The 68235-nt window shown below is 32.4% G+C and overlaps 13 protein-coding genes across 25 annotated transcripts in view; 4 read left to right on the forward strand and 9 right to left on the reverse strand.

Annotated features, from left to right (window-relative positions):
- The first annotated feature begins 2502 nt into the window (after window positions 1–2502).
- Window positions 2503–4724, forward strand: LOC126656655 (uncharacterized). Its single transcript, XM_050351269.2, has 3 exons — window positions 2503–3117; window positions 3238–3338; window positions 3976–4724. Exons 1-3 carry the CDS (start codon window positions 2612–2614, stop codon window positions 4611–4613), a joined length of 1245 nt encoding a protein of 414 aa, XP_050207226.1. The 5' UTR covers window positions 2503–2611; the 3' UTR covers window positions 4614–4724.
- Window positions 4725–8293: 3569 nt separating this feature from the next.
- Window positions 8294–8910, reverse strand: LOC126656707 (uncharacterized). The gene has a single exon (XM_050351316.2). The coding sequence runs from the start codon at window positions 8879–8881 to the stop codon at window positions 8477–8479; it is 405 nt and encodes a 134-aa protein (XP_050207273.2). The 5' UTR covers window positions 8882–8910; the 3' UTR covers window positions 8294–8476.
- A 1919-nt stretch (window positions 8911–10829) lies between these two features.
- LOC126679634 (WEB family protein At1g75720) lies at window positions 10830–14057 on the reverse strand. The gene is made up of 2 exons (XM_050374681.2): window positions 13713–14057; window positions 10830–11466 (listed from the first exon to the last, which is right to left on the reverse strand). Exons 1-2 carry the CDS (start codon window positions 13854–13856, stop codon window positions 11056–11058), a joined length of 555 nt encoding a protein of 184 aa, XP_050230638.1. The 5' UTR covers window positions 13857–14057; the 3' UTR covers window positions 10830–11055.
- A 1745-nt stretch (window positions 14058–15802) lies between these two features.
- Window positions 15803–19059, forward strand: LOC126665440 (hexokinase-2, chloroplastic). The gene is made up of 9 exons (XM_050358262.2): window positions 15803–16182; window positions 16536–16686; window positions 16766–16948; window positions 17443–17517; window positions 17617–17772; window positions 17855–17950; window positions 18042–18172; window positions 18311–18392; window positions 18488–19059. Exons 1-9 carry the CDS (start codon window positions 15911–15913, stop codon window positions 18824–18826), a joined length of 1485 nt encoding a protein of 494 aa, XP_050214219.1. The 5' UTR covers window positions 15803–15910; the 3' UTR covers window positions 18827–19059.
- Window positions 19060–19340: 281 nt separating this feature from the next.
- On the reverse strand, window positions 19341–20341 carry LOC126681676 (inorganic pyrophosphatase 2-like). Its single transcript, XM_050377231.2, has one exon. It carries the CDS (start codon window positions 20240–20242, stop codon window positions 19439–19441), a length of 804 nt encoding a protein of 267 aa, XP_050233188.1. The 5' UTR covers window positions 20243–20341; the 3' UTR covers window positions 19341–19438.
- A 743-nt stretch (window positions 20342–21084) lies between these two features.
- Window positions 21085–23156, forward strand: LOC126681684 (AP-2 complex subunit sigma). Its single transcript, XM_050377240.2, has 6 exons — window positions 21085–21249; window positions 21329–21427; window positions 21516–21566; window positions 22157–22330; window positions 22571–22630; window positions 22856–23156. The coding sequence occupies exons 1-6, from the start codon at window positions 21247–21249 to the stop codon at window positions 22895–22897; spliced, it is 429 nt and encodes a 142-aa protein (XP_050233197.1). The 5' UTR covers window positions 21085–21246; the 3' UTR covers window positions 22898–23156.
- Window positions 23157–23246: 90 nt separating this feature from the next.
- Window positions 23247–28103, reverse strand: LOC126681652 (uncharacterized). 5 transcript variants are annotated; one of them, XM_050377207.2, is made up of 13 exons: window positions 27860–28088; window positions 27364–27533; window positions 27205–27265; window positions 26496–26620; window positions 26193–26403; window positions 25818–26112; window positions 25632–25701; window positions 25483–25543; window positions 25303–25369; window positions 25135–25216; window positions 24678–25025; window positions 24398–24604; window positions 23247–24062 (listed from the first exon to the last, which is right to left on the reverse strand). In XM_050377207.2, exons 1-13 carry the CDS (start codon window positions 27957–27959, stop codon window positions 23634–23636), a joined length of 2226 nt encoding a protein of 741 aa, XP_050233164.1. In that variant the 5' UTR covers window positions 27960–28088; the 3' UTR covers window positions 23247–23633. The 5 variants fall into 5 exon arrangements, with proteins under 5 accessions (XP_050233164.1, XP_050233178.1, XP_050233169.1 ...); XM_050377221.2 differs by having other exon boundaries at window positions 25818–26103; window positions 27205–27268; XM_050377212.2 differs by having other exon boundaries at window positions 25303–25363; window positions 27205–27268.
- A 2174-nt stretch (window positions 28104–30277) lies between these two features.
- LOC126664812 (gibberellin-regulated protein 11-like) lies at window positions 30278–31016 on the reverse strand. The gene is made up of 3 exons (XM_050357372.2): window positions 30844–31016; window positions 30709–30751; window positions 30278–30622 (listed from the first exon to the last, which is right to left on the reverse strand). Exons 1-3 carry the CDS (start codon window positions 30919–30921, stop codon window positions 30441–30443), a joined length of 303 nt encoding a protein of 100 aa, XP_050213329.1. The 5' UTR covers window positions 30922–31016; the 3' UTR covers window positions 30278–30440.
- Window positions 31017–31743: 727 nt separating this feature from the next.
- On the reverse strand, window positions 31744–33559 carry LOC126664412 (pentatricopeptide repeat-containing protein At5g43790-like). The gene is made up of 2 exons (XM_050356786.1): window positions 32710–33559; window positions 31744–32435 (listed from the first exon to the last, which is right to left on the reverse strand). Exons 1-2 carry the CDS (start codon window positions 33557–33559, stop codon window positions 31873–31875), a joined length of 1413 nt encoding a protein of 470 aa, XP_050212743.1. The 3' UTR covers window positions 31744–31872.
- Window positions 33560–33775: 216 nt separating this feature from the next.
- Window positions 33776–39636, forward strand: LOC126664411 (5'-3' exoribonuclease 3-like). Of its 8 annotated transcripts, none has more exons than XM_050356784.2 (8): window positions 33776–33979; window positions 34105–34207; window positions 34291–34367; window positions 34809–34987; window positions 35128–35247; window positions 35345–35405; window positions 35647–35793; window positions 35898–36108. In XM_050356784.2, exons 1-4 carry the CDS (start codon window positions 33776–33778, stop codon window positions 34974–34976), a joined length of 552 nt encoding a protein of 183 aa, XP_050212741.1. In that variant the 3' UTR covers window positions 34977–34987; window positions 35128–35247; window positions 35345–35405; window positions 35647–35793; window positions 35898–36108. The 8 variants fall into 8 exon arrangements, 1 of the variants encoding a protein (XP_050212741.1); XR_007637412.1 differs by lacking the exons at window positions 33776–33979; window positions 34105–34207; window positions 34291–34367; window positions 34809–34987 and adding exons at window positions 36727–36836; window positions 37341–37669; window positions 38323–39072; window positions 39441–39636 and having other exon boundaries at window positions 35898–36617; XR_007637413.1 differs by lacking the exons at window positions 33776–33979; window positions 34105–34207; window positions 34291–34367; window positions 34809–34987 and adding exons at window positions 36727–36836; window positions 37931–38027; window positions 38323–39072; window positions 39441–39636 and having other exon boundaries at window positions 35898–36617.
- A 3281-nt stretch (window positions 39637–42917) lies between these two features.
- LOC126678396 (snakin-2-like) lies at window positions 42918–43615 on the reverse strand. Of its 2 annotated transcripts, none has more exons than XM_050373296.2 (3): window positions 43459–43615; window positions 43325–43373; window positions 42918–43241 (listed from the first exon to the last, which is right to left on the reverse strand). In XM_050373296.2, exons 1-3 carry the CDS (start codon window positions 43549–43551, stop codon window positions 43060–43062), a joined length of 324 nt encoding a protein of 107 aa, XP_050229253.1. In that variant the 5' UTR covers window positions 43552–43615; the 3' UTR covers window positions 42918–43059. The 2 variants fall into 2 exon arrangements, with proteins under 2 accessions (XP_050229253.1, XP_050229257.1); XM_050373300.2 differs by having other exon boundaries at window positions 43325–43368; window positions 43454–43612.
- A 15594-nt stretch (window positions 43616–59209) lies between these two features.
- On the reverse strand, window positions 59210–60097 carry LOC126679618 (snakin-2-like). The gene is made up of 3 exons (XM_050374680.2): window positions 59894–60097; window positions 59749–59797; window positions 59210–59660 (listed from the first exon to the last, which is right to left on the reverse strand). Exons 1-3 carry the CDS (start codon window positions 60080–60082, stop codon window positions 59479–59481), a joined length of 420 nt encoding a protein of 139 aa, XP_050230637.1. The 5' UTR covers window positions 60083–60097; the 3' UTR covers window positions 59210–59478.
- A 7041-nt stretch (window positions 60098–67138) lies between these two features.
- The window catches only part of LOC126674650 (uncharacterized), a 2996-nt gene continuing 1899 nt past the window's right edge, over window positions 67139–68235 (reverse strand). Inside the window, exons 3-6 of the mRNA XM_050369134.2 lie at window positions 68129–68235; window positions 67886–67966; window positions 67557–67681; window positions 67139–67470 (exon numbers count right to left, since the gene is read on the reverse strand). The exon at window positions 68129–68235 is cut by the window's right edge and continues 34 nt beyond it. Coding sequence (XP_050225091.1) covers window positions 67422–67470; window positions 67557–67681; window positions 67886–67966; window positions 68129–68235 — 362 coding nt within the window. The 3' untranslated portion in view covers window positions 67139–67421. The remainder of the gene's footprint in view (window positions 67471–67556; window positions 67682–67885; window positions 67967–68128) is intronic.

Here is a 68235-nt window from a genome sequence, read left to right on the forward strand (position 1 = left end):
TTAATTATATAAAATAACCATTTTTATACAAAATTATAATTATATTATGATTTCAAAAGTTGTCAATTCATTTTTTTAAGTTTGCTACTGTATTACTGCTAAAAAATATCATCTTTTGTTAGACAAATATAATTTTTTTAGTTATATTAATTACTCGTGGCATCTGAATTGTCGGGTCACAACATTTTCCAATTTTTCGTCAGCTATAAATTGCGAGATTTCGAGCCATGGTACAACTATAAAAATACGCGAATGGAAATAATAATTTTAAAAGTCGTGATAAAATTATAGCTAATATGAATATATGATAATTTTAAATATAATCCAAGAAAAATGCACCAAATGTAAAATTTGATAAATCTTCGTGTAACATAATTGACTGCCATCAGTGGCGGATCCAGAAATTTATTATAAGGTGGACAAGATTATACCAAATATTTATAAGAAGAAAAAATAAAAAAATTTAAGGTGGTCAATGCTATAAATTTTAAGACCGAAAAACTATACTACTAACGTGTACATTTATATTTTTCAAAGATACGAAATAATAAGATGGTCAACTGCCCACCATAAGCTCTTCCTAGTCCGCCCTTGACTACCATAACACGAGGATTTTGTCTAATGGCTAGGTCTTTATAGTGCGTGTGTCGAAGTTTGATCTCAACTCTCTCACATATTGATATTAATTAGTTATTGTTAATTTTTTTTGGTTGTCTATCTAGTTTTTAAATTAATTCGGATCAGACCCGCGTCGTGCATTTGGCATGGTGGGTGAGTCTGTCAGCGGGGATTTTCTGCATTTATAAAAATCAAACTTGAAATTTTATTTAAAGGATATCAAGCCGTTTACCATTTAAACCAACTTTTTGGTTAGTTTTTGTTAACTTTCACTAACAACTAATATAATGATTCTGCTTAAAAAAAATTGACTGCCATAGGTAGAGAGATATTGGAATAGTGTGAAATGGTGGCGCATTGACAAATGGATAGCGGGAGACATAGATAGAGGCAAATTGGGAAATGAGTTTCTATTCTTTCTCCTTGTTTTTATACCAACGCTTTTGGCTCATTCACTTTTTATTTTCCTTCCTTATGGAATCACCACCTCCCACTTACTATGTATCATTACTCCACACACTAACTAACGTAAATTTCCACATCTCTTCCCAATATTTATTCTGATTTTTGTAAGAAAGAAGTGGCTCTCAACAAATTAACATCTTTATCCCATAATCTAATCCATCGTCTTTGTAAAGTTGCGTAAACCCTAGCCTTGACTGCTAAAATTTTCTATAGAGCTATAAATCATATGGCATGTGACATGGTTATAGTACAGCAGTTTTTAAAACTATTTTTCTTACTACTACTTAATTAGTGTAAAGAATATTCTCTTCTCAGTTACAAGTCATTAATTACTGTATCCCCCAAAGTCAGTAATCTTATATATGCTAGTCAGGTGGCATCTTATAAGGGTCAGCTCAAGTTCACCGAGTAAACATTAATGATCATAATTTTAAGTAAGTAATGACTAATGGCCCTAATTTTATAAGATGACATCAAATGAAAATATCTCTACATGTTTGAAAAACCTTTATATCTGCTGACTGGAATTCTTTACTGTATTTTACATAGTCTAATACTGAGAGAAATTAAGGCATTCGCATCTCTTTTCAAGAAAGCCATTATTGCAGTTTCTCTTTGAGGCTTTTATGGTCCCCCAGGCCAACATCTCCATTGTGAGAGATTTTTTTAAATGAACCAAAATCTCTATATAATAGTATGATTATGAAGTATATTTATTTATATAGTGAACTATAAAGGCCACATCTTCAAAATTACTTTAATAATTTTATCTAGTATCAGTGTGGTTTTTGTAGTTATAAATTAACCATACCATAATGCCGCACTGTTAATAAATAATGACTGATAGATAAACTTAATGAACAAGTATATTTGTGCCTAGCATATCAAAAACAATAAAAAAAGGAAAAACAATTGTCTATTATTTGTCCACACATATAATTAGCGGTAGAAGATCATATTTATGTCACAAAAAATACTTATTTGAATTTATCTAAAAAAATTACTGATATTTTAGTTGTAATTAAATATTTTTTAACTAATTGGTTATGGGCCTTATGGCATCCAATATGTCATGTGTCACATAGTTAACCATATGTCTACCATCTTATCCCCAGTTCCTGATCAGCCACACCAGTATGCTACAAAGTACACAAATGGTCGTAATCCTGTACCGCATGGGCGAGCTCTGTTGTTCAATTGACTGTCATAAAAAGAATTAAAACCAAAGGAATTGGTAATCCAGGATTAGTTTAGTTAAATTAATTATTACAATTATGTAAAGTCCCACATTTTTTGGCATTTTGTAGATAAACAAACAGAAGGATTAATCCAAAAGTAGAAAAGAAATAAACAAACCGAATAATTAAATTAACATCAGCAGACCCACCACTACAGTAGAGTCTCTATTTCCTCTCTTATTAGCCTTCTTGGATCCCTCCCCCTTTCCATAAAACTCTCTCTTTTTTTTGTTCATGTAACTCAGAGAAAAACTTCTTGCTAAATTCTTTGTATTTCTTTCTTGGCCTTCATGGCTCTTCTAACCTTCTTACCAGACCATACACACCATGATAAACAACCATCCAAACGCAAGCTAAAACAGACAAATCATCAAAAGCAAAAACAAAAACAAAAACAGCCATCTTCATGGGACCAAATCAAGAACTTACTAACGTGCAAGCAGATGGAAGGTTCAAGAGTACACGACCCATCTTTAAAGAACGCTAATAACATTAATGGATACTCTAAACTAGGCTCTTCTTGTAGTTCTATTTGCAGTTTCAGAGACGTTGTTCATGGCAACACTAGAGTTGTTCACAGAGCTGATAACTCACCTGAAAGTAGCACACTTGGTCAAGAAACTGGACTGCTGACTCGAAAGAATGTTAGCGGGTCAACGTCAACTCGGTCATTGGGTGTTTCAGGGAGATCCAACGGTGGTGCAGCGTACAGCTCATCATCTTCGTCTTCGCGAGGCATGCAATTCAGGAAGCTTTCTGGTTGTTATGAGTGTCACATGATCGTTGATCCTAGCAGGTAATTACTTAATTATCTAGCTATCACTTTCATAGAGATCTCTTTTTCTTAATTCAGCTTACAATTAGTGATAACAAAACAAGAAATATAAACCATAGTAAAAATATATTTAAATTTCAGGTACCCAGTTCCAAGGACCACAATTTGCTCGTGTTCTCAGTGTGGAGAAGTATTCCCTAAGATTGAAAGCTTGGAGCTTCATCAAAAAATTCGACATGCCGGTAATTAATTTTAACTTTCGTCTTCTCGTCAACATTAATTTACTTAATTGATTGTACACAAAAAAAAACTAAATTAATATTTTCCCGCCCAATATCAACAAGGACCTCTAGTAAAATTAAGGTCAGCTGTTCTTTCTTTTCTAAATTACCAAAATAAATCAAAAATTGATTAAGTTGACTTTAGAGTCCGCATACTGCAGTAATTATGTATCTGAATGTTCAACAAAATATGATGATGTTAGATTTGAAATTTAAACGCAAATTCGTGCAATAAATGTTTAGGTAGCTTTATTTCCATTAATTTTCACAGACAAACTTCAATTTTGGTAAACATTTTTTTGCTTTCGAGGGTACAATTGAAAACATCAGCAATCTTTTGCATTATATGGATTGATAAATTAATTAATCTTACAAGAAGACCGCTTTTAACGCCCTATGGACCATCTTGTACGGGATTACAGCTGTCGTTCAATAACCAGTACTCCTTGTAGGCTGTAACTTTAAGATGATGACCTGGCGTTTTACTTGTAGGCTGTAATTTTGAAATTGATACAGTCAGCTGACCCTACCGACAATAACAGGTAAATATTTTACAAAGTATTTATTTATAGATATTCTTTGTTTAAATATGTTGCAGTATCGGAGCTGGGCCCAGAGGATTCGGGCCGAAACATTGTTGAAATCATCTTTAAATCAAGCTGGTTAAAGAAAGATAATCCAATCTGTAAAATCGAGCGGATATTAAAAGTCCACAACACTCAGAGAACCATCCAACGGTTTGAGGACTGCAGAGACGCAGTAAAGACACGTGCACTCAACAGTACTCGAAAGAACCCCAGATGCGCAGCTGACGGTAACGAACTGTTAAGATTTCACTGCACGACCCTTTCTTGCACGCTCGGCGCGAGTGGCTCATCCAGCTTGTGTGGCTCGATACCGGGCTGCGGCGTATGCACCATCATAAGGCACGGCTTTCAAGGCAAAGAGTGCAAAGGTGTACGCACGACGGCGAGCAGTGGTAGGGCCCATGATTCATTACTTGGTTGTACGGAAGGGCGGAGGGCTATGCTGGTGTGTCGTGTGATTGCTGGAAGAGTGAAGCGCGTGGCGGATGATGCGCCGCCATCGGAGGAAGACGCCGTGGCAGCAGTTGGATCGTATGATTCATTAGCTGGAAACTCCGCGATATACTCGAATCTAGAGGAGTTAGTTGTTTTCAATCCAAGGGCTATCCTTCCATGTTTTGTAGTGATCTACGGTGCGCTTGAATCTTGATAACTTATAAATCATCGGTTATGATTGTGTATATAATAATTTTGGATTAACAAACAGCTCAAGTGCATGTGTGTGAGTATTAAATAGTGGAATTATTATTTAATCTGCAAATGTTACTTGAGATAGTTAAGAATAATGTATGGGATTTAATTACACTATACTCTTTTTTTCTTTCTTTTGATTTCATTTGAATGGATTTTTGTAGAGTGGTATAATGACAGTGGACCAAAATTATGAAGGACCACGTGAAATCATCTTGAAAACATAGTAAAGTGAGAAGGAAAAAAAAATAAAGACTGTATGTGGGGAAAAAGAAGTGAAGATTGTTATTTGTTGACTATGACCAATCATTAATATAGACTGAACAATACTTTCTAAAAATGAATAAATCCCCTCCTTTAATAATCGTTAACACTGCTAGAGCTCGCCATGGCCGGATCAGCCTGTGAACCGGCCCGAAACCGGTCCAGTTAAACCCGGCTCAGAACCGGTCAAATCCAGAACCAGATCAAAATCAGCTTGGAGCCGTGGATACACCGGTTTCGAGCCGGTTCTAAATTTATTGAATCGTGTACCGGCGGTTTCGAGTCGGAGCCGGAGGTTCAAGGTCGAACTCGTTGATAAAAAAAATTATTTTAATATATATATATATATAAAAAATATATATTATATTTATTTTATTTAATTTTTTTAGTTGATATAATATTTATAATTTATTTTATTTCATTACTTTCTTATTATATTATTTTCATAAATTATTTTATTTTTAAATTATATTTTTTTTTAAAAATAAATTTTAATTTTACTTTCAAATTTTTTTAACCGCCTACAACCCGAAACCGGAACCGTCCGATTCCGAACCGGCATGTAACCGTCATTTAAACGGTTTCGGACTGATTTCATTTTTTCTTGAACTGTAACCCGGCGGTTCCGAACTAAAACCGCCGGATTGTGAACAGTGGCCACCTCTAAACACTGTATATGCCAGAAAATTTAAAGTTTTGGTAGAATTACAAAAGGTCCAAAAACAAATTATGAATTTCACGCCAATTAAATTTTTTAACATCACAGAGTGCATATATAATTAGACACACGCTATTAAATCGATTAGAGTGAATCGATAAAAAATGCTTGTGGAGCTTTAAATTGGATTAAAACAATAAAATTTCGACGAAGTTGCTAAAGTTGAAATTTTTTTGGTTTTCTGAATTATTAAGCTGCTTGAATAATATAACAGAAATGATGATGGCATCTTGTAATTGATGTTTAATAATTTAGTTTAATAACTAAATAAAATCTGTGTTAAGATATGGTATGCAAGAAAAATGCCAAATAATGAAAGAAAGGGTCCATAATTGTTTGTCATATGAGTAATGACAGACCAACTAAACTTAACTTGTATTGCATCACAAGTGAGATTCACTCGCAATTAATTGGCCATCTATCTTAATCAAGGTGGTTGCTTTCCAACTTAAAGATAGCAAGCAACAAATCTCTAGCCATTGCTCTTGTTTTATTTAATTAATTTCAGATTTTAAATAAACCTGTCTTCTATATAAATATTCTTTATGTTGCTCACAGGGGTGTTCAGTTTGGTTGGGTTATGAGCTTATAACCACCCAAACTGAATTTCTAATATGAGCTCATATCATTTAGCTATTAGAGGCGGCATCATAAGTTGCTGTTTTTGGTTGATCAAAAATGCATAGTGGGTGAATACTAATACCAAAATCCTAAGCTACAAAAGAGAAAGTTCAAAAAAACTTTGAATGAGAAAATTCAAAATGGAGAATAACAATTTTAAGGCGAGAATCACTAATGCGTTCTCATATCTCAAGTGAGATTGCGATTTCAAATCGTATTCATGTATATAGTCGTTTAAAATTTAAGGTAGAGTTATACCTCCCGCAGAAAATCTATCCATCTCGAGAGAAGATTAGATTTACTATAATTAAAAATATCATATAATAATTGAAATCGTTTCAGAACACTTTTTGCACATGTAACAAAAAAAAGTGAAGAAAAATAAAAAACAACAGAAATATCTCAGGGCAATATATGCTTGCCTTGATTTGGTGGTTATGTAGTGAATACCCATAACCATTCTTTTCTATGTACTGATTTTTTCTATCGTATCATTGAAAGTGCAATGGTTAAGAATATTTTTTTCAAAGTTTTTTCATAAAAATAGGCTCTTAACTCAAAAAAATTCAAAATTGTCCAGTTCAGTCTGTTAATGAATCAAACAAAATTTTTTATTTCAGTAATTTTTAAACAATTTCAAAATCTAGTTGTAAGTTTAATTTAGTTACCTTTTAATATGATATATTTTTCTATTATTGTTTTAAAAATATATGTATGTCTTTTTTTTATAATTGACGAGGGGAAAGCGCTTGTGGGAGAAAATAAACCCACGACCTGACAGTTTGATGTCCAATGCTTATACCATTTGAGTTACAGCTCGTTCGTTTATGTATGTACTTTTTTTTTAAATTTACTACTGTTACAATTTTATACGTATACCATCTAAAATTATTTTTTTTAAAAACGCATCATGTCATATATCAATTACATAATTTTTAAAATTATTTACATTAAATTTTATTAAATGTCGGAGAAATATTATTTTTATTCTATTGATTAAGTATAACATGTCATTTATCAATTCTTAAAAAATGGATTTTGGAGGTTCTTATTCAACACCACCTAAGGGAGAATTAGCCCATTATATGTAGTCCAGCACAAGCCCACAATTCTATTGCTTCAGTCTCTTAAAACTACTGATCCATCCAGAAGCCCATAAGCCCATAAAAGTTTTTCAAACTTATATCAATTAATCAATATATTTTCACATAATTTTGGATTTATTGCAGATATAATTTTACTTTCATTTGGTTGGGAGCAGAGGAACCGAATAAAATAAGATTTGAACTTAGTAAGTTGCGTAAACTGGTAGCATGTTATCTGTTTCGTATTTCGGATTTAGTTTTCGCATTTTTCTGAATTTCTTACAAATGTAACTGTTTCATATTCGATTAATAAAGTTTGATGAATTTTCAGAGAAAAAAAAGTTGCGTAAACTTAATTTCTCAAAGTATTGGAAAAACAAGTTCCATAGGGTAATTGATTATTGAGATTACCATACGTACTTTGCTTATTTTTCATTTTATTAATGTAATTTAATTTGTTTTATTTTGGTGACTAAATTATAATTTATCTCAATAAGAAGGATTTTTAGCCAATAAACAAAAAATGTCGAGTTGATTTTTTATTAATATTATGTGCGCACACAAATATAAGATATAATTAAGTATAATTAAATATCAATCAAAAACCAATTGACATTTAACTTTATTTATCTGAAAATCACTTAAAAATCACACGATGAAAGTATAGTTGTAGTTCGTTATGATCACCAATTTGAGATAAATGCAAAGATATAATTAAGTATTGCATGTTAACGTTATCAAATTATCTCTATTATTTCATGTCCTATGTTTTAAATTTATCCTGAAAAAATAGAATAAATTTTATAAGTTAATTAGCAGGTATTAAAACGAACTTGTTGAGATCAACCTGTCATGGACTTGAACAATAAATATACGAACTTCAAAATCAAGAGAAGATTACTGAAAATTTGAGGAACAACATTATCAACCACACACTGGCATATTGTCAATATAAATATACAATGAACAACATGTATATAACAGAAGAGAAGGTGCACGACAAACCAGTTGTACACCAGCATTAAAATATATTCATTTTGAAATCACACCAACTTTGCTTCCTTATTAGATAGATAAATCACGTATACATCTCGTTTATATTTGCTTCAAAAATGAAAATAAAACACAAACAAATCAAACCAAGACATGAGCTTTCGTGCCGTCAAAAACGCCTTCTTGAGAAGACTTATTCAAGAACTCAATGCAGTCAGCAATGGCTTCACTGTAATGTGACTGAGAAGAGTAATAAGAGCTGCATGAAGTCTTCGGAGGATCAAATTTATCGCAGTTTTTTTGCTTCGACGAGTTATTATTAGGAAGAGAAAATAAGAGTCTCATAAGAATTTTGCGAAAGCGATGAAAAAGTTTCATTGCAGACAAGTTTAGCTTTGAAGAAGAAGGTTGATGAAGATTATAAATGGGCTCGCCTTTTATTTGAATAACAAAGCTGTGATCTGTGTGATGGATGTGCATTTTGATTGTTAATTCTATTGGCTTCACAAATAATCCTCTACCGGGAAATGTAATGCTATGATTCATGTATGTCGTCTGGTTTTGAAAGGATTTATAAAATACAAGTTTGGATTTTTATTCTATTTTGGTAGGCACAGAAGGTATAATTTGCATGTGCACAAATCATTTGTATGGGACTTCACTTGTCTTCATAAACCCTAATTCTTTATTAAGGTTAGTTTCTCTCATTCTTGAGGATTAATTTAGTTTTGATTGATGCATAAACTATTATACGGCAAATAAAATGAATGCATGTATTTTTAGTTGATTTTATGCGATAAATAAAATGAATCCATACAATATAATACGATAATTTTTTTCAATAAAATTTTCTACAATAATAAAGTAAATTGAATAGCAACATATAAATTTTCATAAAATTAGATAGATAAAAATTTAATTTTATGATTTTTTATTTATGAATTAATTTATCATAAAAAAATAAGTTAAAAGACTAGCTTATGTTTTATTATCAATTAGATCATTCATGTTAATGACAAAAATGAATTACAATTTTTTAATTATAAATTAAGTAATTTAACTAAAATAAAATTGAATCAGGATTATCTAATTAATTAAGAATGTGCTACTCCAATGAAGACTTGACCAATGCACCCAAAATGTGACCCTTCAGCATAGTAATGGGTGAATTTAATAGCATAAATTTGTTTCATGTTAAACGTTTTTGGACTGAGAAATGCCAAATTTCTTACAGTTGGCGTCATTTTGTTGATTGGATGTAATTTAAAAAAGATGAGCTTGTGATTAACCAAAGCAACTCATTAAAATGAGATTATCCATTGATACATAAGTACTCTCTATGCTTGTTTGTGGTCCTCGCAACATAAAATCTAAATCTTGGCTCGTTTGCTCAGCAATTCATAGGACAGAAGTGGGTAGAAGAGAATAAATTGAAATGAGTGAAAAAATAATTAAAGAAAAGGCATAGAATAGAGCAAAATTGGAAGAAGCAAAGCATTATAATGAAATTGTGAAATGAAATGATGAAGAGTGGAGGGGTTGAGATAATCATTTTGAAAGACATGTATAATTGTGTTTTGTACTTTCTTTTTTAATCTAACACAGTGCAATAATCATGAGGTCTCAATTTAATTTTATCCACCTTGCATTTCAATTTTTTAATCACCTTGTCATCATAGGTTTATCAAGATAATTAGCAAATTGTTCACATTTTGATTCAGCTTAGCCTAATCTAATTGAGTCATGAACTTACAAATCCAGTTACACAGTATCTAAACCGGGCCTTGCCTATATGGGCCATTTGCTTAAATTAGCTAAGTCATTTATGCCAATTTACCCATTTAATTAAAGGCCTAAAGCTTACATCTTTATATGTTTTGGGGATAATTATCAAAAAGAATAATTAGTAAAAAAAACCTTGAAATTAGATCAAACTAATTAGGTTACCCTCATATTTGAAAAATTAAAATATTTTCTCCTAGCTTTTGATTAAATTTGTGGATACCCCCACCGTGCAGTTAACTATGCTCTTTGACTTAATGAAAATATCAAATTGTCAAAAAAAAAATTTACTTTGATTCCCTAAGATTATATTTATTTCAAAAAAATTGTAAAATCATAAAATTTCATATTGTTTTGAAAAATAATTAATATATTTGTTTGAAATTAAATTATATTTAAAAATAATAATAATAAAATTAAATACATATATAATATGTTTATTATAAAATTGAAAGTTAATATTACTAATTTTCTAATACTGATAAATTTTTAAATAATAATAATAGTACATATTAACATTAGTAAAGAATATGGTAATTTAAATTAAAAATTACGATAGTTAAAAATAAATTATAAATAATAATAATAATTTATTTTTAATTTTTTTTCGATTTTTATGATTTATGAAAGAAAAATAAGTTTAGATAAAGATAGTGACATCTATATTTTTTTATAGAGATTCTTTGATTAACTCATGAGTACATTATTACATAGTTTTGTGGCAGTACAAACATTTATTTTGTGGCAGTACAAACAATTATACTCACATTTATATCATTATGTCATACTCCATACAAACTTGAGGTAGAATTAGGTACACAAATTACTAATACAAAAAAAAAAAAAAAACTAGGAAAACTTTTAGGAGTGGTATAATCGAAAGATAATTATTATCGGATATGTCATAATTTTAGAAATTAGTTAAGACTCAGAAATATTCAGGAGGAAGTGAAATTTTGAGTTCCTTTTTTCCTGGAAAAGATTCCTCCAATGAGAGGAATCAAAGGCTTCTTCTTCTTCTTTCTAAGAGAAGGGTGTCTCTCAAGAACTTCATCAATTGTCACCAGCGAAGGAGTTTGTGCAAAAGTTACAAATCTTTTCTTTTGGAATTCGATTTCTTGAACAATTTTCACATCCTCAGTTTCAGACTCCGTTAATTCTGTGTTGCGTGATGACTTTAGTTGTTGGAGTTCTGTCTTTGTAGTTTCGAGTTCTTGTTGAAGAGAAGACAAGTAAGTTGCCATCATCATGCTTTCTTCTTTAGCTTTTGAAAGCCTTTGTTTGGTTTCCTCTAGTTCAGCTGTCACGTTTCCAAGCTTGGTCGCGCCGTCCCCATTTTCAGCATGCATCTATACAATCAATACACATAACTTTTAAGGCTTTTTTTAATAAAAAAATACTCAATTTTTTTCGATATTTTTCGTTTACAGTCAAATTTGTAAAAATCGCCAATTTACTTAGCTTAATTTTGTTTAACTATGTTTCGATTGCAATTAACTAGACATATTTATCAAAAAGAAGAAGCCAAGCCTTTTTAATTGAAAATGAGTTATTGGTTACAATTGAGATACGCTTATTAAAATTTGTTCAAATGAGGTTTTCAAAATGCTGGACCATAAATAAAAACAATATGTTTTTTGGCTAATAATCACCTATGGCCCCTCAACTTTAGGGGTACGGGCGCTAAATCCCCTGAAGTTTAAAAACGGGCGCTAAACCCCCTGAACTTTGTGTCGGCGCTCACAAAACCCCTTTTGGACGAAATATGACCAAAATACCCCTGGCGCCGTTTTTTCAGTCAACTGACATTTTAAAAAAAAAAATCTGACACTGTCATATCATCTGACACGTCAGAAATATATCTTAAAAATTTGAAAAACCCAAAATACCCCTAATTTAATTTTAAAAAAAAATCAAACCAACCCAATTTAATATAAACCAATCTATCAACCCAAAAACCGACCCAACCACCACCCCACCAACCGACCCGTCACCCGACCACCGCCGGAAAATTTTCCGGTCATCTTTATATGTTCCTCAGAGGAACAGATCGTCGGATCTGTTCCTCAGGGAACAGATCGGCGACGATCTGTTCCTCATGTTGAGGAACAGATCTGTTCCTCATGTTGAGGAACAGATCGGACGATCTGTTCCTCTGAGGAACAAATTTTTTTGATGACCGGAAATTTTCCGGTCATCTTTAAATCGGAGAAGATGACCGGAAAATTTTCCGGCGGTGGTCGGGTCGGTAGGGTTGGGGTATTGGTCGGGTCAGTTGCTGGGTTAATTCATTAGATTGAGTTTTTTTTTTTGTCTTTTTTTAAATTAAACTAAGGGTATTTTGGGTGTTTGAAATTTTTAAGGTATAATTCTGACGTGTCAGATGATATGGCAGTGTCAGTTTTTTTTTTTAAGACTGACAATTGACTGAAAAAACGGCGCCAGGGGTATTTTGGTCATATTTGGAGCAAAAGGGGTTTTGTGAGCGCCGCCTCAAAGTTCAGGGGGTTTAGCGCCCGTTTTTAAACTTCAGGGGGTTTAGCGCCCGTACCCCTAAAGTTGAGGTGACATGGGTGATTATTAGCCATGTTTTTGAGGGGTCGGCGTTATTTTAATTAGAACAAACACCTATTTCACATTATATATTTAATCAATTAAATGGAGGTTATAAGTATCAAACTACAAACCTATTAATTAGAAATAACCAAATCATTCAAAAACTTAAGTTTTCTATTGATAATTTTATAATTAATATCTCTGATATTTTTGCATGCTATAATTCGTTAAGTTGTTATAAACGTCTGTAATATGTAATTGTCATAACTCATAAGTATAACTTTATTTTAAGAAGATTTGAAGTGAACAAGAAACAATTCCAATGAGCTGCCAGTGGACATTAGAATAGTTTAACTTGAAGGGGAAGGTTATGGTTGCTTACGGCCTTGTCCAAACATTTGAAAAATATTATAAAAATAAAAGGTTTAAAATATAGCATTGTACTCCTAAAATGATAACAATTAAAGAATATAAGCAAAATTAATTCCGAATTAACAACTTTATTCCATATCATCACATGATAAAGGAAAGCTACAAAATGTAGTACTTTAATTTTCTGGCAGGTCGGACTTAATTTTCATAGAATTGAAAACTTTTTTTGAAGAAAACCGGTCCTAGCTGGGATTAGAACCTACCCGAGCCTAAGGATGTATCTGCCTCTTTCATAATTGATAAAATATAGCTTATACTAATCAGCTAGTTTTTTTTATCATTAACGTTTGACTATAGTAAAATTTTGCCCAGCGCACGTACCATTTAACTTTAGCGAAACTAGTTTAGATATTTATATAAATAACTAATTCATCCAAAAAAATAAATACTAATTGTAAATTTGTCCTAATTTCTAAAATAGAATAAAAGAAAGCCCGTTGATATGTTTAATCAATGAAAAATATGCATACAAAAGATTAAACTCTTAGGTGATATTCTAATTATAATTATGTCCTCTTCTAATAATAACAAATTGTAAGCTCATTAAACTGTTCAAAATGTTTATTTATCAATGAAAAGATTGCATATACTACTAGGAAAGATTTACCTCTTTGATCTTGGTGGCATAGAGCTCGCCAGCCAAAACTTTCTCGCCAAACAATGTAACAGCCTCCTTGACTGACCGGAACGGAGCTCGAGTATCGATTTCTGCTCTCCTGATGATTACAACTCCTTCTTCATGAATATCCATATGGTGCGTTTGATCAAAGAGTTGGCAAGAAAAGATTGAGATATATAGAGAATGAAATTTAAAATGTATGTACTAGGTAGAGACTAGAGTAGCTAGAGAAGGGATTGTTGTTAGGGAGAGTTAGTATAAAATTAAAATATTTAAATTGGAGGCAGCGACAGAGAGAGCTTCTTTGCTTCGCGTCGACTTCACTAGAATTCCCATCTTTTTTAAATTGAAGCCTTTAAAGCAGGTGGGTAGTGGTGGAGTTTGGGTCTAAAATGGGCATTTACGGCCCATTTAGTTATTGGGCCAAAGAGAGCGACTGTTCACCTATATCCAACGAATCAAAAGGCCCTACTGCTTCTTTAGTAGGGGACCTCTATTCCATACTTGTTTAGTTAAATAGCGACTATAATATCCTTAAAAACCAATGATCTCCGCATTTTAAAAGGCTTAATTTCTTAAAAAACCTCCATCTTGTATTTTTTTTCGTTTATAACATGACCTTATAAAAACACCATTTGTACCCAATTTTGAGTTATGTTTCATCTCTACCAAAAAGCATTAAATTGCACTCTTTTCATTTGAAAAAGAGTGTAAAACAATCCTTCATTTTTAACCTATATACTAATTAGATATTAATGTTATTAATAGTATAAAAATACCATCTTCTTCAAAAAATTAAAAATAATAATAATTTTTTTTAATTTTTTTAAAAAATATTTCCGATTTTTTTAATTTTTTTAAAATATTTCCGACAAAAAATTAAAAATAATAATAATTTTTTTTATTTTATAAAATAAAAAAAAATTAATTATTTGGATGTATTTGATTATTTTTTAAGTTTAAGGATTTATTTGTATTTTTGAAAATAGAAAAAAGTATGTTTTAAACTCTTTTCCAAATGAAAAATCTACAAATTAATGTTTTTGGGTAGGGATGAAACATAAAAACCCAAAATTGAGTACAAATGGTGTTTTTACAAGGTCAGGGTATAAACGAAAAAAAAATGCAAGGTGGGGTTTTTTTAAGAAATTAAGCCTTTTTAAAATAAAATAAAAAGGAAAAACATGTAGCCATTAGATTGAATTATAGAAGGCAGCATACTATGGTGTGATCCGCATACTAGAATAGCCTTAAGGATAGACCCAAAAACATCTGAAATCTTATTTTCAGATTACGAAATCTAAATAGAAACACAACAGAATAGAGAACGATGTTGCGTCAAACATCGTCTAGTCCGCCCCCAAAACACCCCCCTCTTTTGTCCTAACTCCTAACGCACTTTATACTTCCCCTTAAAATTATAAATAAATAATCAAATCTACAATTATCAAATATCAATTGAAAAATAAATAAGAACTGTAGGCTAAACGGTTTGGTAATTTACCCATGAGCTAGTCAAAGAAAAGTTCGAATATACAATTTCGACTTTTATACTAGGTTTAGTTTTTAATTAAACTTCTATAACTTTTTACTTGAAAATAGTATTTAATTTTACAAAAAATGATAAAGTAAATCAATTTTTAATAAAAAAAATATCGTTATTTCCGCCGGCACGGACGATTTGTATATACGTGAGATTTATTTCAGTTCAAACATGAATAATTTTTTTCGATTTAAAATTTAAGTTATAAAAAGTATAAATTGAATGTTTCCGTTCCACGCGTGTACTGAGTATTGTCCACGTCAACATGAATATCGATAAAAATAAAATTGTTCAAGAAAGATCTATTTTGTAATCTTTTTTAATAACGTTAGCTACCGTTTTTATATAAAATTTTTTATTAAAATTCAAGTTAAAAACCGAGCTAAAATGAGAGTTTCAAATTGTACAGCCTAAATATTTTTTTAAAAAAATAAAGGTGAATGATTTTCACTTTCATTGTATAAATTATTTAATACAATTAATTAATTAATTTTATACAACTAAATTTAGAAACCTAACTGTTGCAAACTTCCCGTCAAGAATTAAAGAGAGAACAACATTATGTTTTCTCGACCTCAGTCTCAACCTTAGATTTTTTTTCTTTTCTATTCACATTCTCTGATCCCAACTGTCCATTACAATAATGTCGGTCACTACCACCACTTCCCCATCCGTTGGATCATTCTACGTCGCGCGATCTCGCCGGAATATACTTCCAATAAGGATGTCAGTCCGATCCAACGTCGTTACAGCAAGTCCCATTATTACGAAGTTACAGAACGATTGTGCAACTCCTTTGCCAGTTTTACGCCACGTGGCGGATGCCATGGCAGCTGATATGAGAGCTGGACTAGCTGCTGACGGCGGTAGTGATCTCAAGATGATATTAAGCTATGTTGATAACTTGCCTAGCGGGTACGTGTACTTATTTTTTCTTACTATTAATTAATTTATTGGTAATACTTTTATGGCTTAATATCATAAAAATTCTATTATGTATGGTCGTCATTTTCATGTACAATTATCAATTTTTTTAAAATCAATACGCCGAATGAACATCTGCTGAAAATCGCCGAGCTCATATGTCAGAACGAAATAAAGATAGCTAGCGATTTTTACCGAAATTTTACCAGATGTATCAATTTGAATAAAAAATGATGGTTATTGTATGAAAATGATGGTTTTTAAAATTAAAATTAGTGAATTTTTGTGATTTTACCCCTAACTTTATTAATAAACCTGAGGATTTTTTTTTTCTCTTTTTGAAGTAATGAGAAAGGATTGTTTTATGCATTGGATCTTGGTGGCACAAATTTCCGGGTGTTGAGAGTGCAATTAGGTGGGAAGGAAGAGAGAGTGATTGATACTGAATTTGAGCAAGTTTCCATTCCACAAGAGCTCATGTTTGGTACTAATGATGTATGTTTTTTTATTTTATGATTAGTTTTGTTGTAAATTTTGTTAATTTGGTGTTAATTACAAAGTTTTCAAAATACAGGAACTTTTTGATTTTATTGCATCTGGATTGGCAAATTTTGCCAAAAAAGAAGGCGGCAAATTCCACCTGCCACATGGCAGGAAAAGAGAGATTGGATTCACATTTTCTTTTCCTGTGAAGCAAACGTCAATTGATTCTGGTATTCTTATGAAGTGGACCAAAGGATTTGCAGTCTCTGGAACGGTTTGTAACTCTCTATGCAGTTTCTGTTTCTACAATTTAGCTCTTACCAAAACAACTCAAAATGGACTTGAAAACTCGAGTCGAGCTCGAGGCAAACTCGAGTATTAGATAAGGAGGCTCGCGAAGATCCTAAATGAGTGTTTTACACACATTAACCAAAAATTGTTCTTTTTTTTTTACTTTATTTAGGTGTATCATTTTAATTGGTTGAATCCTATATTTTTTTATGCATCTTATTTTAAATGCATCATATGATAATTTTTTTCAATAGTTATCTGTGTTCTTTATTGAACTCGAACTTACTCGAGTAGCTCGAATGTCGATCGAGCCTCGAGCTTTGAGAATTTTAGCCCATTCGACATCGAGCTCTAGCTTGGCATAACTTGGGCTCCCTGGGTTCTTTTACACCACTGCCTGTATCTATCTATACATCATATTTGAATTCGTTCTATGGTTCCTCAATGTTCATGGTGTGAACTTGATTCATTATCCAGGCGGGACGAGATGTAGTTGCTTGTCTGAATGAAGCTATGGAAAGGCTAAAGCTGGATATGAGTGTTTCAGCTCTCGTATGTTGATCTCATCTTAGTATATAGATATTCTCATTCTCCTCTGGCAACTTTCTCGGATGATTAAGTAACTATAGTTTGCGATTTGATAAAGGACAGGTCAATGATACTGTGGGAACTCTAGCAGGAGCAAGATACTGGGATGATGATGTTATGGTTGCAGTTATTTTGGGTACCGGGACTAATGCTTGCTATGTCGAACGTGTTGATGCTATTCCAAAACTACACGGACAGAAGTCGCTTTCTGGAAGCACGGTATGAAAGAATGTCATTTGAGGCTTTAGACTGAAATTTTGAATTTATGTTTCAATTCTAAATTTATACGTTCTTGCTTCAGATTGTTAATACCGAATGGGGAGCGTTTTCAAATGGTATTCCTCTGACCGAGTTTGATAGAGATATGGATGCTGCGAGTATTAATCCTGGTGAGCAGGTAAATTTTGATTAATTAATGTACTTAATTCATATATTTGTATAAAGTATTCTCATGTCATCACTCGAGCTACTCTTAATTTGCTGTTCAGATATTTGAGAAGACAATCTCCGGAATGTATCTAGGAGAAATTGCAAGGCGTGCAATACTAAAGATGGCTGAAGAAGGTGATCTATTTGGCAAATCTCTGCCAGAAAAGTTGTCCATACCTTTCGCACTCCGGTAACTACATCTTCAAATTTCCTCTTTAGCTACGTACGATTATACATTTCCATATAGATAACAGATAGAAAATCTTTTATGAGTATAATTTTTCTGTTGAAAAATAATTTTTTTTTCCTTTTTTTACTTGTATTTCAGTACTCCAGACTTATGTACAATGCAGCAGGACAACTCTGATGATCTTCATACTGTTGGATCAGTCCTATACGACGTTGTCGGGGTAATAATTTCTATATCTTAAAACATTTACATCATAAACGAAATTGAAAATAACATTCCATATTCTCTTTAACTTGCGAATAACTTTGGTTCTAGGCTGAGTCGAGCTTAAGTGCAAGGAAGACGGTGATAGCGGTTTGTGATGCTATTGTGAAGCGAGGGGGACGCTTAGCTGGTGCTGGCATTGTTGGGATTCTGCAGAAGATGGAGGAGGATTCAAAAGGCGTTGTATACGGTAAAAGAACGGTGGTGGCTATGGACGGTGGGCTGTATGAGCATTACCCTCAGTACAGAAGATACTTGCAAGATGCTGTTACTGAGCTTTTGGGGTTAGAAATTTCAAAGAATATAGTTATAGAACATTCAAAAGATGGGTCTGGTATTGGAGCTGCTCTTTTGGCTGCTACAAATTCAATGTATGATCATGATTTTTAGGTTTGATGTTAATGATCCAATTACTAAGAGTGTAACTTATTTATATTGTGTAATTATTGCTTGATTGAAGCACTCTATTAGATTTGGTTTCTGTTGTGTAGTTGAAATAAGTGGACCGAGGAGACATAATTGGGTTAGAAATGTAATTGCTGAATTGTAATTTAATGGCATTTGTAGAACAATGTAGCATTATTTCTTAGTTTAGATGTCAATACAATTCCATTTTCAGTTTATTTTTCATGTTATTCAAACTATGAAACTCTCATTTGAGATGAAACAAGTTAATCAATTGGAGAATCTTTTAATTATATAAACAAATATATGAAGTCAATCTTAACTGTTGTTTGGTGTTTTGAAATGTAAAAATGTAAAAATGGATATTTGACATTGCCATAATTGAAAGCTCGTCTTACAATTGCAAAATATAATACTTATGATTTTAAAAATAGATTAATTTTTTTTGGCAAAACCTTTCATATATATATTGCACAATCAAATTGGTTCAGAAGCAGCATAACAAACTTAACTCACATGCTTCCATTTTCATAAAACAGAGACTAAATTTTGTTAATTTGATAATAAAGGCATAACATTTTGCCAATATGATTTCAATTACAGAGGAACAGCTTGAGGCAGAGCAGCAATTGATGATACATTCTGAAATATGTAATCTGCTGAGAACAATTGAGCACTATTCTCTTCCAAATAAATTTCATCAATAATCTCGATTAAAACTCGTTCAAGTTCTTCCCCGTCGGTCCATTCGTGAATTTCGGGCTTAACAAGCATAGGATTTCTGGAAATTAGTTCCCATGCTGGGAAATCTTTTCTGGGCATCATATAATCAGTGTCTGTTAGCTTTAAACTCGGGCAATAATCACCAACACCGTCACCGAGATAGATTATTCTCTGTTCTTTTGAGATCGAAGCTTGAATTCTTTCAATGACGTGACCCTTGCACATATTTGGCGGGCAAAGACTGCAACCATGGGAAGATTGAGTAAAATCATGATAAGGAGAAATTCTCAATCTTCCTTCTTCATCAACAAATCCTGGATTTGTGTTGATCTCTGAAAAATAATCTTTTAATCCGAGATGTTTCAAAACTGTCTCAATGAAGAACAAATTTGCGTCACTCACAATCCTCAACTCACACCCTAAAGCATGAGCTGATTTTATAGCAGGAATAACTCGAGGATGAATCGGAATACGTTTCAAGACTTCATCAATGTCTTCCATGGTTACACCTTCAGAATAAAGCTCGTTCATCATGCTATCCATAAGAGAATTCCAAGGCATGGTAGGAAGGAGCTGATTGAACAAATCCGTAAAACCAAGTTCATCAATAACCCAGTTATCACTATCAACTTCAATAATCGTCTTGTCAAAATCAAAAACCACCAAAATTCCGGCCATTTTTAGTGACCAGAACTGAAAATATAACGAAGAACGAAGAAGAATTTTACAAGTTCTTTGTTGGTATGAATATTTAGTACAGAAGATGAGTCCAATTTATACAAGAAAAAGTTCCGAGTTGTAATAGGTTTACGTAAAGAATTAGGAAAAAGTAATAACAGTTGCAAAAGGATTTCTGGATGCCAATCGAATATTACGTATGCTTTAATTATATGGTAAGTCCATTTCTAATTGTGAATTGGTTATTTGAAATAGTTTTAAAATTGTAAGAATTTAATACTGATAAATAAAAGGTAAAAAGTAAAAAAAATCCTCGTACTTCTTACAAAAGTATATATCAATCCTTTTATTTTTTTAGCCCTCTTCATTTTTAAATAGAACAAATAATCTCTTTCGTCTAACACCATTAAAAACACTCGTTAATGGTTGACATGTCTCTCATATTCATATAGAAAAAAAATGCAAAAAAAATTTAATATTTAAAATATTTATCCAAAAGTAAACTAAAAGAGTTTATTTGTTTAATTTTAAAGCAACGAGAATTTAATTGTTCAATTTTAAAAACACGAGGGTTTAATTATGCTCAAAAAAGTAGAAGAGTTAATCTGTGTATTTTTAAAAAAAGTCCAAAGTTTTTTTATATCTTGCTTAAATAAAAAGTGAAGGAATTTAAATGGATAAATAAAAGTGAAGGAATCCAACGCTAAAAACAGGATAAATATAGGTACTCAAATATGTGTTTTAAAGAAAATTAAGATTCATAAACAGAGCAACGTAAATCAGCGGTCAGGATCATTTGTTAAAACTATTGACTCGCACGCGCCCAATTGCAAACTAGATTTCACTCTCCTTCCCCCCCTGCGAAAAAATCAACCTTCACAGCCCGACGGAATAAATAAATAAAAAAAAAATATCCGAATTTGAATTGTTTCCGCAGCCTAGTCATACGCTTTCTGCACGGAAGTCGTAACAGATCATCGATTATTTCTCATTACAGATTAGAAATGGTAGTCTTTTCATTTTGATCGTCGCTGTTTCTATATTTGAAATGAAGGATTATGCTAATGAAGCTACCTTTTGCAACAGATCCGATTCATTCTATTGCAAAACAGGCAAGGCAAGACTCGTCTCGCCAAATATTATGTTCCTCTTGAAGATTCCGAGAAGCACAAAGTCGAATACGAGGTATGTTTTTACAATCTTACTTGCTTTTTGTTCTGTATTTTTTTCTAGGGTTTCTGTGCTTGATTTTCCTATTCCCACTCTTGTTCAGGTGCATCGATTAGTTGTTAACAGAGATCCAAAATTCACAAATTTCGTTGAGGTTTGTGATTTTCTTTTCGTTTTCTTTTTCAATTTTGAGTAAAATGTATCTGGATATTTAGAATTTAATTGTTAAACCTCAAAAATAACATTATTTGAAGTTCTTTGATGGTTCAGAAACTTAGTATTTTCCAGTCTTGTGTGTTTGGCAGCTGTTAATGCCTTAATGGAATGTTGCACAGACTAGTGTTAATGATTCCTCATTGATAATGTTATATCCACTTTGATTTGAAGTCTAGCATAATTATTGTTAGAGCTTTTCAGTGCACACAGTCCATGAATATCATCCGCCTTCCGTGGCTCTCCACTCTCACTGATTTTCCCATTCTAAATGCAATTATAGGAATCACACCCGAACTTTTTTCTTGAAACTTTGTTGCATTCAATATGGTCTGATAAACATTAGAATGCAAATATCTTGAAAGTTTTGACGTTTGGCTCTTGTTTCCAATTTTGGATTGGAAATAAAGGTTCAAGCTTGTTGCAATTGTGTAATGAACTAGACAACCTGGTTTTATTATGTATTATTGGTGTAATTTCTGGCTTGAAATCTTCTTGTGGTCTTCTACATGCTATTTATATTTGTTGCAGTTCCGGACGCACAAGGTTATCTACAGGCGATATGCTGGATTGTTTTTCTCACTTTGCGTTGATATAACAGATAACGAATTAGCATATTTAGAGTGCATCCATTTATTTGTGGAGATATTGGATCATTTCTTCAGCAACGTGTGTGAGCTCGATTTGGTATTCAACTTTCACAAGGTTTGTCTTTTTCTTGTTCTTTTCCCATTTATTCGTGAAGTAAATCAAACTTCTTCGATATAGATGTTATTGCATTTTATCTCAGCCATTTAGTTCCTGTTGGCTGTATGGTTGCTTGGGTGTGTAAATGTATATGCATGCGCCTTATATTAATTTACATCAATCTAATCTTCCTTGCAACAAAACAATAAAATGTGAACTTTACTCCTTTGCAGTCTGATTTACGTCGTCTATTTACAGGTTTATTTGATACTTGATGAATTCATTCTTGCTGGAGAGCTCCAAGAAACAAGCAAGAAGGTGAGCATCTATTGTAGTTTTTTAACATATTGGCATGGCTTTTATGAACCTAAGCTTGTGACTTTCCTTCCTTTGCATAGCATTGCTAGCTAGTTACTGACATAATTAGTCATCTAGTCAAATTTGAAACTGTGGGTGATCATCTCGTTTAATACTGACTTTATTTTCCCATTGATTTACAGTTATCTTCTTTGAAATCTGCAATTGTGTTTTTGTAATTTGCAGGCAATTATAGAAAGAATGGGAGAATTGGAGAAGCTCGAGTAAATTCCGGCAGTGGAAGTGTTGAAAGGCTTTGTTTTTCTGTAATTTCTTTTACCTTTATTTTTCTTCCTCGGCATCCTCTTGCTCAAGTAGGCACAGCTTCTCTTTCTTCTTCCCTTGTTAATTTTTATGCCAGGAGTTCACATCTCTGTACATTTCTTTCTTTGATTGCGAGTTGTGCGACAGTTTCATCAACTATTTGTTAGAAACAAAATTTGTTTCAAGCAATTTAGGTATGGATATGGAAAACAGTTTTTTTTTTTTTGCCAGGTATCCTTCGTGGTATACATAAGTAACAACAAATTTATCAATGAAAAGATTCATCTTTCGAATTGTATTTAGGAAAATATAGTGAAATAATAACAATAAAAGCTTTGATAATAACAAATAACATTATAAAAGCTTACAACTTTGTTCTCTACTTATTTAACTGATGCTAACAAGCAATTTTCAACTCTCAAAAGTGCTAATAATTCTGTGCAGTAGAAGTGGATAAGAACTTTACATATATGCCGCAAAAAGATTGCTGTTATCAATATGCTTCAAAATGCCATTATGTTCTTCTCGTCTTCCGAGTCTGATCTTCCCTCTGCTATTTTGGTTCAATGCTTGGCTTTAAATCGTGGATGGAGTACCCAGTCTCACTGGTATTTATACAAGTAAAGAATGAAACAATGTTATGGTCCTTCCCCCATCCGATTCCAACACAACCTCCGAGCTATTATTATTATTATCGTTCTCATAGTCGCTCACTGCAGAGCAACTGTAATGGTAATGCACCACCGCCAGCTCGAAATCCGACTCCAATTTCTTCATAAACAGAAGAAAGATGGTTATCCTGCCTTTTTGTCCTTTCATGTGGTGATGTGATGGTCATGAACGGCTGTTGCTGTTGCTGCAGAGAGATCTGAGGGTACTTGTGGCCTAATACTTCTATAGTTGAAGGTGACGATGGTAAGACAAATGGCATCACTGCAGGTGAGTCTGGCCTTCCATTTTGCCAAATTGGAAACTGAGTCATAGCTGCGGAAGTTGCAGCATTCCTATACTGAGCTGCCAACTTGGCTGTCCATTGACGGTGGTGTTGCTGCTGCTGTTGTTGCTGCTGCTTTGTCAAGACTTTGCAACTAGCCTGAGGACCACAGTATGGGTTGTTGAAATGGGGAGCCTACACTCAGAGCATAAAGACAGAAATTAGCAACTTCCCAGCCAAGTGAATCATTGGACTATTTAAATGACTATATATATATAAAATAAAATTGAAAATGATCCAAAATATGGAGTCCATGACAAGTCAGCAATTGTTAGCTAAACGTTAACGTGATTCTTAGCTCCTTGTCCTGTTTTAAGTAAATGACATTTTGTCTCCGGTCCCCAACAAAAATCCTGTAATCCCAATGCATCTCATTATCCACTTGTGCAGTGTTTTTTTATCAATGGGCTCTTAACAGTAAGGTAAATAATAAAAAGTTCCAATCTTCAGATAAACTTTAAGTGTAAAACCTGTTGGGCTGCTGCTGATGAAGGCTGGTTAGGGTAAACAGCTGTATATTGCGCTTGGGACATGGAGAACGGCACGAGCCTTGAATGTTGTGCAGGATAAGGAACTTGCACTGGGGCCAATGGTTCCGGGCAACTTCCAGCTCCACTGAAACTATTAATATTTTCCATCCCACCACCTCCACCCGACAAAGACAAGAAATCGAAACTCTACAAGGTAGTAAAGACTGATCAGATCCAATCAAATGGGAAAAATAATATGGAAACTGAATACTAAACTCACCTTCTGATGAGACGTGTATGCACCAGATGACAGAGCATGCTGTGGATGATCTTGGCGTAGCCTTAGATGCTGAAGATTACTACTTTTAGCATCACTTGAATATTTCTCAATGTTGTTGTTAACTATGCTAGAACATGCAGCTCCAATTAAATCATTTCTGACGCCATTGAAGTCGTTTATTGTCATGATTACACCTTGTTTCAATATTTCATGTGGTTTCAGTTGACTTGGAGGCAGTTGCAAGCTCTCTTTGCTGTTAGGCATGGCTAGAGCTCGAATGAGATGGCTTATGTGAGCATGAGCTGCACACCTCTTCCATGATCTTCTATCTATTGAAACTTTAGAAACCTGTATTATTCATCATCCACCACATATTCTCAGTTAGCCCAAAATTTAAATCACTGAACTTCATTTAGGGACAAGCTAGAGAAATAATGATTAAATCTATAGTTTTCACCTTTTCAGTTGAAGAATCAATTTGCACTGGACCATGCCTGCTAGTGGTACCAAGCCAGGCAGGCATTCTAACAGTAAAGGATCTGAGACAGATAAAGTCACATGAGAAATGTCTACAAAATGAAGGATGAGTGAAATGTAGAAAATAAGAAGAATGCAATAACATTACTGTGGTAGAGGACCAGGACAAAAAGTACTTGATACCGTTGAAGACAATCCTGGCCATAATGCTGGACCTTCAAATAAAGCAGTTATTCAGCCACTAAGAGTTTAGTAAGAAAGTATAACAACCGCCAGTTTCAGACTCCGGGGACCATAAGAGAAACTTTCGAGCAGTAAGAGTTCTTACAATTACTTTTGGATTCATTAATAAAATGCTGCTGATCCAATTGGCTTCTGATTTTTGTAGTCTGAGAAAGCAAAAATTCAGAGTAAAAATTAAATGCAGCATATGTGTATATATAGCATACTCGAGAAGTAGATTGGAATAATGCTTACCAGCCCTAACGTAATTTCTGAATTCCAGTCAAGCTGCGGAATCTCCAGCTTTACAGGTTGCTTTAGTTTGCTGCATGATCAAGAACAAATGAAGAAATAAAATACCAAAGTAGGAACAAGAGAGTAAGCGGAACAGTTATGAGTTCAGCATAATGAAGAAAATAGCAAAAGAGAAGTAGCATGTACCCAGCATCCTGGAGTGGCTCAGGCGGAAAGCAATAGTTAACTGCGTCTTTTAATGATGATTGCTCATGTTTATGAAATATCTTTTGCCAGTTCGCTTGAGAAACAAAACTGTCGACCTCTCCTTGAAGTGTTTCGCAGAAGGGAAAATCAGATGACTCACAAATGCTGGGCCTAATCAAAGAATTAATTTTTACGGTTTCTTCATGTGATTTTTCCATATTCAAAGCAGGATTAACAGCCTCATCAGTTTTTGACAGGAAAATTTCATTCAGGTCTTCTTTTAAACCTACAGTATCTGATAAATTAATAGTTTAGCAAACATTAATATAACTTGTTTGACATAATGGCGAAAATAGATAAAAAGTTACCACTTGCCTTCCAACTGAGGTGGATGTTTCTCGCAAGCCTCAGGCAAAGCTGAAGGACTTGCATCTGAAGAAGAAGTATCAAATTTAGTCTTGCGATCCCGTTCATTGTCGGGGAACATTCCTGCCAAAGCATACAAGGTCTCCACCACTTCTTCCTCATCTTTGGTGATTGGTCCAGTAACACTTTGCTTTATGGACCAATTTGGGCCCTCTTGTTTCTAGAAATACAAATTTACCTTCATAAAATTTTGAAATGCTCAATCTAGAAGGAATATGAGATCAGATTAGCACTTAGAATCAACTGACTAACCAAGTTCAATTTGGATTTCTTTAAGCCCGCCCTTTTGGACGATTCCGCACCACCATTAGAATAGTTAAGCTTCTTTGAATCTGGAAAAGGTGGAGAGATGGATTCTCGATTGCGTTTCTTCATGGCTGTAAATCAAATTCCCAATGTCAGTAGAAATTCTGTACTCTGAGCTAAAACAAACATTCAACTTCATTTCATTTCTTTTATTTTCAAATTCAAAACGAAATTCAAAACGAAATTCAAAACCTTTATATAATTCATAAAAAGTCAAGTATCTGACTTTTAAAAAGATGCTTAAAAATAGAGAATAACCAAACAAATATATTGAAACACTATAGTAATAATTCTGAGAGGAATCAAATACACCATGAAAGTCCCATCATGAACATAATAAAAAGGAATTAAGAAAAAAGAGTAAACAGACAGAATCTTGCGTCCATAAAAAGAAAGAAAAAGTGAAAAAAAACTTCAATTTTGCTTCAGTTATAATCCAAACTTTTACAAAGCTAAACCCCAAAATAAAATGGGAAACATCTTCATAAGACCCACCACTCAATTGAACCTTGGATTACATAAAAAAGCAACGAAAATCATACTAACTTAATATTTATATTTCCGTTTAAAAAATAAACAAAAAAGAGAAAGAAAAAGGATAAAAGCGACAAATGTTAATTTCTTTCTTCTAACTGACAAAACCACACACACATACCAGACCGAAGCTTTCGCGGAACAGAAACACGATCGACAACGCCATTGCAGTCATCAAAATACTGCTGTAAAATTCCGCTAAAACAGATCAGTTAAAAAGATAAAATCAACAAAAACAATAAAATTAAAACTAATCAATTTTAACTTCTTTTTTTCTCACCTTCCTGGGAAGCTTGAATCTCTTAGTGACAGCACTGCAACTGGCAGTAGTATTAGCATCTTCTCTTTCAACTAAGTCACAACCCATCTCATATTTTTCCTCGTTCCTTGAGCTAATTACTCTATTAACAGCGCTCAGTTTCTTAATTCTTTCTTTATTACTAAATTTCTCTGAGGAAGAAGTAGAAAAAAATAGAATAAATTCACTGACGATAACCGTTCTAATCTTGAAAATAAAGAGAAGAAGAAACAAAAGAGGAGCAAGAGACACGCATTGTTATGTCTCTGTGATGAAAACACCTTATCACAAAAATAAACTGAATTAAAAGAATATTAAAGAAAACGACAAGTAAAGCAAAATGAGAGATTTTGTTTGTTTCAGTTTTTTTATTACAATTAAAACATCATTTTTTTCGGGGACCAGAAATTGAAAAAAGAATTAGAAAAACCAAGACAATGAAGTGAAACTTCAAATTAAAAAAAAAATAAAAATTCACCAGTAGACGGAGACTGCTTCATCTGTCGCAAGAACCGACTCGCCCCGGCACGCCTCCCGTCTCGACTACTTGTATTATTACTGCTCCTCTCTGCTTCCATTATCGTCACTAAACTAGCAGTTTCATCCCAATCGGATCCACTTAATTAGCTCAGACTCACATGCAGATCATTGAGGTGAAGCTAAGGAATAAACTGTTTTTTTAATGGAATTTAGAAAATTTTGAGCAATGAACCGAACAAGAAGTTTTATAAACAGAGAGAGAAGAGTTTATGTGCTTTTAGTTATAATTATTACGAAATATAAGGCTACAGAAAAAACCGAAAAAGTGGCGTTTGGGCTTTTGTTTGTTCTAAAGAAATTGTTTTTATTTATATTTACGCAGATATTTCTCTCCGTGTCTTGATCTTTCTTATTTTTCTGAAGAAGGAAGGGAAATTACAAACAAGGGATCCAATTGAGTGAAAGAAAAAAGTGAAAAAATTAAAGTAGAAAAGTAATTCGTTCCTCGTGTTTACAGAATCAGGTTCTTCGTGATTTAAAGAATACAAAAAGTACTCTACAAAATTGCACGCAAAACCACCTTGAAAATTAACAGCAGATTCAGATCCTACTAATTCAAAATCAATCCAAATAATTTTATAATGTTCGAAACAAAATTAGAAAACAATCGAATCAGAGCTCATACAAGCAAAAAAAGACGGAAAATCCGAAGCTATTAATTTTTCTCTGAACAAAATCATTTTTAAAGAGCTTTCTCTCTCCTGACATTTTTATGAACTCACACGCACAGTCTCTTTCTAATTCTCACTTCATTCCACCGTGTCCAATCACTAGCCCCACAATACCGTCCGATTCATCACAATCTACATTTCCACCTCGGATCATGTCTGCCACTCAGCTTCTTTTAGCCGTTCGATTAATGAACCTGGCGGTTATTAGCTTATCAAGTTTGCAGAAAGCGACACGTGGGTAGCAAATCCATCTTTACAAGTAATAGAGACACTGGTCTGGTCTCCTCTTCCTCCTCCTTCTCTGTACTCTACTCTGCAGCAAAATACTCCTTCTTCTGTACCTTGTAGTTCTAATTTTTTAATATTTTTAAATCAGTTTCTTTGTTTTCACTCACAGTAATGCAGATAAGGAGACACGCGCCTACAATGAACTGAAAAATGCTTTTCACGCGCTGGATAATGAGTTTAAAATTATTGCAGTATCTCGAAGAGCACTGAAATCTGCGATTCTAATTCTAGAAAAAGTTAGCAGTCACGAGGGAGGGAGAGGAGAACTCGGCGATTAAATGACGATAATCCAATTCGGCTCTCTGCTTCTCTTTTATAGTCATGCTTAGTGCGTGACTTTGGTTGTTCATTTTATTTTTTTCTGTAATGTGGAGAAATTCATACACTTAAATTATATCAAAAATTCCTTTTAAAAAAGTTATTTCAATAAATTAACAATACTAAATTTTTTTAGTAATTTCAATTATAAAAAGTGCTAGTGAGGCTAGGTCAAGTCGCTAAGTCTCTCCCGTTCATTTCTGAAATTTCGATTTTAAAATTTAATAGGGTCAATTGTTTCAGATTTGTTTAAAAATATTTCAATCACACATTGCTAACGTAATTCTACTTTTTATAATTTTTTTAAAAAGTAAATTTATAAAATAATTAAATTAAATTAAGTAAATAATATTTATGTGGATAAAATTATTTTTAGAAAAATATAATTTTGTTGATTAGATGTGGGTTGGGTTGCGTGGGGCCAGGACCAACATGCACAAATCCGGAATTATATATAGAAGGGAGGAACAAAAATGTCAAAAACCCAGATATAAGCAAGTGGGCTTCGTAGGTAGTTGCTGATACTTATTGGATCCTAATATTGGTCTTTTATAGGGCAAAGGGCCCTAACACAGTAAAATGGTCACTACACTTTATATTCGCAACAATGTAAAGAAATTGTCAGCCAAAATATAAAGGTTATTGTCTACAAATTATTAGTCTTGCACATTGTGTCATCATTTTTGATGTAATTATGTATTGAAAATTACTAGTATTAATCAACACTAATTTAATCATTTCTTCCATTTGAAAGAAACATTTAGTCCTACAATTCCCATATCTAGGACCAACTTTGATATATTCAAAGAGAATTTAACTGAAAATAATTTTTCAAATTTTTATTTAAATATCAAATAATAAAATTAAAAAAATCATTTATAGGCAAATTTTTCTTTATTTTTATTTCACTCTATATTTATACATTAATTTTTTGTAATAAATTAATACATTAAATTAAAAAATAAAAATAACTGAAGTAAGAGGTTCGGTTTTGTTCACAAGCCCGGCCCATTTTGTTTATCATAAAAGCCCAATGTCCAAGCAATGAAGACGCTGCGTTTTTCTTTAGGAAACAGGTCTGAGACAAATGCAATAAATGTCTTATTATCAAGATACAAACATAAAACATAGTACACATTGATTTATTAATCAAATGAGAAATACTACTACAACTTTAGCAATTGACAATCAATGTCCGACTCTATATTCCTTATGTTCAATGCAAATAAGCAAAAGGTTGCTCTAGGGACACTTATGTCTGCCACCGTGGGTTGTCATGTTGGCATAGCAGGGACAAACATCATAGTTGCCTGAAGTTCCCGGCGGAACACAGCCGCATCGGGCACAACACGTGCCACATGCCCTATTGCAAAGATTCGGCCTTGATGACAGTTGACACCTCGCAGCGCAAGCTCCGTCACAATCTACAAACAACAAAATAATCAGTGAGTATATACGACTCGAAAATATTTATGTATAAAATAAATTATAATGAATTTAGCATATGTACCTATTTTTTGTGGAGGAGGACTTTGTACCATGTTTTTGATGAACTTGAATACATGCATAAAATAAAGAAGATGTTAATGAAAAAATAGGATTGCTAAGAGAAAATGAACAGACTTGATGAAGATGAGGAGTTTACCATGGGATTGGATTGAGCCAGATGTAGAACAAAAGCTAGAGGAAGAATAACAAACAATAGAATTTTGAAGATGGCCATTGCTTCAAGACTTTATTAATTTACTTCTTGCTTTGGCTTAAGGTAAAACGAGAGGTTACTTATATAGCAAATGGGCCAAGGAAAGTAGGTGAATTTTGTAACAGTTTTAATCTCGCAATTGGTATAAATGAATTCAAGTTCAAATTTTTTATAAATTTATCTGCATAATTTTTTAATAACTAAGTATCATATATAGTTGAAATGAAATCTATAGTAAAATTATCTAAAACGAACTAAAGCTATTAAATTATTTATAAATAATTAATTTAAGAATAAAACCTTAGAAAATTAATTTTAACCAAAAAATAATTTATAACTATGCATATAGTAGCCATAATTTGAAATTAATTTTTTAATTGTTTAAGTTACGTTACTATTTGATAATTAATGATAATTTTAAACGCTTCATTTATGTTTGGGTGATGCTTCATGCATGCATTTTACACCATCTTAAATTGCCTTGATAAATTAGATTTGGAACTACTACCATATAAACCGCGCATGCTTAATGGGAGAGTTTTTTTTTTTTTTTATACAAGAAAAGAGGCAAAGAGCCTAGAACCAACTACACATTATCACTTTTTATATTGGACTTTTCTTTTTGTTGAGAGTATAAAAAATTGACCTAAATCCGAATTTAAATACATAAGAAATGATGGAATCACCGATGGAAGTTTGTGATGGAGTGATAAGGGTTTTTTTTCCCCTTAACAAGAAATTTCAAATTTGAGTTTTGAGTATGGAGCAACTTTAAAAGTTTTTTGAAATAGTTTTGTGGTTTTAAGGGAACCTATTCAGTTCGGTCAAGATTAGTAGGGGCAGTAGCTCTGGACGTCAAGCACATGTACTCAAAAAATGATGATACATATTTCTCTCTCACACAATTACATATGTTCCATATATAATTGATGTAAATTTAGAACTATCATGATAATCATCAAATAAATATCTTCAACCTTCAAATAAATTTCTATCAACTAAACTATTTCCAGGCATTTTGATGACCCCATGATCTTTCATCAATTTCCTTACTCTCTTCACATCTTCCCATTTATCAATACTTGCATACATATTCGACAAAAGTACATAATTCCCACTAGTTTCTGGTTCTACCTCCATTAGTTGCTTAAGTGCAAACTCCCCCATCTCCAACTCTCCATAAATTCTAGCTCCTCCTAATATAGACCTCCATATTATTGCATTGGGCTTCATAGGCATGCTCTCCACTCTATCTTTCACATCCGTAAATCTCCCGGCTCGACTTAAAAGATCAACCACACACCCGTAATGCTCGAGTGTCGGCTCAACACCGTAAACCTTCTTTATAGACTCAAAAATTTCGCAACCCTCCTCAACTAAACCAACATGTGAGCAAGCACACATTGTGACTATAAACGTTGCATTATCAGGAACAAAACCCTCGAGTCTCATATTTTCATACAGATCAAGAGCTTTATGTCCGAACCCGTGAATTGCGAAGCCTCCAATCATTGCATTGTACTTCCTCCGTCCCACTCTAATTGACAAAATATGGAGTTTTTGGTGTCCCATTCTAATTGACAAAACTAACATAACTATAATTTTTTCCTTTAATTTTCCATCTTTACCCTCATTTAAAGTCATGTCTCTTATGGAAAAATGGTGAATATTTAATGAAAATTTGACTAATATACTAATAGCATTAATTAGCTCTATTATCAATAGAAGGGTATACAAGTAACTCTCTATGTCATTTATTAGTTTGTATTGGTTATTGTAATTTAGTTATTTTGCCAATTAAAATGGGACGGAGGGAGTAACATAAAGTATCTCTCTGAGACAATTTATCAAACAGTTGGTGTGCAATACCAAGAAACCCGCATTCTGAGTAGAAATCAATCAAAGAAGTACCCACATATGAATTCAACCTAAGATTATTACTCTTTAGTATATATACATGAGCCCATGCACCTTCACTAAGAGCACCTAAATTAGCACAAGCACTAATCAAAGCAACAAACGTAACTTCATTCGGCTTAACTTCAGAATTTTGCATGGTATTAAACAAACTCAACGTTTCAAATGATAAAATAGCATTACGTGCATAAGCAGCTAAAATACAGTTCCACGTGGCTAAATCAGGTTTACTAATCTGATCAAATATATATCTAGCCAAACTCAACTTACCAATATTTGCATAGTAATTAACCAATGAAGCTTGAACAAACTGATCATAAACCGGTTCAAGAAATTTAACCACATGGGTGTGAAGGGGTAACCCATATTGAACCCAAGGGTGCAACCCACAAGCTTTAAAGAGAGACGGGTAAGTGTAAGAATTGGGTTTAACAGAATTATGACACAGAAGTGAGTTGTATAAACTGAAGGCTAAGTGGGTGCGTTGAGTTTGATTTGCAAAGGAGGAAATTAGTGTGTTGAAGAGGAAAATTGTTGGGTTTTGAATTTGGTTAAAGATTGAGAGTGTGTGAGGAATGTGTAGAGTTGAGGAAATGTAGAGGAGTTTACTGAGTGGGTATGTGTGGAGAGTGAGAGTGGATTGGATCATTTGGGCATGGATTTGTTTGAGAGTGGTTAGGGTTTTGCATTTTTGTAAGAGTTGTAGTGTTGGGTGTCTGAAATTTGGGTTTGGAGATGTCATGTAATGTATCAAGTTTAGTTTATCTTCCTTCTTCTAAAGTTGCGTTAAACGGTTAAAGTATAAAAAAAAATCCAATTCAATCGCTTGGTCAAGGGAAATTTTATTTATCTACTCCATAATCTGTTTAATTATCAATCTAACTGCCATACCATGAAAACTAAAGATCCCAATTAGGAGTGGATATAGTTCGAGTTCGAGCGTGTTATAGAAGGTTGAATGGAGGTTCCGGCGTTTTACTGGTGGTTGGCCAAGAAGTATCCGCTAGTAGTGGTTGATGTAATTGAAGAAGAGCCAGTAGTTACCGATGAAGTTAAAATTCCGGTGGATACGAGTAAACCTAACCCTAACAATATCGAATACGATAATTTGTATGTCCACATGAGCGGGATTATTCACCCCTGCTTTCACCCCGAAGGCAGAGTATGATTACTTTTAGCTCGTTATTGATTTTTTTATTTTTAAATAAGTTTTAAATTTCTAATTTTGAATTCTAAAACGTTAATTGTGATTAGAAATTGACAATGTGAGTGAATCATTTTATGCAGCCTTCGCCGACTTCTTTTGATGAGGTATTCCAGTGCATGTTTGATTATATTGATAGACTTTTTGTGATGGTTAGACCTAGAAAGTTGTTGTACATGGCAATCGGTATGTATTTTAAAATGTTGAGAAACCATTTTTAGTTCTATACTTTTGTATTTTGGTACTGATTAATTCAAAACAATTTCTAGATGGTGTTGATCCTCGAGCTAAAATGAACCAGCAAAGGTCCAGGCGTTTCAGAGCAGCCAAAGATAGAGAAGAAGCGGTATGTGTTTAATTGGATAATTCGTGTGCATTAAAAAATTGTTAATGTATAAAATGAAACATACTTTATGATTAAGTCGTTTATAATTTTTCCGGTTTTTGACCTAGTCACCATTATCAAATAAAAAGTGGTTTTAGAATTGGATTTATGATTAAATGAGAACGAGATCCTGTTTTCTCCCATTTTATGCAGCTCCTGTCAGCAGCACTCATGTTAAAAAACTTGAATGTTTTGTTTTTGATATCTTAACTTAAGCTGCATTGTATTTGTACTATTTTGAAGTATTTTGCTATGATACCTACCTGTAGAACTTATCAGTTATATATTATTCCGGATGCTTTTGGCGTCATTCTTTTCATTTATTTAAGAAATAATAGTAAACTAACATATAGCATCAGTTATACAGTGAATGTTTATTGATTTCCACCCTTACTTCCATAGGCAGCTGTAGAAGAACGGCTCAGACAGGAATTTGAGATGGAGGGCAGAAAACTCCCTCCTAAGGAATCTTCACAAGTGTTTGATTCCAATATTATTACACCTGGAACTGAGTTTATGGCCGTTCTGTCAATTGCACTGCAGTATTATGTTCACCTTAGATTAAACTAAAAAAAGTCAAGGTACCACTCATTTTCTGGGATGTTAATTGGTGTGTGTGCTTATTTTCTGACGTGTATGTTAAAAGAAAAGCTGGGTCATAGTACAATTGCCAATGGAATAGTTTTTTAAGTTGCTGTTTGTTACCTCTTGTTTTGTGAAGATTATCCTCTCTGATGCAAATGTTCCTGGTGAAGGGGAATACAAGGTTATGTCTTACATTCGTCTTCAGAGAAATCTTCCTGGTTTTGATCCAAATACACGCCATTGCCTATATGGTTTGGTATGCCCATTTATTCGTTATGATCCACTCTATATATATTTGGCATTTGCCATCTAAGCTAATGCATTCTTGTTCTCTAACCTGGTGCTATTGATAGGATGCACATCTGATTATGATGGCATTGGCTACCCATGAAGTTCATTTTTTAATTCTTAGAGGTTTGTGTTTTTCTTCTGGTAGGTGTATTCTTTCTCTTCACATTGCGAAAGTTTCAAGGCTTTTTCTGTTTTGTAATATTTTAGGCTGTTTTCATTTATTTGCAGTAGTAGAAGTGCTACTTGAAATGCATGATTTTGTTGTTGTTAATGTACGCATATTCATTAAAATGACTGAATATTCTTGTTCCTCCTTTTGTCCCTCTTGCTGACATGATTATTGTGTCTCAATGATAATGTTCAGGCTGTTCTCCCTCCTGCTCAACAAGACAAATGCCTTTTATGTAATCAGATGGGCCATTTAGCGGCAGATTGTGAAGGAAAGAACAAGAGCAAGACTGAAAAATTAGATGAGAAAGGTGAAGCTATTGTTGAAAAAAAACCGTATCAGGTGAGCTCCATTTCAATTGTGTTTGTGTTGATTATTAGTATACAAATGATAAAATTTTAACCGTTGGAGCGCCTTCTTCCTTCCCTTTGTTTCACTTGCTGCAGTTTCTCAACATTTGGACTCTAGGAGAATATCTGGAAATGGAATTCAGAATCTCAAATCCTCCATTTAAGTTCGATCTTGAATGCATTGTAGATGATTTCATTTTCATGTGTTTCTTCTCTGGCAATGATTTTTTGCCACATCTGCCAAATTTGGAGATTCGTGAGATCTGTGAACATTGACCTTCAATTATGAAGGAAATTCATCCATGCATTGACTGCTATATTAATTGCTTTTTGCTCTAACTCTAAAATTCTCTCCATTTGTTCTTCCTCCGGTGCTTCCTTTCCAATAACCTCATCAATCAATTGTAACTTCAGATCGAAAACTTTCTTCCCCTAAAGATTCTTCGGTCTCCTCCCCAGTTTTGAGAATTGGTGTACATTAGCTAGAGAAGCTTAACTAGGGTTCAAATGCTCTGTTCTTTAATTTTATATGTGATTTGTCCTGCAACTTTCTTATATGACTGGATGCAGTTTAAATGCTAATTCTTATTTGTTTATTGAAATAACATTGCTAACTTTGCAACTTATCAGCTGGCGTGGCAGAGGTGTCTTGGAAGACAAAGGAAAAGTCCAAAAAAAATTGGATTAAGAAACAAAGAATTTTCGCGCCGCGAAATAAAGCTAAAGAAGATGCATTTCGGGAAGCTAATAAGAAGCTATTTCAGGAGGCAGTAAAAAAACGAGAAAAACTCAGGGAAGAATATTATAGCAATCCAGGTTTAAACAATTTATGAACGAAATTAATTTATTCTGCTTTATTAATGTTAAACTGTCATAGTTGAATTAATATTTTTTTTATGATAATAATGGTTTTTGTTTGGTTCAGCTAATCCACGTCTGAAACCATGTGAAGAACCTGAGGAATGGATCTCTTCTGAGCGTGATATGACGAAAGAAGAGAATGAAAGATATGCCCGACAAGTCATAGAGAGCGATGTAAGTCTTCTTCAATTAAAATAATTTTAATTTTAATCTTTGGATTTGCAATTGTAAGTTAGTAATAAAATAAAATATGTAAATATGAAGGAGAAAGTAGGAGAAGCTTGTATGGAACATGAAAAGTAGGAGAAATAGGGGTATTAGTTGCAATAGATTTCTTAAGTTGAGAAACATGAAAAACTAGATGGATGGAAGCTCCAGCAGGAAGTTGAAGCTTGTAGGCAACTGCTCAAACCTTATCAATAAAAGGCTGAAAATAGTCAGCTCAGCAAAACAAGATAACTAACAATAAACAGAAATCAAAAGCAATAAAATATGCCAACAATTAATAAACTTTGAGGGTATAGGTTGAAGTTGTAAGGTAAATTATTGTCACTATCATTATTAATTTTTTATTTTGTCTGAATATTCAATTTAGTATAAACAATGTTGGGCTAGGTGATTTTTGATTTTTCTATTTTAGATTTTCATGAATTCTTAAACATGAAATTCTATGTCCAGGTTGCACTACAAAAAACAAGATCAAAGGGGACAAAATTTAGGGACCATAATATTTAAATGGTCCCTAAAAGTTATAACTCAATAAAAATGGGGACTAATCGATAAGTTGTCTCCAAATCATTTATCATACAACTATTGGGGACGGAGATAGTGAATTACCTATGATTTTATATGAAATAGTAATTCAAGTAGAATAGGAGACAAAACACATTCAACCTAGCAAAAAAGCCACAGACTTTTTCTTTTCTTGCGCCGGCTAAATAGACAAAAGTATGAGACTCTAAAAGTTCATTCACCCAAGCTTAAATGTTCTACTCGAATTCATCTGGGTAAGTTTTTTTTTTTTTTTTTTTTTTTTTGCTTTTATTTAGTGTGATTCTAATTTCATATCTGATACATTGTGGTGCTACTAGCAATAATTCTCTATCTTTTTTTTTTGGGGGTTTCACGGTGAAATTAGGGCACGAAATAATTGATCTTTGAATTGTTTCTTTTTTGAATTAAACTTAATGTAATTGCAGTACTGATTATAGAACTAGCAGCACATTGATTTGCGTTTAATGATTTTATTTTATAATGTTCTTGATTAGTTTCTGAATAATCATTACAACCCATAATCAATACCTCTCCGTGAAATTTACTTCTTCCAGAAGTGTTGGAATGTACTCATTCGTGCTACTCTTCAAGGTGTGGGTCTTTTGAATATAAAGTTGTGCTTTGTATTCTTTTTTAAAATTAAAATGCTTTGAAAAAGTTCTTAAGGGTTCGCTATCTATTATTTTATTTATGTTTTATTGGTAGCTGAATTATTTTAAGTTTTGGTTTATGCTTCAGTTAGTTATTAGTTACAACTTACAAGCTGTATTTTCTAGTGTCAATTTTGATTGCTTTAACGTTTCACACATTGGTTAAAAGAAATATACTGATCATTCACTTTATATTGAATCTAAAGAATTGATGATGAGTTTTTTCTTTGTTGAAGGATACTTTTATCGATTTCAAGGTTCTCCATCCTCTCGGTTCCCTTCAACTCGTAATGTGGTATTGCATAGTTGAGCTATTATTTTATAATTATGTTTGTTCTTGTAGCTTCATGTCTTTTCATCATTTTCTCTAGTTTGATATGCTTGTAGGTTTCAATTCACAATCATAGTCATTTGACAAGCTCATATTGTGCCATTGCTTGGTTTCTATAATTTGCCAATTCTCAATTCTAAGTCAATTAGTAACCTGCAGCAACATGATGGCAGATAAGCTTTTTTTTTTCTTTGGACTCTAATTATTTCTTAGAAGCTGACTTTTCATTCTTTTCCATACTTGAGTTGTTACTAACAGACTCCCTAGGTTAATGCATTGTGTATATGTCTTAGCTTCTTATCATTGTTCTCCAATTAAATTCATATCCATATTGAGAGAATCTTTTGGTTCATATACTGTGTAGGTAGTAATAATGATAGAAAAAAACCTATCTTGTACCTTAATAAGGTTCTCTAAGCTAAATTTATATATTCATTTGACTCAAATAATATGTATCAGCGGCCATCTATTATATGTTGGAAAATTGGAGTGAGATGGACAAGGAGAATGCAAATGATGACATCTTAAAATACCAAGTATGTTTGATTTTTCATTTTGTAAGTTTTAATCTTTTTTGTTTTAGATTATTTTACAGTCTCTCTGTTTCGGTCATATGATGGTGGATTCGGGATGGTTCCTAGCTCAGAATCTAAAGGTGAGCTATTAAAAAAACTTCATAATGTTAGTTTCAGAAAATTTACATTTGAAACTCAATCTTAATTGATGATTCTTGTTGTCTTAATATGCTTTATGTCTTTGTCTTTCTTCCCATAGCTTTTACGTGCTATAGTATATTTTGGCCTATTCAGATTTATTGCCTCATTTTGATATAGAACTATCCAAGTAGAACAGAACATTTTCAATTTTTTGTTCTATAAAATTGTCAGCTGAATTCTTCAAATATTATTCCCACAATGATTATATATTGGTTAAATGCAATACACAATTGCATTTTGTTAGATCATATTAGGTATCACTTTTAAATTTAATTTTATTAATTTTTATTTTTAAATTTCTTTACAGGACGATGTGTAATCAGGCAAAAGAATATCATTCATTTTCATGAAGACTTCTCAGCAAGCTAATAGTACTTTTAATTTTTTTAAATAAATTTTAATGGATTAATTTTTAGCTACGTACTTCTTCTTTTTTGAACTCAGCAATGTACTTTTCTTATGTTGGACATAATTTTAAAATCAATGGATTATTGTTTTCATTATTGTGTTTTTATTAAATTTATGTAAATGGTTTGTATCAAAAGGAAACCGAAATTCGTCCGACTAAATATGAACGAAAATCATCCTATTAAATGGGGACCAAAGTCGTCCGCATATTCAATGGGGACGAAAGTCGTCCGCATATTCAATAGGGACAAAAGTCGTCCGTGTTCAATGGGGACGAAAGTCGTCCCTACTCAATGGGATGAAAGTCATCCTTATATAAGGGGATGACTTTCGTCCCCACAGTTAGGGACAACAATCCTCCCTGGAATGGGGATAACTTTTCTCTTTTCGTCCCCTAATGAATTGGGGATGGAGGCAATAGGGACGAAGTATGGGGACCAATTTTATTGTCCCCAAAACATTAGAGGACCATTTTTTTAAGAATAGAAGACCATTTTTATGGTCCCCTTACATCTCTTTTTTTTTAGTGTTGATGAGCAGCTGATCCATTATTATTCAGGAAACTTTGGACCTGATTCTGTCTCGTCTTTCCACATTGCAACAGTAGACGAGTTGTCCACCAATTTTACATGGGTTGGTCTACTGTCCATGCAGGGATAGCCAAGTATTTTGATGGCTAAAAAAAACAAAACAAAACTGACACATTTCATTATTTGCAAATCCACTCTCATAAAAAAGAAAGATGGATACTCTTTATGAATAATTAGTTAATTAGTTAATATGAGTAGATTTAATTATCTAAAGATAAATATTATTTAATATATATTTTTATTTTTTAAAATTAATATAGTATAAATATGGCATATTTTTTTTTAAAAAAGTTGAACATTATCATATTCTAAATATACTGATATCAAGATTTAATAAAATATAAACTTAATAGATAAATATTTATAATTTTTTTTAATTTAAATGTAAGGTCTACTCAAACTAAAATATCAATAAAATGCAACTGAGCTAAATATATATCGTTTTTGCTATTATTAATGCTTATACAGTTTTTCTTAATTGTACACTTAACTATCTAACTGATGGATACCGAACCATACAATAAATATAGTGGAGGCGAGTCATAGGAGATCCAATCTCGGGTGATACAGGACTCCCCACGAAAGTCTGAATATATGAAGGAGATACCGAATCCCCTGAGATTCGGTAATACGCCAACAAAGACAGAATCCCATAGGATCTGCCTAAAGCGCGTTAAATCCGGAGATCGCCAAGACTGAAAGTATTCTCCTATTCGGACACAAACACCGAATATGGAAGGATAAGCTCTACCTTCGGAAGATAAGACTATTTAGGAAGACGTTCCTAAATAAGACTCTTATCAGATTAAGGTAGATCTCGACAAATCAGGGTGAATCCCTACAACATAGCCAAATCCCTACAAAGTAGAATTCACTTACCTATTACGACTCTACAAGGTATATTCGACTACTATAAAAGGAGTACGAGGTATGTCTAGAATCACAATTACATTCACATACTCTAAACGCTGCTCAAAGCTCCAAACTAACTTTAGCATCGGAGAGTTAATCGGACAACCACCGTCCGGTTAGCTTCTATCTTATTTTGCAGGTCTTATTCACCGGTTCAGAAGACAGACTCCATCAATAACTATACTATAAGTGTGAAAGGGGAGAGAGACAAAATTAAAATAATAAATTTCATTAAAAATAATTGATATTATAAAATATAAAGTTAATAGGAGTTTAATTAAAGAATAAAATTTTCCTACAATCTTAGGAAATTTCTACAAATATTGACATGACATTTGTTTTTTTTTTTTGAAATCATCAAATCTCATTAAATCGAATATAAAACAGTTACATTTGTAAGAAATTCGGAATAATTCGAAAACTAAATCCGATGACCTGACATGGAACAGACAACATGCTGCCTGATTTGCAGATCTTACTTACGAAAATAAAAATAAATTATTAACTGTTTCGATAAATAAGTGCAGTCTTCGATCACTCTTCGATCAAACTTCTCCAATCACCCACAAACCCATAGCATTCTATTCAATCACCACTTGATAACTCCTTCATAAAAAAGAGACGACAAACTCTTTCATAAAAAAGAGACAGCAAACCTTTCACAGATAAAGGACAACAAACCTTTTATAAAGAAAGGACAACATAAAACATTAAGAAAAAAGACAAATAATGAAAAATAAATAAAACTAATATAGCTCATAAACGATTACATTTTGTTGTTGAAAGATTTTCAATCTATCTTCACTTCTTGGTAAATGAATTGTGCTTCGTTAATAGATTTTAATTCATAAAAAAAAAGAATCGCTATTTATTATATTATATGAAATTAAAATAACATAAATAAAGAGATGACTACCGTTAATAAAGAAAATTAAACCATTGACGGCAGCCGGAGAAAAAATAAAAAGAAAACTCTAAACAGCTAGGGTTTGTTTAGAGAGAAAAGAGAGGTTTTTAGATTTTAGAATTATGTGTTTGACATGGCATTTGTTCATTGACCTCTTTCAATACATTTAATATATCTACTTTTTTTAATTCCTCTATTTTATATAAAACATGTTCACAATTTATGACTTCTGAAATTGCAAACTGAACAATGGTATGGTTATTTATTTTCAATTAATAATCTTTATCTATATTTTAGTTTTTTAAATGGTAATGTATAATAAAATGATAGTTGGAATGAAATAAAAAAAATAAAATTAACAAAAATTATTAAATAAATTAATTAAAAGTATTTTTTTTAAGTTCAGCTATTAAAAACCTTTTATTGATTTTTTTATAAAATAATACATTATTTTAGATAAATATATATTTCATCTATTTTTTCCATTTTTCGTAAAATATTTATTTTAATAGATTTTTTCATATGACTTTTAATATTCTAATCTAAATGAACTACTTAATTTATCAATATAAATACCATTGGAATATTTATTTTCTTTTCCGTTAGAATTTTTAGCTATTGTGATTCATCGCAACAAAGAACAATATTAATATTTATAGGATTAACCGCAAATTAAATCACGAACTATACCCTAATTTACAATTACAACACGTGGCAATGTCAGTAATCTAATTTTTATTTTTTGGCAAATCGATACAACAACCAATTATGCAACGACATTTGGCGATACATTACAATGTCCACGTCAGTATTTTTTTAGATCGATGTACCAATTTGCCAAAAAAATAAAAATTAATTACTGATATTGTTAAATTTTAAAGTTTATATTATAATTACAAATTTAGTAAAATTTGTGATTTAATTTACAATTAAAAAAAAGATAATACAAAAATATATGGGACAGACGTAGCTAGCAAGCCATGATATTCAATCTTTATTCCACATAAGGAAGTGTACATATATTAAACCAGAACAGGATCGTTTACATCAATATTTACTTAGAAAATAAACAGTATAAATAACAAACTAAAAGACGATTAAGCTTATAATTAAGGACACTTGCGCCGGCCACCATGAGTGGTCAAGCTGGCATAGCAAGAGCAGGCCTCATAGTTACCGGCGGTCCCAGGAGGAACACAGCTGCATCGTGCGCAGCAAGTCCCACATGCCCTGTTGCATAGTCGTGGCCTTGACGATAACTGACACCTGGCCTTGCAAGCGCCGCCGCAGTCTGAAAATTAAACAAAAAATATATCAATTAGTCTCATATATTTGACCAGCTGATGTTGATATATATTACACATATTTCATTACCTATTTTTGGTGATGTATTATACGAAGTTGCTGCTAAATTTGAGGTGACCTGCACGAGTCAGTCAACAAAAATGAAGTAAGAATATATATATAAATGATTAGAAGGTGAAACTTAAGGATCAAGTATAGTTTACAGTTTGGTGATGATCATCAGCCTCAGCAAAAGTGAGAACAAGAAGAAGAGATAAGAGAAAGGGGACAATGAGAAGCTTAATGGAGAAGGCCATTGCTACAGTATGTTTGAGTAGAGTTTGTGCATAGATGGGTTAAAGGGCGGTGCTATTTATACTAAGAATTGGAGAAGTAGGTCGACATTCTGAATATTATAGACAAAGCAAAAATGGCATTATTATTAGTGTGAGCTGTCAAGAATGTATATCTTACGTTGTAGTGGTGGAGAGTAGGGCTTTGGAATGATGTGGAGTGTTCTAGAAAAGGGCATAATCCACTTATTTTTTGTTTGCTTTTCTATTCTATTATTTTTCATTTCCAATACGCGGAAATGTGACATTTATCGGCCATTAACCTTGATAATTATATATATACACATATGTATACTAGTTTTCCATTTCCTAATTTGTTTGATTATATGCAAGGTTAATTATCAAAGTTCTACGTAATTGCTAAACCAGAAAATGTTCCTTTGCATGCATAATAATTGATAAATCATTACCGACTGCTCCGATCTACTGAACTTGAAGGATCAAGTATAGTTTCAACAAGTTTGTTGGGAGAAAAGTAGAAGGAGTTATATATATCATGGCAGAGCTAGAGTGAGAATGGCGTCTATCACTTCGATCGCGTTTTCTACCGAGCTACCGTAATTCTTTCAGCTCATCTTCGTTTATAGATAGTCGTCCCGTATATTTTAATAGTAGAGGTATCTTGGTCAGGATTCTCTAATCGCTCGACTTCATGAGATCTTATCTCGTTAAAATTGATTATAAAGTAGCTATGTTATCAATAATTATACAAATTAGGATTATGGACAAATTGTAAATTGTATTTGGCATTTGCTAAGTAAATTATTTTCGATCCCTTTAATTTTGTTTCTTGAACATGAGATATGATTTTATTGAACCAAAATGATATAAACAAAAAGACAAATCACTCAACCGTGTTTGAAGATTCTGGCGGTAGTCAATTCATAAGTGAAAAAACCCTAGAAGAAGTGGACTAGTTGGGCGCCAGCTGGATGGTCAAGCTGTGTTACGTAGATCACAGCTAGCAGTGATAAGCCTGATTCTTGGCTATATACACCAAATTTTATTTTCATAATAAAATTAATATTAGGTCAGTGGTTGAGTTCTTATAAAATTAAGCCGCATGCAGCCAGTCTAATGATTATTGTACGAGCAATGTGGTTGTACAGTCGACCCTCTAATAGTTAATATTTTATAAATTAATAATTTTAATAATTAATAAAAAAATTAAAAAAAACTAATTTTATTTCACGTCGGATAATTAATAATTCTATTATTTAATAATTAATAAAATTTAAAATTATTCTACATGAATATTAATTATTAGAGAGATTTTTTTAAAAAAATATATAACAATTGATGATTTATTTGAGTCAATACTAATCTTAATTCATAAAGTATAAGTTAAAATACCATCAAATTATGACTTTTTTATTATTTTGAAAAATTTTAAAATAAGTTATTAGATAAACAAATTAAAGTAAGTAAAGTATCTCTAGTATAAAAAATATTAAAGATTATTTTACTTTATGAATACAACTTTTTAATAATTATTTTTTAGTTTGATATCAATTGATATTTCTTAAATTGAATATAAAATTATTTCTTTTAAATTGAGTGATTGTAACGTGTATTTAGTTAGTTTTTTATAATATAATATTAATATTAGGTCTATTAATGTAAATACTTTAAAATATCTTTTGTAATTTTTTTTATATAAATCCAATAAATTAATAATTTTAATAATTAATAAATTTTTGATCCACCATGTGTATTAATTATCAGAGGGTCGACTGTATGTGTTCGAATATTTTAATTTACTTTAAATTTTATTGATTATATAGATCACCCCTTAGGAACTTTGTATTATAACATATTTAATCATTGATTTTTTTTATTTTTAAACATTATCTACTTCAAATATTTAATATTAATAGAGTTTAAATAGTGAGATGGATATTTGTGAAGTTGAGGAGTATTGGTTATTAAAAATCTTGTTCCGTGATGGACTAGAATTGTGCATTTTGAATTGATTATGTAAGCCACAGCTGGAATCTAATAATGATGCTTTGACATCAATTTTCGAAAGTAAAGTTCATAATGAAGCTACAGCCTAACCTAATAAAATGTTATTGGGTTCCAGAAAAATACTCCGTTGCTGCTGTGGTTGCAGTAGCAGACTCATCTTGGCCTAACTCAGCCACTGCTGCGATAGAGATTAACTATGCACATTGGTTTTCATAGCTTCTTCAAATGAATGAATTTGTATTTGTCAAATAAAAAAATCCTTTTTTTTTTAAAATATTTCCGGACTCAATAATTTGCACATGTCACAAGAATTAATGAAAAGCCAAAAAGAAATCCAACTCATTAAGAAAAGAAAAGGTTATTTTAGTTAGAAATAAACATAAATATTCACAACGTCTTACGATTTAGAAATTTTTAAAGATTCTAAAACGACATATATTGTAGAATGGATGGAGTAATATGTAGATGTTCCCATGATTAAGTCCATGCATTGAATTAGTAGACGATACAAATGTGAAGATAATTAAGGTTCAATTTATTAATGTAATTTTTATTTTTTTCTTTGATTTTTAGGTGTTTTTATTTTTTTTTATTTGACTTCTGTATTTTTGTAAATAGTCCTATATACACGTTTTTTATCTAAATTTTATATTTTTAAAAATAATTTTATTTGATCTCCCACACTTCCACACTTTTGTTAGCATAAAGACTTTAAATTTTTTAAAAGAGCATGAATCAAATAAAAACAAAAAAGTATTTAGGGACACAAAATAAAAAAATAATAAAAAATACATGAGCTTAAGGTAGATTATTTTTTTAAAAAGATAGGTAATAATTAAAAAAAATTATAAATTTTTAATGGGCTGTTATAGAATGACACAATTTTTGTATGAAATTTTTTTTTTTAATAAAACAGCTAAGAATGAGATATGTTCAGCTTTTCTAAAAAAGAAATAAAAAAGAATTGTCCAACGGTACTGGAAGGACTAATACATAAGGACCCTCCATTAATTAAAGATAGGTAGAATACTAGTGTAAATTTCGCACTAAAACCTAACCGAACTATGTTTTCTTTAATAGTTAATTTTATTTTTGTATACTAGAAAAATATTTTAGTATATTCCTATCTAATAAATTATTTAAATATTTCACACTTACACCCATGAATTATTCAATACTTATAAATATATTCATATATTTATTGACACTAAAATATATTATTAATTTAATAATATACTATTTTTAAATATGTTCATATATTTATTAAAAAAATTAAATAAAAATTATTTAAAAAATTATTTATTAAAATAATAAAAATATTCTCTATTTATAGCTTGTTGAATTAAATTTTACTTAATATAATATATTTAAATTTCCAACTACAAACATGTTTATTTGGCTGTATTATAGCAAAAATTAATAAATGCTTTATAATAAAATTAAAGAACCAAAAATAAATAGAATTATTCTAATTTTATCTCTAATAGTACTTTATTTTAAAATACACTATAATAAAATAATTATGTATATAAAATAAAAATAAAATCCATTATAATAAAATTAGATATAAAATATTATTAAAAAGGATTTGCACACAATTTGATGTGCTATAGTCAGGGGCGGATCTACTTGAAGGCTAGGGTAGGCTAGAGCACGGGCTGCCGTCAAATAATCGAAGGAGTCGCGGTGGAGGCCGGTGGAGCAGCAGCAGATATTTGTTGCAGGCAGCAGCTTTCAGCCATGGCTGCTCAAACGAAGAAGACGACCTTGTTTTAGTTTAGGTTTACAAATTTAAGGGCCAACTTTGGGCCTCGTTTGATTTTGTATAAAATGGGCCAATCTGTTTAGTAAACCGATGAGTTCAACATATCCTTTTATTTTAGAGGAATTTGCACAAAACACTCCTTTTTTTAACTTATTTGTATAAAATACCTCAATTTCAAAAATTTACTTTTTTACTCTATTTTTCTATTGTTTTTAGTTGTACCTCGATTAGCAAAATAATTTATTTGTATTTTTACTCTACTTCTTTTAAACACATGCATATCTCATTTTCCTTTTTTTCTCTTTCCTCTTTCTCCTTTTTTTTTTGTTTTTTTTCTTTTCTCTCTCCTTTTTCTCTTTCTTCCTTCTCATTTTTTCTTTTTTCTCTCTCTCCTTTTTCTCTTTCTTCCTTCTCATTTTTTCTTTTTTCTCTCTCTTCTTCTTCTTCTTCTTCTTCTTCTTCTTTTCTCTGCAACTTTTTTTTTCTTCGTTTTTTTTAAATCTGCTTTTTCTATTTTTCACATTATACAAATGAACTTCAGGACAAAGAAATTTGAATAAAATAAAGAGTTTAAGAGATAATATGATGGTGATAGATGAGAAGTTCTTATTCTTCTTCTACTACTTTTTTCTTTCTATGTTGTTTTAAATTATTATAGCATCGTTTTTGTAATACCCCAAAATATTAAATTATCTAATTGGACCACGTGACCAGTCTAGATTTGCCAGAGTGGCAAAAATCGGAAAGTTTTCCGATGAATAAGTTTTAGTAGGTCGGTTTTGAAAAAGATTATATGCGAGGAATTTAATAATATAGTTCAAGTCTAAAGTTAGAATTGGAATTAAAAGGAAAGGAATGTCAAGAAAATTTCAAAATAAAGTACAGGGACCAAAGTGGTAATTTAACCACTTTGTGTCGAAAATGGAAATTTGTAGATTTGACGGGAAAATGTTAATATTAAGTTTTGTATTATTTATCGGATATAAATAATACGTAAAAGTAATAATTTAAGAATTTATCGATTTAGTTATGGACTAAATCGTAAGAAAGGAAAGTTTAAAAGATAAATAATAACAAACAACAAGAACAAGGATTAAAGTGGCACTTTAGCCAAGATATATATAAGAAAGGAATTGAATCAGAGAAGGGAAGAGAGACTTCCAGAGAGAACGAGAGTATATCGCCGATTACGTCGTTTCGCCGCCGTTTCGCCGTTCGACGTCCGATTCAAGTAATTCAAGCGGCAATCTCTTCAGAATCGAATTCTCTATCGATATCAAACATCGTTTTAAGGTAATAATCTGAGAATTTGGTGGAAAATTCGAATATTTAGCCGTTTTGGTTATAATTAGGAATTTAATGATTTTGGATCGTTTTTAGCGTTTTTAGAAAGACGAAGTTACGGGTTTTGAAGGAAATGAGGTTTTATACGTGTATGGCGGAAGATAGCATGACGGGAAGCCCGGAAACGACATTTCCAGGAGCTGCGCCCAGGTCGCACGTGGTGTGCGATCGCACACCCGTGGTGTGCGAACGCACACCTGTGATGGTGTGCGAACGCACACCAGCGGTGTGCGGACGCACACCGGTGATGGTGTGCGAACGCACACCCAAGGTGTGCGGACGCACACCACCCTGTGCAGGCGTGTAATGAGTCCACGAGGGACTAAAATGAACTTTTTGCCCGAGGGGCTAAAATGGACTTTTAGCCATAAAGAAAGGGGATTTTGATATTTTCAATATTAGGTCCTAAAAACGATTAAGAACTCCGATTAATTAAAAAGAGATATAACAAGTATCTCGACTAAGTGTCAGGACACGACCAAAGCTAAGAATCGTATTTGGAATACGATAATGTTAACCTAAGTCGATAACTTAGGATTTAAGTATTAAGTTTACGTTTATAAATCAAAAATTCGGTAACGTGAATAGGTAAATGACGCACCGACGAGCTACCAGGCCAACGAGCTGGAATAGCTACGAGAACGATGCATGGAGCTTACGTTATGGAATCATTATAGTGCAATTTTGGGATAGCGGTCACTGTGAGTGGCATTTTACTTTCGAGTGTTATATATAAAGTTATTTTATATAAATACGTACACTGTTTTTACGCATCGCATGTTATATGATTTGATTGAATGTCATACGTTTATTTAATTTCTGTATATAAGAACTAGTATGCGATCCGATGAAACTAGCTACCTATTGGGTGTCAATAGGCTGTGTGATCACCAGTATCGAGTCAGTCTAGTATGTTTGCATTGAGAAATGATTTGACACAGCTGTGAGCTGTAGATGAATATGAAACTTACGATTGGGTTATGATTTAGATACGCAGAGTGAACTCGGCTACGGTGTAGCCTGGAAGTCCCCGTATCTAGTGGCTGGGCCACCAGCGAGTTGGACTCGCAATTGATATTTACGATTGGATTGAATGATATATGATTATTCGAGAGATGAGTCGCATGCTAGGATATTAGTTTCACACGGATCAAATACATGTTATATATTTTATAATATCGTTTTCTTAAAATGCGATGCTGTGTCTTTAATGTAATACTGTTAGTAAATGCAAACTCACTCAGTATTTCCCAAATACTGACCCCTCACTTTGATGTTTGCAGGTAGTGAAAGTCGGATCAGACAGACCATCTCCTTTGTGTCAACAGCCCTTTTGGCTCACACAAAGTATAAGTTTTATAGAGCTGCAGTAGTCAATAGGTGTCAGTATAAAGTTTATGATTCGATTTCAAACGGTATTTGAAAAGTAAACTTTAACATAATTTTATAAATAAGTCATTTATAAAGGTGATGTTTTATCCGTTTGAATTGAGTACCAATTGCCTTGAGAGGAATTGGTTATGTTTGTGATCAGAAACAGGGCGGTGCTGGATATGAGATATCGCTCGGTAAGACCCTGGTTTCTAAGGAATTGTGCTGCAAACGTTTTCAGGAAAGGGATACAATATTTCGATATTTGAATTATATTATTTAAAGAAGATGTCTGAAAACGTTTTATATATAGTAATATGTTTTAATTCGCGAAAAATTAATAACGGTTTTAGGCTTGCTACGGGTTTTGGAGCTACCACTCCCATTCCCTAGCGCCGGTCTCGGCTCAATAATTTGGGTCGTGACAATTGTGGTATCAGAGCAGTTGGTCCAGTTACCTCTGCTAATATATGTTTTGTCAGTTAAGTGATCTAGGAACTACTGCAGCTATAGAGTTGAGTTCTGTGTGATCCAAGTAGTTTGCATTGTTGTTAAGCGATAAGTATAATTGATTGATTTGTGAAATACTTATGTGTTTCTTGTGACACGTATATACGAGGTATATACGTATATATTGTTTTGATGAGACATGCATATGAGATATGCTTTTTGAAATGAAGTTTCTAGGAGAGGTGTTGCCTCCTATGACTAGAATATAATTGTTGTGAAAGTGATTTGATGATATGTACGTATGTGTGTTTAGCATCTTATAACGTAAGAGATGCTATTGAATTCGATCGATCGAAACTTTGGGAAGAGTATGAAGAAGGAATGTAAAGTGGCAGAAGTTGAAGAACTTTCTGGATACAGAGTTTGAAGGTCTAGAGAACTTACAAAACTCGAAGTTTATAAATTTTTTTTTTTTAAAAAAAGTTATTTGTTTAACAATTTTGAAAGCATAATTGTGCCTAGACCCGATATAGAAATGTATGATTGCCACGACATTGATAGAAGTGCATCACTACATACATTATTAATGAAAGAATAATCAACGAAGACATGCATTAATAGTACATGCATCATATGCATTACGCTCAGACCAAAAGGTGAGCTGTGGCAACTCTTTGGGGATGAGAGACGTCATCACCCTAGTGCACAATTCTGCTAAAGTTTCAATGGAATTTTTGATTTAAATCTCGAAATGAGATGTTTTATTTGAGAAAGTTTCCAAAGAGTTTTGTTTTTATGTAAGTATACCTAGACCATAACTCTGTGAAAGAAATGAAGTGCTCGCGAGCAAGTTGCGATCAAGGCTACGAGAAGATCGAATAAGTATAATTGCGAGAACATAGAAGTTATGCTTCTAGGACATGAACTTAGCCTTGATTAAACAGAATAATATATGAATAAAATAATATGTGTGCCCAGATAATGAAGCATATCTGATTAATGACGTATAACACATGTATGTTATACGTAGACATTCTAATGTTTGATTAAGTCCATGTGAGTGGAATGCTCGCAAGACTTAAGATGCGATGCGTAATCAAGAAAATCTAGGGGACACTGATTTTCTTGAATCCGGTCAATATAGATGCTTATAGCTACGATAGTAATATGCGTTTAACATATACAACGCGAGTATATGTTTTGGCAATTGGCTAGTCTATGATGAGTCAGAACACTCAGAAGACTTCCAATAAGAGACGTAACCCTAGAAAGTTTAAAGGAAGGAGACGTCTCTAGAGTCCAACGTACGTGGGCATCGAATAGACGTGAAGATTAGTAAGGATTATATTTTAAGGAATTTATCAGTATTCCTTTATATAATCGCTATACTATGAACAAAGAACTGCACGATCGCGTGCTGCTGCACAACAAGTAAATGAGGCGCGGGAAGAAGATCGAGGTAACAAAAGTGAATGCACCCTAAACCAATTGGCTAGTAGAGGCCAAGAACGAGATAAAAGTCAACGAGAACTTAGTAAAGTAAAGTGAGAATATATAGGCATTGGAAATGACGTAATAACCCGACATCATTATGGATAAGTTAAAGCTAAAGGAGTTTAGCGGATCAAGTGGCATGCCAAAACCTTTAGAAAAAGTAAAGTAAGATGTTGTATACATCGAGCGGATGACGGACAAACAGTAATGTCAATAAAGATGTCGATGAAAGGTTCAACCTATAATTAGTTCCGACATGCAATTGGAGCGGTGAAAGACCAAATAACATGAACTAAGTTTGTGACCCGATTTGGGAAATTCTTTCTACCATTAATTCAGATAAGGAATAATCGGGAAGAATCAAGGTTATTAGACCAGAAGATATGATGTAAATGAACAGTTGAAGTATACGATAAGAAAGATCGAGACATAAATAACAAGAACTGCAATCGGTGGATTAAGAGTTGAAACTTCCACCTTAAAGATTCGATTATGAAACGAATTAGTAAAGCGTAAAGGTGTAAAGGATTAAAAGGTGTCAGATAAGATCAAACTTGTTTGATACATTCCCAGAAGCGGATTCTCAGGAAAAGGACTTCGGAGAGGAAGAATTATCAGACGAATCTGATATGGAAGAGTACTGGAATGAACATTTCTGATCCAGTGTACGGAAATATCACAATCTGAGGAAGGATGCAGAGATAGCTCTGAATCATGTAAGGAGGTAAATGCGCTCCTCCTCACAAGAAATGCTACCGGTAGGTCCACTAACTTCCGGCGTACGGTCAAGGGATTACCAAAGGTACATGACGTACATGATAAAGTATAAAGACGCAAAAGAAGGTTATGAATAATAAGGAATCAGTTAAAGTAAGCAGAGTCAAGGAAAGTACGGATAACCGCGTATATCGCAAGAAACTTGATAAGAGTTATTGAGGAATGAAAAAGAGAAAGTCACGTAAAAAGATGACGAGAAGATCAAATGAATTGAATTCTATGTAGTCGTTAACGCATAGAAACAAAAAGGGATAAAGATGATAGAGTCATATGAATGGATCCACTGACAGTTAAGATGTCAGTAAAGGGTACAGTATGACGATATATAAGTAATCGAGAATGTACTACGTCGATATTGCAGGCAAAAGAAGCTGCGACCATTACTAATTGGTAATTGACGTTCAGAATGCCGAAACAAGAAATATCAGAAATACGAAATGCGATAGAGGTGACATCAGCATATGATCGGCTTACAGGCGACCATGATGACAGTACGAATACGATAAGACGATACGTATACGATTAAGAACGCACTACGTCGGGAAAGTTCGAATAAAGAAGGCCATAACTCTCAATTAATGATCGATGTTGTGGATATGAAAAGTAAGTAGTACATGACGTACGAGATGCGCTGAGGAGGAAAGCAAAGACTGCACTAGAAAATGATAAAGAAACACGATAAGAACGTGAATTAGGAACACAATAAGAGTACCATAGGATCATAGCATTTAGACTATTGATCCTATTGATTAACTAAGGACAAGAAGTCAAAGAAAGTAACGAAGAGGTATACCTACGATATGGACAGAAGTAGAAATTAACAAGTTGGAAATGAATACACAGTGTACCTTGAACAAATCAGAAGTAGGACTTCAACGCGGCGACAATTGTTGTCCCACTATTATGAAGATCGTGTAAGTAACAGTTACGCTCAAATCAAGAAGATTCGCAAAAAGATTGAATATCTCTTTCTTATGGGATATCAAGCAGTAATGTACAAGTGTCTGTGGTATAAAGAAACATCACGTAAGACTAACAATCTTTAAAAGATGTTAGCAATAATCGTAAAGTAGAATAGAGGACGGGATAATAAAGACAATTATCCAAGAATGTAACGAATGAAAGATGAAACAGAATGATGAGAAGTAAAAAGAGGTAAGAAATTTCAATGTTTAGTGCATTGCATTTAGGGAAAAGGAAATAAGTTAACGAGAATACGACAAAAGAAGTAGTACGTAAGGTACAAGAACATAAAAGAAGAAGATCAAGTAAGTCCTTGCAGGGAAAGCAAAGACATTATACGGATGCACTATGAGAAATATCTCATATACGACAATTGATAAATGACAATAGTAAAGGATGAAGTTGCATAAGTATAACAAGATAAGTGAGGATGGTGGATAATGGAATTAGATTCCAAATACCACAACGAATAGCAATCAGATGGTGACAACAGCAGTACGAAAGAGACTACGTAAGGAGTGAAGTACAAGTCACTTGAGTGTTTACATCACTCAACAAGGAACGATGATAGGAGGGGATATATTGGACAAACGTAAAGAATTAAGAACGAAGAGTCGTAAATGCAAATTAATGAGTTGTCTACATCAGTCAGCGACAAATAAGAGATGCGAGCAAATGGGTTGTCTGCATCAATCGATAACGAATGAAGAAATTGGGCGACGAGTGTTATCATCTTTAATGAAAAGACATCATTAAGATAAACTATCATTGGACTTCAGTTATAAACTGAAAGTTCAATTACAAGGACAAGAGCCTATAGTATTGCAGGTTAAACAAAGAACAGATGAAAGAGTCATGCATATTAGATCAAAGCGAAAAGATTAAAGATGAGGGATCAAGAGGCAGCAAAATATACTTGACATCACGATAAAAGAAGGTAGTAACATGAAGGTCGTCAATGACGGTTAACATTAATCTACAAGGAGTACAGAAATGAAGTGATGAATGAAGTTCAAAAGGTTAAGGATTTAAGTCAAGTCAAAGAGTTATATGAAAATTCGAGGACGAATTTTTATAAGGGGGGAAGAATGTAATACCCCAAAATATTAAATTATCTAATTGGACCACGTGACCAGTCTAGATTTGCCAGAGTGGCAAAAATCGGAAAGTTTTCCGATGAATAAGTTTTAGTAGGTCGGTTTTGAAAAAGATTATATGCGAGGAATTTAATAATATAGTTCAAGTCTAAAGTTAGAATTGGAATTAAAAGGAAAGGAATGTCAAGAAAATTTCAAAATAAAGTACAGGGACCAAAGTGGTAATTTAACCACTTTGTGTCGAAAATGGAAATTTGTAGATTTGACGGGAAAATGTTAATATTAAGTTTTGTATTATTTATCGGATATAAATAATACGTAAAAGTAATAATTTAAGAATTTATCGATTTAGTTATGGACTAAATCGTAAGAAAGGAAAGTTTAAAAGATAAATAATAACAAACAACAAGAACAAGGATTAAAGTGGCACTTTAGCCAAGATATATATAAGAAAGGAATTGAATCAGAGAAGGGAAGAGAGACTTCCAGAGAGAACGAGAGTATATCGCCGATTACGTCGTTTCGCCGCCGTTTCGCCGTTCGACGTCCGATTCAAGTAATTCAAGCGGCAATCTCTTCAGAATCGAATTCTCTATCGATATCAAACATCGTTTTAAGGTAATAATCTGAGAATTTGGTGGAAAATTCGAATATTTAGCCGTTTTGGTTATAATTAGGAATTTAATGATTTTGGATCGTTTTTAGCGTTTTTAGAAAGACGAAGTTACGGGTTTTGAAGGAAATGAGGTTTTATACGTGTATGGCGGAAGATAGCATGACGGGAAGCCCGGAAACGACATTTCCAGGAGCTGCGCCCAGGTCGCACGTGGTGTGCGATCGCACACCCGTGGTGTGCGAACGCACACCTGTGATGGTGTGCGAACGCACACCAGCGGTGTGCGGACGCACACCGGTGATGGTGTGCGAACGCACACCCAAGGTGTGCGAACGCACACCCATGGTGTGCGGACGCACACCACCCTGTGCAGGCGTGTAATGAGTCCACGAGGGACTAAAATGAACTTTTTGCCCGAGGGGCTAAAATGGACTTTTAGCCATAAAGAAAGGGGATTTTGATATTTTCAATATTAGGTCCTAAAAACGATTAAGAACTCCGATTAATTAAAAAGAGATATAACAAGTATCTCGACTAAGTGTCAGGACACGACCAAAGCTAAGAATCGTATTTGGAATACGATAATGTTAACCTAAGTCGATAACTTAGGATTTAAGTATTAAGTTTACGTTTATAAATCAAAAATTCGGTAACGTGAATAGGTAAATGACGCACCGACGAGCTACCAGGCCAACGAGCTGGAATAGCTACGACAACGATGCATGGAGCTTACGTTATGGAATCATTATAGTGCAATTTTGGGATAGCGGTCACTGTGAGTGGCATTTTACTTTCGAGTGTTATATATAAAGTTATTTTATATAAATACGTACACTGTTTTTACGCATCGCATGTTATATGATTTGATTGAATGTCATACGTTTATTTAATTTCTGTATATAAGAACTAGTATGCGATCCGATGAAACTAGCTACCTATTGGGTGTCAATAGGCTGTGTGATCACCAGTATCGAGTCAGTCTAGTATGTTTGCATTGAGAAATGATTTGACACAGCTGTGAGCTGTAGATGAATATGAAACTTACGATTGGGTTATGATTTAGATACGCAGAGTGAACTCGGCTACGGTGTAGCCTGGAAGTCCCCGTATCTAGTGGCTGGGCCACCAGCGAGTTGGACTCGCAATTGATATTTACGATTGGATTGAATGATATATGATTATTCGAGAGATGAGTCGCATGCTAGGATATTAGTTTCACACGGATCAAATACATGTTATATATTTTATAATATCGTTTTCTTAAAATGCGATGCTGTGTCTTTAATGTAATACTGTTAGTAAATGCAAACTCACTCAGTATTTCCCAAATACTGACCCCTCACTTTGATGTTTGCAGGTAGTGAAAGTCGGATCAGACAGACCATCTCCTTTGTGTCAACAGCCCTTTTGGCTCACACAAAGTATAAGTTTTATAGAGCTGCAGTAGTCAATAGGTGTCAGTATAAAGTTTATGATTCGATTTCAAACGGTATTTGAAAAGTAAACTTTAACATAATTTTATAAATAAGTCATTTATAAAGGTGATGTTTTATCCGTTTGAATTGAGTACCAATTGCCTTGAGAGGAATTGGTTATGTTTGTGATCAGAAACAGGGCGGTGCTGGATATGAGATATCGCTCGGTAAGACCCTGGTTTCTAAGGAATTGTGCTGCAAACGTTTTCAGGAAAGGGATACAATATTTCGATATTTGAATTATATTATTTAAAGAAGATGTCTGAAAACGTTTTATATATAGTAATATGTTTTAATTCGCGAAAAATTAATAACGGTTTTAGGCTTGCTACGGGTTTTGGAGCTACCACTCCCATTCCCTAGCGCCGGTCTCGGCTCAATAATTTGGGTCGTGACAGTTTTTTGGAATTTTTTACAACTTTTTTTGAAAAAATCGTAATGTTCTTCATTAATGATATTTTGACCTGATTTTCAAATGTTTTAAATTAATTTTAGAAATCGTTTGAAACTGTTTTATACTGTTCGAAACCTTTGTAAACGGTTTGAAACTATTTTATACTGTTTGAAACTGTTATTTTTTAAACTATTTGAAAGTGTTTTTAAAAACTGTTTTAGACTGCTTGAGATCTTTGGAAACGGTTTGCAACTGTTTTATACTGTTTGAAACCTTTGTAAACGGTTTGAAACTGTTTTTTTGAAACTGTTATTTTTTATGTAAACGGTTTGAAACTGTTTGATACTATTTGAAACTGTTATTTTATAAACTATTAGAAAGTATTTTTTAGAATCTGTTTTAGACAGTTTGAGACCTTTGTAAACGGTTTGAAACTATTTTATACTGTTCGAAACTGTTTTTTGAAACTGTTTGAAACTGTTATTTTTTAGACTGTTTAAAAGCGTTTTTTAGAAACTGTTTTAGACTGTTTGAAACCTTTGTAAACGGTTTGAAACCGTAATTGAAACTGTATTTAAAACCGTTTGAAACCGTTTTTAATAGATTTTTAATGAGAACAAATAAATTAATAATTTACAGTTTTCTTTGTTTTTGGAGAAAGTTATGATCGTTGAATTTGAATTTCAAGTGAAATTTGAAGTAATTTGATTACGAATTAAAAATTCGAGCGGATCGGAAATTATATTTTAAATTAGCAATAAAATTGTAAGAAATAATAATAAAATCGCAGGATTTAATTTCTTGAAATGTTATAAGCTGAAGATTACAATTGATTTGTTGATTGTCTTTGAAAATAAATTGAAAAAGATAAAAAAACGAAGAAGATGAAGAAGAAGGTGAAGGAACTGTGATGTCGAGTAAATATGGGGTATAAAAACAAAATAAAAGAGTAAAAAAATAAACATACAACATGCTGAGGTAGACAAATAAAGATGGACAATTAGTGTTAACAAATGCTAATATTTCTATTTTTTAGGTATTTTGCTAATTCTCTCTTTATTTTAGACCCAAATTATCAAATTTGTTAAATCAATTCCTATTTGTTTCTAAATTTTTCCAATCATCCCTTATCAATAAATTTAATTTTGAGAGTACAAAATTCTTTAATCCAAATTCTTCCTTAATTCTCTAGCTTAACTCCCTAATTTTTTTAAACTATATACCTCTAACTTTTTATCTTTTAAAATTAAACTAAAATCCTCAATTAAAAATTATCAATTCTAATAATTTTTTTATTTTCTCTCTTTTAAGATTAAACGACATCCAATCTTGTTTATTTTTGGTATTTTATTTATACATGTTAATTTAAAACATATTTTTGTACAATAATTATATTAAATTTACATTTAGGTTATTTAAATTAATGTAGTCTTGAAAAATAATGTAATTGATTAAACTACACCAAGTGAAGTTTTTGTTTAATTAGTATCATTTTATTCTATTTTATTGATAATTAATGAAATACTTATTTTAATGATTTTATTTGTGTATTTTTTAGATAATAAAACTAAAGAAAACTAATCAAGATGATTTCAGTTAGATTATATTTTTTTGATAAAATGTTAAAAAATTGTCAAAATATGATTAAAAAATAATAATTCAGCCATACTTTTGATATAAAAAAAGGCGTGTTTAATTTAATTCGGCCGATAAAATTAGAATTATGAACAACAAATTCTGATTGATGGATATGAAGCCCTTTTTAGAAGATTATTCAATATTTGTTAATAATATGAATTTTATGTAATAGTATTTATATATTTAGTATTGTTTAGCCAGGGCTGGAAAAAATTCCTGGATCCGCCACTGGCTATAGTAGATGGTCTAAGTGTATGAAACAAAGGTTGCTAGCAAGCAATGATATTCAATCTTTATTCCACATAGGAAAGTGTAGATAGATTAAACCAGAATAAATAAAAGGAATCAAGATTGTTTACATCAATATTATATATATGCTTACAAGAAAATAAACACAATAAATAACAAACTAAAAGATGATCGAACTCTACATCTTCGCATTCATGTAACTTTTCTCCCCTTTTATTTTACCGCTTCAAGAAATTAAACCACCATAATATAACACTTAATTGATAATATTTTGTTGATTAAGCTTATAATTAAGGACACTTGCGCTGGCCGCCATGGGTGGTCAAGCTGGCATAGCAAGAGCAGGCCTCATAGTTACCGGCAGTCCCAGGAGGAACACAGCTGCACCGCGCGCAGCAAGTCCCACATGCCCTTTTGCATAGCCGTGGCCTTGATGATAACTGACACCTGGCCTTGCAAGCGCCGCCACAGTCTGAAAAATTAAACAAAATATATACTCTATTAATTAGTCTCATCATATCATATATTTGACCAGCTGATGTTGATATATATTTAATTACCTAATTTTGGAGATGGACTATATGAAGTTGCCGCTAAATTCGAGTTGACCTGCACGAGTTAGTCAACAAAAACGAAGTAAGTATAAAGCAGATGATATTTAAATGATTAGAAGGGGAAACTTAGTGATCAAGTAAATTAGTTTACAGTTTGGCGATCAAGAACAGCCTCAGAAAATTGGAGAAGAAGAAGAGATAAGAGAAGAGGAGCAATGAGAAGCTTATTGGAGATGGTCATTAATGTTGTTATAGCAGATGAATTATTTGAGTATTTGGTGCATGAAAGGGATGAAGGGTGGTGGTATTTATAGTAAGAATTAGAGAAGTAGGTCAACATTATAAATTATGAAATAGATTAATCATAAGGCGCTGAGTTGATAAATCACACTTCTAAGCTTAAATAAAATTGCGGATTTAAACCGTATTCATGTTTACAGCCGGAAAGGTTGGAGTTTTGTCTCTACCAAAAAATCTACTGGTTTGAGCGAGGATTAATTTTGAATTAATGTATCATTTTATAATTAGACCGTTCATAACACCTCAATATAAAAAATTATAAAATAAATTAGGCAAAGCAAAAGTGACACCATTATTAGAGTGAGCTGTCAAGAATTTCTGGTATGGATCTTTGGTTCTAATGGCGGAGAGTGGCGGTTTGGAATTGGAATGCGGTGGAGTGTACTAGGAAAGGGCATAATCCACCTTTATTTGCTTCTCTCTTGGATCATTTTCCCTTACCAGAACGCGAAAATGTGACATATATCTGTCATAACACTAACATCATATCCGATCAACAAATATTATTTTAATTTTAATTAAAATATTAGTAGTTAATGTAATATTAATTATGAACTATATTTAATAATAATATGTGTCATATATGTAATAGATGGTTTAATTTCACATGATAAACTAATTCAAACAAATATTTTTGATCTTCACATGCATCGTCAGGGGCGGATCTACGTTTAGGCTAGGGTAGGTTTAAGCCCGGGCTGCCGTCGGAATATCAGAGGTTGGTGGCGTAGCGATGGAGGAGAAGCGTGGTAGAATTGCAAGTTTTTGGTTGTTCAGCCATGGCTGCGCTGGTTTAGAGAGGAAAAGAGGAGAAGAAAGGAAAGGGGATTCTGCTTTATTTTTAGGTTAAATTTGGTTACTTCCGCTTTTTCATTTTTGAATAGCCCTTTGGGCCCTTTTCTAACTTTAAATAAAATGGCCACGTCGTTTGGCCTCTTGAATCTTGTTAAAACAGTCTTATATAATAGGGATTTTTAGACAAATACCTATAAAACACATACTTATTCTCAAAAATACCTTTTGACAAAAATTAGTTAAAATTTACGGATTGACCAATTTTTTTAATAAAAATACTTTTTTCATTTGCAAAAATACGATTCAGTTTACTAATGGTTTACTAACGGTTTACTAAATATCTGTTTACTGTAAATTCACTAACAGTTTACTAATGGTCTACTATCGGTTTACTTAAAAATCAAATTACTATTTTTTATTTTTAAATTATAAAATGTTAAAATAAATTATTACTTAATCTACTAAAATTATTGGTGTACCAGTAGTAAACCATTAGTTAACCAACAATAAAATCATTACAGATACACAAGTAAAAAAAAAGTTTACATAAAAAATCAATAGCAACATTAAAAAAATAATTATAAATAACCAACAGTTAACTTAAAGTTTACTAACAGTATTACTAATTTTAAAATTATTAGTTTACTATTAGTAAACCATTGGTAAACCAACAACAAAATTAAAAATATCTGTTACTAAAAAATTAAAGTTTACCATTAGTTATTATCGATTTACTTAAAAAACAAATTTACTAACGGTAAACTATCAGGTTACTAAAAAATAAGTTAGTTCACTAATAGTTTGTTATTGGTTTACTAAAATATAAGTCAGTTTACCAATGATTTACTATCGGTTATGAATATGAGACCTTATTTATTTATTTAATTTGTCTCCATATCAGCAAAAAAGGCTAATGGCATTTTTGGTTTCAAATCATTTCAGATAAAAAATGAAAGGCTAATCACCTCAAAAACTACCGACCTTTCATTTTTTTTTCAATAACACCCTGACCTTGCAATTTTATCAATTGCACCCTATTTCGTATTTTTACATTTCAATAGCACCCTAAATTAAAAAAAATAGATGATTTCATGATTATAAGGATTAAATTTTATAAAATAACCAAATCTAAGGATCATTTTATACTATTTTCTACTTGGCTAAATTTTAACAAGTCCCTTAACTTATAATATGTTCAAATAAACCATCTTCTCCATTAATTCAAAATTAAAAAAAAAAAATTATCTTCCCCGACATCTTTTCTGCTCGACCCGCTGCCGCTTCTGAATCCGCGACCACCCACCGCCGCTTCCGGGACCAGCAGCTGGCCTCCTTCCGGCCATGGAAGACCAGCTGGTCTTCCATGGCCGGAAGACCAAGACCAGCAGATCTGCTGGTCTTCTGGCCGTGGAAGAACAGCAGATCTGCTGGTCTTCTGGCCGTGGAAGACCAGCAGATCTGCTGGTCTTCTGGCCGTGGAAGACCAGCAGATCTGCTGGTCTTCTGGCCGTGGAAGACCAGCAGATCTGCTGGTCTTCTCGCCGTGGAAGACCAGCTGCTGCTGGTCTTCCATGGCCGGGAAGACCAGCTGCTGGTTGCTGGTCTTCCATGGCCGGGAAGACCAGCTGCCAGTCTTCCTTTGGGGAAGACCAGCTCGTCTTCCCCAAAGGAAGGTCTTCCATGGAAGACCGGTGACGGAGAGCGGCGTTTGAACGGAGGTGGTGACGGAGAGCGGCGGCGTTCGAACGGATTTATTTATTTTTTGTTATTAGTTTAATTATTTTTTATTATAGGGTTTGTACATATAATGTTAAACATCATATGATATTTAGAGTTTTTAAAAAATATGAAGGATTCATTTTGAACTTTATCCAAATGAAAATAGTTCAATTTAATACTTTAGGGTGCTATTGAAATGTAAAAATACGAAATAGGGTGCAATTGACGAAATTGCAAGGTCAGGGTGTTATTGAAAAAAAAAATGAAAGGTCGGTAGTTTTTGAGGTGATTAGCCAAAATGAAATGATTGAAAACTCTATTATTCAAATAGTAATTCAAAAACATAAATTACATACCAACATAAGTATCAAAAACATAAATTACACTATTATATCTGCAGAGACATGAGTAAGAAGCAAAACATTTTATAGGCTAACAATAAAACTTCTCATGTTGTAATTATTTGTAGTCCATATCTTCAAAATCTCTATTCAATTGCTCTCAAAAAGAAGTTATAAGAAGTGCATAAACAATTTCTATTATTATTGAGTAGTTTTATCAAACATAACATGTGCATCTTTGAAAACACTACAACCACCTACACTAAGCAAATCAAAACTAATAACACATTTAAAATGAGAAAGTATAGAGCAAACTTGAAAACTTATGAGCTAGTAAAGGCAAAGTAAAATCAGATAAACTAACATAATGTGGAATTGATGAAGCTTTGTAATATTTTTTAATTTATTTTAAAAATTATAAAAACTTTAATCAGATAAACCAACATAAAATAGAAGTGGCTTCACAAATAAAGTTCTGATCATGGCGCTTCATCACTCTCAGCGATTCGGAGCAGCTCAGAAGGATTCACGACTCTACTAACTCATGCCGTCTTCATCAAAATCTCCATAAATCTGGATATGTTCTTTCGCACGAAGCAACAACAGGAGCAGTTGCGACAGCAGCGGAGGAAGCGCCGCCGCCGCCAGAGAAGGACAAGAATCCCGATTATTAAAAGGACAAACATGAAACTGACTAGAGAAACCGCACAACAACACATCTTTGATGAAATTGACAGTAAACTCAAATCCCTTAAACTAAGATACCCATCACACGCTTTCCTTCGTTCTAATCGTATATTTCAATAAATTGAATCGTAAAAACATTAATTAAAAGCGTGAAGAAGAAAAGATGAATAAGATTTATGTATTTTTGTAGCGAGATATGAGAATCCGTATTAGTGAGAATATTTTAGTATTTAATCGTGTTCTGTGTAATTAGCTCTATATAATAAGGAGATATTTAAATTATTAATTTCAAATTAACCCTAACAATTTTCAAGCCAATCTAGTAATTCTCAAATGAATTTACTGATTTAAAATTAAATTCTCTAAAAATTTCAATTCCATTTTCTAACTTTATCCAAATACCTCTAATATTTTCAATTACTAACTTTGATAATTTTATAATTTTTTTTCTTTCAAAATCAACCACCCTCAAAATTTAAGCAAATTTACTTTTTGTTATCTTATTTGTATAATTTAATTTATAAAGTTCTACAATAATTGTATTAAGTTATATTTTTAAATTATTTGAATTTATTTATCATGAGAAATAAAAGAATAAAGTGTTCTTTTTTAAATTGTGACCATTTTTGTTTATTCGGTTTATAATTAATTTTATTTTGTTGATAATTATTTTTATTCAATTGATTGATGAATTTTATTATTTAAATTTTTTTATGAATATTTGGAAGAAAAAAAACTAATCAAAATCAATTTAGAAGGTTATTGTAATATTTATTTTTGATATAATATTTGTTATTTATATATGTTGTTAAGCCCGAGCTGGAAAAAATTCCTGGATCCGCCACTGTGCATCGTATTCAACTTTTTTATTTTTTTTCTATATTGAACTTTTATATGTATTGGATTTGGATTCACTAAGTTCAAATTTGAAAGATAATGTTGTCCACCATACATTATTCATTAATTATTCATTATAACATGAATGGTGTAAATTTTTTTTGTCAAAAAATAATTTCAGCTAATATTAAAAATTGACTATAAAAATCTCAAGTCTAACTACAAAAACGAACTAAAAAATTACAACAAATGAGGTTATTTAATAATTTAAATTGTCAACCAAAATCAAATCTAGATTTAAAAAAATAAATCTAACTAAATAGCATAAAATTCATAAATATTAAAATTACGACAAAATATTTATAGATTCATTTATCAAAATTGGTCTTTTTGATATATTCCATTTATTTTGTTCCGTAATGGACAAGAAGTGTACATTTTGGATTGATTATGTAAAGTAGAGCTGGATTCTCATAATTAATAATGCTTTGATATAAATTGTCGAAAGTAAGGTTCACAATAAACCTACAGCCAAGCCTATAAAAATTTGCGCCATTCTCATGATTAAGACCGATAATTTATCAATTAATTAATGTTCTTGACGCAATTGTCCTTTTCCTGTATATGCCTTCAACTACGTCTATGCCATACATAAATCTGTTTTTTCCTTTTTAATCTACTAAGAACACATAATTAAGGGTGGACAGTGGATGGTTGGACTCTTTAAAAAAACTCTAATCTTAGCTGTAAAGCTTAATTATGAAATACTATTATATGGAAGGATAGGAAGGTGTAATATTTTTCTTAATAGTTAATACAACTACACCAATTATTGCAGAACATTGGATTAGTTCGGAATAATATGAATATTATGCTTTTTCTGTTTTTCTTTATTTGTCTATTTAACTAAAATTATACTCATTCATAAAAAAAATATAACTAAAATTATACTCGCTCCGTCCTATTTTAAAAGTCTTATTTTGTTTTACGCAAAAATTAAAAAAACATTTACTATCTTTCTCTCTTCGTGTTTAGCTTCTCTTAAGAATAGTAGAATTTTCCATAAAAAAATTTTAAATGAATAAAAGAAGGGTAAAAAGAGAAGTTTAATGTAAAAATATTTTAAAAATTGAAATAGAACTTTTAAAATAGGACTTCGCAAAATAGCAAATGAAAGTTTTAAAACGGAATGAAGCGAGTATATATAAAGAAAATGAGCTTTTTGTCTTAAATTATAAGAATAAATACTAATATAACTCTATTAATTAGTAAATACTTTGTAAATTAAATTATAGAGTTATTTATTAAAAAGAAATAAATTTAGGAAATAAAAATTAATACTATCAGTTTTAAATTTTAAAAATACAAATAATAATAGACAAATATATTTAGTTATATGGACAAGTAAAGAAACGAAAAAAATATTTAAGAAGGACGAATTTAATACTTAATCAAAACAAGTTCGATGTTATTGCCTGTGATAATATGCTTTTGATTTGTTGCATAATTTGATACTCAATGGAAAAATAATATACTTTTGATTTTTCACACAATTTGATACTAATTGGAAAAAAAAACTTCTATTTATGGCGGAAATATATTGATTTGGATTATCATCTATTAAATACGAATTTAATTTCTTTTGAACGCATTTTTTAATAGAATTAGAAAAAGGGGGGCACTTGTAAAAAAATTAAACTCACGATCTAACAGTTGCTTAGCGCTTATATCATTGGTTGAACACATTACATCTTATGGTGATAGAAATGTCAAATTAAGTATACTATTGCATTGCAGGTTCAATTATGATTTATTGAGTTCAATTGTAACTCTACTTCCACCTAGAATCTCACCTTCCAAACAATTGCAGAAAAGTGGGTGACAAAAGCAGAATAATATTTGTATTGCATGAACTAACAATAGCATTATAATTCAACCTAAACTTAACCTATGTATTCAATTGTGCGTCTTTAGGCTAAGATTGTTACATCATGCAACCTACTAAAATTATAAACTTATACTCTAATTATGTAATTTTAGGGCAGTCTCTAACTAAATGCACTCGCCTAATTTGGATTCCTTTTGCTGCACCAATTGCCCCATTCGGCCGACCACGCCAAATTTTGCAATTCCAACTGCTACCTCTAATATATTCATAGGCCCATCCACAAGCGAAACTCACTTAAATATCTCTTCATTTCGGCTTCTTGTCGTGTTTCATTCGTATTAGCGGTAATGGGTGTGACCTATTCGATCCGACTCGTAAATTATTCAAATTTTACTAAAAAATTACTCAAAAAGCTCGTGTTTGGGATACTTAAGTTCGAACTTTGAACTTCTAAAATAAAGCTCGATCCAGTTCGAATCGATTTTCGAACTTTAGATTTTAGAGTCAAGTTGAACTTGAACTAGACAATGTTTCAACTCGACTCGGTTGCATCCCTAATTAGTATCATCATCATCAATTGTGAACTACAAATCAATCCGGGTTGATTCTTTGATTGAAAATTATGTTTGATTCTTTTTTAAAAATTTAAAATAGAATTCAACCTCTTTGAACTGAAAAACCCGCAAAAAAAAACATTAAATCATAAAAATCATCAAATTGTTTATTTTTTAATTAAAATTTGGATCTATTTATGAATTTCTCAATGTAGCATATATAATTATTAACTTTAAATTAAAGGATCAGTGGTACTAGCCTATGAGTACAAAGATTGTTGGAGAAGCAAATCTTGTGATTTGGAAAAACAATCCGAATCCATCTAATATAAGCAGAATCCTAGAAATGCCCTAGATTATTACTCTAATTAAGGTAAATTAATTCTCTTGAATTATTAACTTATAATAATACCAAAATCAAAATGCATCCGCAGAATCGCTTTCCGGATATTACAACGAACTCTAATTGGCTGCAAAAGCCAAACGAGCATGTACTGACTAGTGTCTATGCTTGGCCGAATCTGTGGATGACTTTGCTTGTTCTACACATTAAATTGTTTACACCACTCCGGATGGGAGACGTAGGACAAGCTGTCCACCGACGAGACTGCAAACAACCGAGCACATTTTAGACAGATTTTAAGTGAAAGCATTAGCTAACCCATCTTGCTAGATGAATGCTTGTTAGCGTACCTTTTGACATAGTAGTAGCAAAAATCAGCAAGAATGAAAGTTTGTACAATTTCTGAAAGGAGCACCATTGGAGGCCACAATCCATAGCCTAATGCTGTAAGCAGGCGTCCCTGAGTATCTAGTACCTATACAAAAAATGGAAACACAGTTGACAGTGAGTCGGCTAATAAATATGATATAGGCCATCGAGCTTGTACTAAAAGAAGATTTGCAAGTTTTGTCATTGAAAGTTGCCATCACAGCACAAGAGCAGATGTTATGAGTGTTGAGCAAAATTTACAATCAAAATTCATAAGGAAGTTTACAGAGTTCTAAGCTACATGTCTGACCTGAAGCACCCAATGCGCACAGCTCAAGAACCTTGCGACTCCAAGTGCAAATACGTAATGGGCCGTGAAAGGTTCCACAATCTAAAAATCAAAAATAAGAAAGATCGGTGAGAGTTCTTTATCTAATATCTCCGTTCAAAATAAAAGAGAGTTCGAAAGGTGCTGTTACAAAATGAATCCTATATACGGCCGACGCCAAATTTCTAGACTATAGCTCTGGATAACAAGGATGTACCATTATACCTTTGTGTTTTGCATGACGCGAAGTTGAGGTAACACTGAAACAGCTTCAAGATAAACACAGAAAGCCCAGCAAATCCTGTTAAATATGTGATGTTGTGTTGTTGGAT

This window comes from Mercurialis annua, linkage group LG1-X (assembly GCF_937616625.2).
Source record: "Mercurialis annua linkage group LG1-X, ddMerAnnu1.2, whole genome shotgun sequence".
Taxonomy (NCBI): domain Eukaryota; kingdom Viridiplantae; phylum Streptophyta; class Magnoliopsida; order Malpighiales; family Euphorbiaceae; genus Mercurialis; species Mercurialis annua.

Excerpts from the sequence above, each read along its gene's own strand:
- LOC126656655 (XM_050351269.2), top strand. The coding sequence starts at position 2,612 with ATGGCTCTTCTAACCTTCTTACCAGACCATACACACCATGATAAACAA. Across the intron at positions 3,118-3,237 it reads ATGATCGTTGATCCTAGCAG|GTACCCAGTTCCAAGGACCA; the intron begins GTAATTACTTAA and ends TTTAAATTTCAG. Across the intron at positions 3,339-3,975 it reads TCAAAAAATTCGACATGCCG|TATCGGAGCTGGGCCCAGAG; the intron begins GTAATTAATTTT and ends AATATGTTGCAG.
- LOC126656707 (XM_050351316.2), bottom strand. The coding sequence starts at position 8,881 with ATGAATCATAGCATTACATTTCCCGGTAGAGGATTATTTGTGAAGCCA.
- LOC126679634 (XM_050374681.2), bottom strand. The coding sequence starts at position 13,856 with ATGGATATTCATGAAGAAGGAGTTGTAATCATCAGGAGAGCAGAAATC. Across the intron at positions 11,467-13,712 it reads ATGCCACCAAGATCAAAGAG|ATGCATGCTGAAAATGGGGA; the intron begins GTAAATCTTTCC and ends TTGATTGTATAG.
- LOC126665440 (XM_050358262.2), top strand. The coding sequence starts at position 15,911 with ATGTCGGTCACTACCACCACTTCCCCATCCGTTGGATCATTCTACGTC. Across the intron at positions 16,183-16,535 it reads GTTGATAACTTGCCTAGCGG|TAATGAGAAAGGATTGTTTT; the intron begins GTACGTGTACTT and ends CTCTTTTTGAAG. Across the intron at positions 18,393-18,487 it reads TCCTATACGACGTTGTCGGG|GCTGAGTCGAGCTTAAGTGC; the intron begins GTAATAATTTCT and ends CTTTGGTTCTAG.
- LOC126681676 (XM_050377231.2), bottom strand. The coding sequence starts at position 20,242 with ATGGCCGGAATTTTGGTGGTTTTTGATTTTGACAAGACGATTATTGAA.
- LOC126681684 (XM_050377240.2), top strand. Across the intron at positions 21,428-21,515 it reads AGCACAAAGTCGAATACGAG|GTGCATCGATTAGTTGTTAA; the intron begins GTATGTTTTTAC and ends ACTCTTGTTCAG. Across the intron at positions 22,331-22,570 it reads TGGTATTCAACTTTCACAAG|GTTTATTTGATACTTGATGA; the intron begins GTTTGTCTTTTT and ends GTCTATTTACAG.
- LOC126681652 (XM_050377202.2), bottom strand. The coding sequence starts at position 27,959 with ATGGAAGCAGAGAGGAGCAGTAATAATACAAGTAGTCGAGACGGGAGG. Across the intron at positions 25,702-25,817 it reads GAGCCACTCCAGGATGCTGG|CAAACTAAAGCAACCTGTAA; the intron begins GTACATGCTACT and ends TTGATCATGCAG. Across the intron at positions 25,026-25,134 it reads TTGATTCTTCAACTGAAAAG|GTTTCTAAAGTTTCAATAGA; the intron begins GTGAAAACTATA and ends TGAATAATACAG.
- LOC126664812 (XM_050357372.2), bottom strand. The coding sequence starts at position 30,921 with ATGGCCATCTTCAAAATTCTATTGTTTGTTATTCTTCCTCTAGCTTTT. Across the intron at positions 30,752-30,843 it reads TGGCTCAATCCAATCCCATG|TTCATCAAAAACATGGTACA; the intron begins GTAAACTCCTCA and ends CATGTATTCAAG. Across the intron at positions 30,623-30,708 it reads TCCTCCTCCACAAAAAATAG|ATTGTGACGGAGCTTGCGCT; the intron begins GTACATATGCTA and ends TGTTGTTTGTAG.
- LOC126664412 (XM_050356786.1), bottom strand. The coding sequence starts at position 33,559 with ATGACATCTCCAAACCCAAATTTCAGACACCCAACACTACAACTCTTA. Across the intron at positions 32,436-32,709 it reads TACTTTATGTTACTCCCTCC|TGGGACGGAGGAAGTACAAT; the intron begins GTCCCATTTTAA and ends TGTCAATTAGAG.
- LOC126664411 (XM_050356784.2), top strand. The coding sequence starts at position 33,776 with ATGGAGGTTCCGGCGTTTTACTGGTGGTTGGCCAAGAAGTATCCGCTA. Across the intron at positions 34,208-34,290 it reads GTTGTTGTACATGGCAATCG|ATGGTGTTGATCCTCGAGCT; the intron begins GTATGTATTTTA and ends AACAATTTCTAG. Across the intron at positions 34,368-34,808 it reads CCAAAGATAGAGAAGAAGCG|GCAGCTGTAGAAGAACGGCT; the intron begins GTATGTGTTTAA and ends TTACTTCCATAG.
- LOC126678396 (XM_050373296.2), bottom strand. The coding sequence starts at position 43,551 with ATGGCCTTCTCCATTAAGCTTCTCATTGTCCCCTTTCTCTTATCTCTT. Across the intron at positions 43,374-43,458 it reads CTGATGATCATCACCAAACT|GTCACCTCAAATTTAGCAGC; the intron begins GTAAACTATACT and ends TGACTCGTGCAG. Across the intron at positions 43,242-43,324 it reads TAATACATCACCAAAAATAG|ACTGCGGCGGCGCTTGCAAG; the intron begins GTAATGAAATAT and ends TTTAATTTTCAG.
- LOC126679618 (XM_050374680.2), bottom strand. The coding sequence starts at position 60,082 with ATGTTGACCTACTTCTCTAATTCTTACTATAAATACCACCACCCTTCA. Across the intron at positions 59,798-59,893 it reads CTGTTCTTGATCGCCAAACT|GTCAACTCGAATTTAGCGGC; the intron begins GTAAACTAATTT and ends TAACTCGTGCAG. Across the intron at positions 59,661-59,748 it reads TAGTCCATCTCCAAAATTAG|ACTGTGGCGGCGCTTGCAAG; the intron begins GTAATTAAATAT and ends TTAATTTTTCAG.